A 64,173-nucleotide genomic window follows, 5' to 3' on the forward strand; every position below is an offset into this window, starting at 1 on the left:
AGTTTTGCTATTTGGGGAGCAAAATAACTGATGATGGTCGAAGTAGAGAGGATATAAAATGTAGACTGGCAATGGCAAGGAAAGCGTTTCTGAAGAAGAGGAATTTGTTAACATCGAGTATAGATTTAAGTGTCAGGAAGTCATTTCTGAAAGTATTTGTATGGAGTGTAGCCATGTATGGAAGTGAAACATGGACGGTAAGTAGTTTGGACAAGAAGAGAATAGAAGCTTTCGAAATGTGGTGCTACAGAAGAATGCTGAAGATTAGATGGGTAGATCACATAACTAATGAGGAAGTATTGAATAGGATTGGGGAGGAGAGAAGTTTGTGGCACAACTTGACCAGAAGATGGGATCGGTTGGTAGGACATGTTCTGAGGCATCAAGGGATCACCAATTTAGTATTGGAGGGCAGCGTGGAGGGTAAAAATCGTAGGGGGAGACCAAGAGATGAATATACTAAGCAGATTCAGAAGGATGTAGGCTGCAGTAGGTACTGGGAGATGAAGAAGCTTGCACAGGATAGAGTAGCATGGGGAGCTGCATCAAACCAGTCTCTGGACCGAAGACCACAACAGCAACATGAGCTGGAATAAGCGAACTTTTCTATCTTGTTAATCCTTTTTCTGTTTTAGCAATTTGACATCTGTGACCGGGATATTTACACAAAAAATCCGATATTATAGATTAGTGTCTCCCAAAATGCAAAAGCTATCTCAAAATTAATTCGTAATCTAGCATATAACGAAATCAAGCTACAATTATTTGTGACTGTCACACCTGTCACAATACATAAATATAGCAAATTTCCTCAGGAACACCCGCAGTAAGAGGAGGAGACACTGCCACAGTCATGGTGACAGGAAAAAAACTCTGGAGGTAAGACATTACTTATCTGCGAGAAGGGAGGGAAGTACAGGTAGAGAAAGATTACAGGCAAGATTCACAGGCTTTCACATCTTGTAAGTAGGCTGTTAAGGTTTTTTTATTGGTAACGCCACGTAGCGCTCTATATGAAAATCACTGACTGTGCTGTGTGCAGTCTAAGGCTGGTCGGTATTGTTGCAATAATCGCTATTGTAGTGTTGGGCAGTTGGCTGTTAACAGCACGTAGCGTTGTGCAGTTGGAGGTGAGCCGCCAGCAGTGGTGGATGTGGGGAGAGTGATGGCGGAATTTTGAGAGCGGACGATTTGGACGTGTGTCCATCAGAAAGAGTAAATTTGTAATATTGGATATCATGGACTGACATATATATATTATGACTTTTGAACACTATTAAGGTAAATACATTGTTTGCTCTCTATCAAAATCTTTCTTTTGCTAACCATGCCTATCAGTAGTTAGTGCCTTCAGTAGTTTGAATCTTTTATTTAGGTGGCAGTAGTGGCGCTCGCTGTATTGCAGTAGTTCGAGCAACGAAGATTTTTGTAAGGTAAGTTATTTGTGAAACGTATAGGTTAATTTAGCCAGGGCCATTCTCTTGTAGGGATTATTGAAAGTCAGATTGCGTTGCGCTAAAAAAATATTGTGTGTCAGTTTAAGCACAGTCATGTATAATTTTTCTAAGGGGACGTTTCAATCTTTTCGATGGACAACATTACGCACATTCAACACAGTTTTGATATTAGTAGTAGCAACTACCGCCTGCTTATAGATTCCTCTCTGGAAGACGAATGAATGGTCTTTCATTTTTATTTTGTCTCTCATCCACTGGAAAACCGGTATTTAGGTCAGCTGCTGCTATAGGACGAGAAGCCATGAATGTCCTTCTGCTAAGAAAGTATCCCAAATCTAGAATGAACTACAGTCGCTTGAACTGTATGGCAAAAAGAAGTGTTTTGTCAGAAGTGGAATCACTGTTAATATTACCAGTTTCTTCCTCAAGCATTATTTTGCGAAGCTCTTATTGCTTAGTATTTTGAAACCAGATAAGGCCAATGATCTAAGATTCTTACGGAATTCTCCATGTCCTACAGATAGTGACTGTTTGTTGCGGGTAGCTTTCCTTCTTCTTTTTAAACAAAATATACATTTTTCTTTCTTTATTGCTATTTGCTACTCAAATGAGAGACTGAACACCAGTCAAACAATGCCCATCATCGTTATAAATTTCAGAAAATGAAAAACAGAACGTGAAGAGTAAATAATCATTTAGTGAGAAAAGGTTATATTTGTACATACTCTCTTTTTGTTGGTGAGTTCAAGGGTTAAATCCATTACATTTTATTTATATAAATTGCGAGTACTTGCAATGACCAGGAGAATGTACGAAAAAACACGAAATTAAAAATAAAACAAAAACTGTTAATTTTTTAATCATAATCTTATTTATTCCCAACCTGAACAAATGTCCATATGTTTGTGATCACTGAGGTGACAAACACTATTAGCAGTCCTTTCTGCCCCCCGATATGCACACTGGCGCAGCAATAGTTTCTGTTGTGACCTAGGTATTTCTGTCTTACTTGTCATGGATCATCGCACGTAGGCGACAGCTAAGGTGTCGTCACCCACCACGAGGCGACAGTGGCTGAGTCACCACTCGACAAGCAGCTGAAATCTAGTGAGGACATTTCTGTGTGCTTTCCACGTGCTTCAAGACCTTGAAACTCACTTTTTCTTCGGTGTATAAGAACATTAGTAAGCAACATGTCTGAACTTTTTCTGAGCCCACTTTGACGAACATATTACTAAAAATGTAGAGATATATGTAGAGATATTCATAGGTGAAATCAAAACACAATATGCAAAGAAAAGTCCTTTTGACAATACTTTAGGGGGATATCTGCTACGCAAAAAAATAATAAAAACAGCTTGACTTTAATTAGCATAGTAGTAGTTAATGTGACTTCCTTCAAAAATCTTCCAATAAAAAGTCATAGCTTGACAGTCACCCAATCCATTGTTAAGCGAATCTCACCTGGAACATGTAGTTATAAAATGTCAAAGACCAAGAACGAATTTCGAACTTAAAGCGTAATTGGCACTGGCTTGAAAAATTCAATTAAAATTACTTCATTACATAAACCCAGGAAGAAGGGAAAATATAACAAAATACGCCACACACAAACACGAAAAAGACAATAGAAAAATTTCAAGGTGAATTTAAAATATCTCGGCGAGTTTAACTGTAAGGATGTTTTAAGCAATCAACAGTGCAATAAAAGAAATTTAGGCCGGACAAAACCAAAGAAAAGTTGCGTCTGGATCAAACATGTAAGGAAGCACTTGCAAAAACAACGAATACGTAGAGAACGGAAACGTAGAGGTAAAATTGAATGTTATAAACATAAAACAATAACAGCAAGAATATTGAGAAGAATTAAAAATCTTTCAGACAATCTCAAGTTAAAGAAAACAAGATAACTTCAAAATTAGTAACTCCTAAAAGCACTACATATCCTCAAGAGTAAAGCAGACGTCTGTCAGACATCAAGAATTTACTCCGGAGCTGATGGAGAAATTGGCTTCAATAGCACTGAGAAATGCTTTCAAAATATTTAAACCAGGCACTAAGCTGTCCATCATGGATCAGTACCCTAGAATCCCGAAAGATTCGTGAAAAACTAGATGATGTGCTACCATTTTCGGTGACATTAAGTACTCAAAACACAAAAGTAGTAAAGCAAGTGGAAAGGATTATGTAACTGCTGAACATCTCAGATTATCTAAAAACCAGATTTGAGAGATCTAAAATGAATGAGTAGATATGGTAAACAGAGAAAGTCCGAGAAGAAAGGAAAGTAACATTAATATCTTGCTCCATAAGATAGGTGAGAAACGAGATCTGTCCACAAAAATATTGCTGAACAGGCTACAGGTAACTCTTGAGAGCTGTTCATGCGGTATATGGAGTTCCATAATTCGTCACAAGTTTGTTAATCTTCAAGGGCATTATTTACTTCAAAAAGGTTTTAACTCAGCTGTCTGGAAAATCTTAAATCAAGTAAGCTGGGAATGGAGTTGGATTAAAATAGATGACTTAATACATGAATTACTCACTGATGTTGCCCAAAAATAAAACTCATCAATTTAGTGTCAAACGCTGCATAATATATAGAGAAGTAACGCAGAAGGCTTATTTACGCTCCTTCTTCTACATTTGTGTTCTGTATAATATTGAAATAACTTACTAGAACTAAAATTTCACGCAGTATGTTACGAATTAAAAGAAAAATTGTGTCAAATACAGTATTACAAAAACAGAAAGAAAGAGGAGATTTATATTGATCGCTCATCTGGCTGACTACAAATCAAACCAAGAAGATCTCAAACACCTTTGCCGAAGAAGCTGGATTCAAGAAGTCAAGAAGATTTTCAGTAGATCAGATTCCTTTTTTTACTAGCATCGCTTCTGAATTTATAGTTCTTCTTTTTTCTCCAGCAAAAGTTGGCTTTCACTGTTATTCGATGTGACGATATACGTAACTCAGCCCCAGCTTGGAAAGTGTTTCTTCTAGAGTTGATGGTTACAGGACTATGGTGTTAAATGAAGCATCTTTGAGAATATCTGGCAAAGCGTCTGCCACTATTAGCGTTGATAAACTATTGCCTATTGGGGACAATGTAAGTGTAAATTGAGTCTTGTTCACTACTTAGCGATTTTCTTAACGGTTGTTCTGAAGTTAGAAACTGTCTTTTTAGTGGAGATTTAACTATATACAGTAGTGCTACGCAACTAGGTAACAGCAAGAAAATCCTTATTCTTGAGGACTTGTTTATTCGCTATTGGAGTACCATAGGACCGGTCGAAATCATTCAGAGAAGGAATGAAATTGAAATTAATAACTTCTTAAAAATTTTGAAACTGTAGTTGAACTATTGAAATATATGACATTGCAGATGAGCAGGCATACCTGGTATTTCACTGTGGCTGAAAGAAGCGATTGACAGAAGAGTGCAATTAATCAATGACTTGCAGTGAGGAAAAAGTGGAAACCATTCCAGGACAAGAATATGATGGTCTCTGGGCAGTCCAGGAGCAGAAATAATTCCGAAAGCGACACTATTGTAAATCATGAAGGGTGTTAGGGAAAAGATTCTCAGTGGTAGATATTTAGAAATATTTACAAAACAGAGATTACCGTCATTTTTTCTTCAGTTTTCCGTCTTTTTCTTAGTTACTCTAAATTCTTAGACGTATGTACTGTCTATGCAACTAAAGGATGGCAGTTTGTTTATTGCCATAAGCGAAACGCGTATAGCAATAAACAAACTGCCTTCATTTAGTTGCATAGACGGTATATACCTTCACGAACAAAGATTACGTTTGATATTCTCCTGAGAGTGATAGTTGGAAGATTTACTACAACATACAAAAAGCTAAACACAAAATTAAGGTGATGAACGATACAGAGGTAAAAAATTCTATACTGAAGAGCCAAAGAAACTAGTACACCTGCCTAATAATGTGTAGGGCCCCCGCGACCACGCAGAGTGCCGCAACACGACGTGGGGGCACTGACTCAACTAATGTCTGGTGTAGTGCCCGGGCGGTGGGGGGGGGGGGGGGTGGGAGGGGGGAACTGACACCATGAATCCTGCAGAATTGTCCTTAAATCCGTGGCATCTCAGATATGCTCAATAATGTTCATGTTTGGAGAGTTTGGTGGCCAGAGGAAGCGTTCAAACTCAGAAGAGTGTTCCTGGAGCCACTCTGTAGCAATTCTGGACGTGTGGTGTGTCGCATTGTCCTGCTGAAACTGCCCAAGTCCGCCGGAATACATAATGAGCATGAATGGATGCAGGTGACCAGACTAGATGCCTCCGTACGTGTCACTTGTCAGAGTCGTATCTAGACGTATCAGAGGTCCCACATCACCATTACAGAGCCTCCACCAGTCCCGCTTGAACAGTCCCCTTCTGACACGCAGCGCCCATGGACTCACGAGATTGTCTCCATATCCGTACATGTCCATCAGCTCGATACAGTTTGAAACGAGACTCGTCCGACCAGATAACATGTTTTCAGTCATCAGGGGAGGCGTGAAGCTTTGTGTCGTGCAGTCATCAAGGATACACAACTGGCTTCAGCTCCGAAATCTCATATCGTTTATGTTTCATTGAATGTTTCGCACGCTGACACTTGTTGATGGCTCACCATTGAAATCTGCAGCAATTTGCGGAAGGGTTGCATTTCTATCACACTGAATGATGCTCTTCGGTCGTCGTTGGTACCGTTCTTGCAGTATCTTTTTCCGGTCACAGAGATGTCGGAGATTCGATGCTTTATCAGATTGCTGATAGCCACGGTACATTCGTCAAATGGTCGTACTTGAGAATACCCACTTCATCGCTACCTCGGATATGCCGTCCCTCATCGCTCGTGAGCCAACTCCAACTATAACACTACGTTAAAACTGACTTCAGACCACCTTGACGTCACTGCCTGACAGTTTTCAAAGCGCGGTTCCCATCTCTTCATTTGTAATAAACCTGTTCACCGTACAAAATGCCTCTGATGAACAGGCATAAACCATTTTGAAATGTTGAATTTCATAGCATCTATCTCAATAGTCAAACACGGGCGTCCAGAAAAATTTATCCAAGAAGAAGGAAGATTCTAAAATTTTCATTTTTTTGTGTAATTGATTCAGTGAGTTTGAAATGTATCCTGTCAAAAGAAGTAAATTTGGCAGAAAGTATGGAAAAACGTTTCATTATTAAGTATATTTCAGTAGTATATGGAAACATTTTTTTCATCTCTATGTTTACTTTCTAGTTTTTAATGTTTACTTGTGTAACTGAATCTGAACGGAATGTTCTTTGAAGATCATATTTTTTTCCGTTTGGAAGGCTGAAATGATACCGGGAGGCAGTGTACGACTAGATGATGTAACAAACCTCCCAAACCCACCCACAAATTTGTCAGTCTAGGACTGAACCAAAGTAGTCCTCTTCAGTTCGTCACACTATTGTGCAGCCATGCCATCTGGATTGAAGAAGTTGTAACTCTGTGATAGCATTTCCCGTGAAGATCATGATTACTAAAAAAAAACTAGTTTTATTGTGATGCTAAAATCGCAGAACTTCCCGTCGCTCCTGTCGACGTTAAAAATCCACTTTAGTAGAGTCGCAGCAGTCGGAGCTTGAATTCTGTAATAGATACAAAGCCAATTCCGGGATTCCACGAGGGCGCATCTGCCCCTATCTTGATCCCACTTGCGGACGCCTATGTAGTCAAACAATAATTATGAAAATTCCAGATAGGATGCACATGGTGTCTCTAAACTTCTAACGCTTGTAAGTACAAGCTTTGTGCTTCCTAATGCCGTACAAATCTTTTCCCTCAACTGTCACAAGGTTTTTTTTTTTTAAGGTCCTGTGGGACAAAACTACGGAGGTCACCTGTCCCTACGCTTACACACTGCAAATCTAAGTTAAACTAACTTACGTTAAGGACAACACACACACACCCATGCCCGAGGGAGGACTCGAAATTCCGACGGGGGATGCCGCGCGTACCGTGGCAAGGTTCCTTCGACTCGGCGGCGTCACAAGTTCCTATAAGCTGTAATAAGATAGCCAAAACATATTGTCTGGCCTCTTGCACGAACTTTCTTTATTTAATCCACACTTTAAATCGCCTGGTTAAGCTTTTGCACCCTCTTTGCAATCTATTCATCTCTCAGAAGACACAATTCAACTCTCCCATTTTTGCAGGTTCATACGTCTCGACGCTGGTACCCGCCTTCATTACAGTCATAATTAACATCCAAGTACAGACACAGAGCCTCTTTTGCTTTCCCTCTCTGATTAGCCTCTTTCTTTTACACGAGTCCACCTAACGGTAATCAGTATTCCTACCAATGGCCTAGATCGCTAACGCGTGGTGGGGCTTGGCCTAAAAGCGAATAAAATCTGGTAATGGAATAAATGATGATTTACTACATAGATGCTAGCACTGCATGTATCGTGCACTCGTTACATTTTTTAACGCTGAACAGTTAGACTAGAAAACACGACAACAACCATGATTCGCGAAGGTCAAGTAACGTGGCGAGTGTATAAATTAATTTTTTGTTATGTATATTGGCAGAGATAATCCTTTTCAGAATTATTTATTTACGTTTTCTTTCTGGTTTCTACACACGTTTAAACGTAGCTGCAGTCTCTTCGGTGAGTATTTCATTTTTAATGGTCTTTCATTAGAAGTACAATGTTTGTTAGGCAAAGTCTGACGATTGTTCATATACATTTTTAATTTACAGTGTGTCAGCTGCAAAAGTTCTTCTGTGACTGTTTAAGTAGAGAATGAATTGTTTTAAAGTCTCCAGTTTCTTCCTTTCGTATTTGACTTAGTTTTGTGCGCATATTAGTTCTGACAGCAGTACCACTGAGTCGGTGATCTCCCAAACTATAAATACTGTCCAGCATTGACGGGATTCGTACAAGAGTATGGTTATGATAGTGACATAAAGGTCGCATTCATCAAATTAGACAAAAAATACAACACTACAGCTTCATAATCAGCATCGGAAGGATGTCTTCAAACCCGACCATTATTCTGCCTTTGGAAGCGGCGAAAATGCCTCTCCATATTCGCGTCCTTTTCTGACGAATAACATTACATTTCGGAGAAATCAAACCTTGAAGTCTCCAATTGTTGCGGAATGAGCTGATGTACAGGAGCTTCTTCAGAACAGCTACTGTTTCTTCACTGAAATAAAACGTTATTAAACACACTATACTCACAACATATTCACGACAATCTTAAAAATTCAATGATCAAAATTCGACAGAAGTATTAATCAGTGAAGGTTCAAAAGTAACCGCTCAGCAATATGGTTCAAATGGCTCTGAGTACTATTTGACTTAACTTCTGAGGTCATCAGTCCCCTAGAACTTAGAACTACTTAACCCTAACTAACCTAAGGACATCACACACATCCATTCCCGACGCTGGATTCGAACCTGCGACGGTAGCGGTCGCGCGTTTCCAGACTGTAGCGCTTAGAACCGCTCGGCCACTCCGGCCGCCTCAGCAATATGCCTTCTTCTGTCATCCTCTTCAAGTGTAACTGTCATACTCCGTCAGGCACAACACATCATTTTTTACCTTATAGGCAGTGGCCACCACACTAGCTGTCCACTTCGTCAAGACACTTAGACTGAACAAGATCCTGATCATACCTAACCGTTTGCGAGTGCTATAGCGTCTCAAGTGCCCAGAAATACGGACCGTAACGTTCATCCTATGAACATAACGCACAAGGTGGTTGATTTACAGCGGCATGTAACTGCGGTAACTGGACACTACCGCACCAAATCCCCTAACAGAACGAGAACGTGGATATCCGCGTAAAAGACGTAGTGCACAGCGTGACACTTCACTCCGATTCCAGTGGATCCCTTAAGTTAAAGTGTGGATTTATAAAGAGATGAAATAAAATTAAGAGGAAGAGAAAAGCCGCTAGTACTACAGCATGCAATATGTTCTCCCCTAAATCGTTGTTTGGTGATTGCACGTGAAGTACACGGTGCCTAACGTCCACAATGAGGATGAACATTCAACGATGGAACTTTTCTTGTCATCTCCAAAAGATAATGACTTCCCAACTCATTAGTACATAAAGAGATGGTTTTAAACACTAAATACTTTCGTATGAGTAACATCGTAAGCGAGAAGTCGCTATGTGTAAACCACGGCACCATTGAATTAGTGGACTGTTCTGTCTGGCGCCACTGGGTCAGGTGTAGTGTCGACTATCTCTCTTGCGGCCCCATTGCCAATATCTATGAGGAAGAGTTGGTATCTGTGGGTTGTATCCTTAGAAGGTCTTTGCTTGCCGATATATATACGGGGTTCGCTGTCCCAAGAGAGAGGCACGAAGTTTGGGGACTGGCGGTAGCGTCGCGATAAAAGGTAGTCACGAGGTCAGACCGACCGAAGCCACGAGCTGCGCAAGGAGGGCCTGCGCAGAGCGAAGATACCGGAGTACTTCACTGGGATCAGCATCGGCTCCAAGCAGCAGGCCGACATTCCGTTGGTTGGTTGGCAACATTTGTGTCGGACGACCACTCGTGGCCTGGCTGTCCTCTTCTACCTGGCTTTCATCGGCACCACTCAGTAACCGCTGCGACGCGCCGTGGATCCATGGAACTGCTTTCTGATAAAGAGGAGTAACGTTCTGTAATCCTCGTGGTCATTTGTTTGATTGTCTACCTGCCCTCCTCATTATTTTAGGGTTTGTATCCGATCCTCAGAGTTTTACTCGGTAGGCTCTTTGGTCATAAATATAGGCAGCAGTATTGTACTAAGACATTAGTTGTCGTTCCACAATTTGTCCCGTATTATATTGCCTTTCCTTCCTGTTTTGTACCCGATCATTAATGTTCTATTTAGTCAGCTCTTGGGTCCTAAACACAGCCGGAACAATTGTACTAAGGCACAGGTTGCCGTTAAACAAAAGAGGGACCTTGCGGTTGGATTTGAAACGTCCCCTTAGAAAAATTGTACAAGACTGTGCTTAAACTGACACACAATATTTTTAGCGCAACGCAATCAGAGTTTCAAAAATCCCTACAAAAGAATGGCCCTGACTAACATTAACCTATACGTTTCACAAATCACTTACCTCACAAAAATCTTGGTTACTCAAACTACTGCAATACAGCGAGCGCCACTACTGCCAGCTAAATAAAAGATTCAAACTACTGAAGGCACTAACTACTGATAGGCATAGTTAGCAAATGAAAGGTTTTGATAAAGAACAAACAATGTATTTACCTTAATATTGTTCAAAAGTCATAATGTATATAGCAGTTCATGACATCCAGTCTCACAAATTTCAAAACTCCTCCATCTCTCTCCCCACATCCACTACTGCTGGGCTCACCTCCAACTGCGCAACGCTACGCGCTATTCACATCCAGCTGCCCAACACTACAATGACAGACAACAATGCAAACTAGCCACAGACTGCACACAGCACAGCCAGTGATTTTCATACAGAGCGCTACGTGGCGTTACCAATATAAAAACCTAAACAGCCTACTTACAGATTTAGCTGTTAGCCGGTTCAGTTCTTTGATTGTAACTGCATTTCTCAGTCAGTTATAATCCGAACAACTTGTTGTACTGTGCTGTTCGTTTCTGTGCTTGAAAGACCGGACCATTATTGGTGTATTTTAGCTGTATCTTGTGGTTCCGGCCGGCCACGGTGGCCGAGCGGATCTAGGCGCTACAGTCTGGACCCGCGCGACCGCTACCGTCGCAGGTTCGAATCCAGCGTCGGGCATGGGTGTGTGTGATGTCCTTAGGTTAGTTAGGTTTAAGTAGTTCTAAGTTCTAGGGGACTGATGACCTCAGCAGTTAAGTCTCATAGTGCTCAGAGCCATTTGAACCATTTTGTGGTTCCGTCGAGTGAGTTCTCTTGTAATAAGCGTTCACAAGTAATGTTTTAAGACGTTCCTTCAGAGCGGTCTTAATAGCTGACAATCAGTTTAACTTTGAAAATATTAACAGCCAACTGTCACCAGGACTTTAGTCAAAGTAATACTGTTAGAAGGGACGGTTTTGGATCCAGTAGCACCTCGTTTATCGACTGAAAATTAGAGGTTTGTTTTGAGTAATTAAATCACTCTTGTCATCAATGGTGCTTATATAGTTTTCATGTGTTGTAGAAGGGCATTTAATAAGACAGACTGTGTCCGCGCTGCAGTAAACACCGCTGTTTCAAGCGATAACGGGCGGGCTGCAGCTTCGGCCGTCTTTAATCATTGTCATATGTTTGTTGTTTTGCAGTACAGCGCTTCAGATCTTTTGCAAAGATTAAAAACTTCAACTTAAGGTTTAAGGTCAAAAGAATTTTGCAAATCTGTTCATTTTGTTAAAGAAAATTTTATGGTTAAATGTTTCGATTATCTGTAAAACACAGTTTATATATTGTTAAATAAACAGGTTGTGTGAAAAGGAAATTATATTTGTGGGTCCTCCCTTCCGCGTTTTCCTTAATTCCAGTAAGTACCACGTATCAATGCGTAATTGACTACAGAAGTTAAAATTCATATCCCTCCTAGCATCACCACTATCTTCGCATCATAAAACACAAGTTCACTGGTTGTAACCTGAACATATAAGTGAGTGTGTTTCCACAAAGGGCTTATGTAGAATATGACCTGTAATACTTATTTTTTTTAAATCCTCAGGCACAACTTTGTATTCTCTAGATACCAACACAAATTATTCTTTAAGCGGTCAGTAGTCGAATTCCTCGCCATGTGGCGTTCAGAGCAAAGTTCAAGCTGGTGTGAAACACATTCACAAATGGTATTAGGCGGTTGATAGACGATGCGCGACTTCAGCCTGCAAATTCTGTAAACGTTGCCACGTCCATTGTAAGCAATATGCAGGTAGCCCCATTTGTATCTAAACCGAAATGAAAGTCCACAGCGAGATAACAAACACAGCACTATAACGGCATAAAGTCGAGTGCTTCTTGTAAGTATGCGAACTGCCTTCCGGACGCGGTGATCATGTATTTAAAACGGCCGAGAACCAAATGCTATGCCCACCTGAGCCGGGCCTTCGGCGGTTCCTGCTGCCACGCGCCTCAGTGACTTATGTTTTGCCCTCTATCGACGAGACTGATCGATTCCACATCCATATGTACACCAGATTCCAAAGATGAGGAACTAATTATCTGCACAATGATTACGCTTTCCGAATAAGGCGGATAAACAATTCCAGGTTGTCCCCAACCGTTAATCTCATTCTATTTCAGCAGCAACTGACTGCGGTCATGCGTGTGTGAGGTTTACGTGAGTGTTTGTGTGAGTGTGTTGTCTATTTCCGACGGAAATCTCGTTGGCCGAAAGCTCACTTGGTCACAGTCTGTTTGTTGTTTCTATCTGCGACTTGGCATCTCCGCTATATGGTAAGTAGCAACTACCATTTTCATATTATTGTTAATACTTTATTCCTGTTTATTTTAACATCCTGTAAAACATCCAAGTGATTTGAACTAAATAATGGTTATTATTATTATTATTATTACGAAACTCATTGTTATTGTCATTATTATTATTATTATTATTATTATTATTATTATTATTATTATTGCTATCACTGTTATTATTTTCACTATTTGTGTCAGCAGCAGCAGTACAATTAAGAGCACTATTAACTTTACTAGTTCATAGTTAGAATTATTCACATAGTCACTATAGACTCTCAAATCATTTCAAAACTATTAGTAATAGTTAATAGTGGTAGACATAAAAAGAATTTATTGGAGTACCAAACAGATATTATCCGATTTAGCGAGATCTGGAGAAAGGAAATTTAAGGAGACTGCACCAGCTAAGAATACTGGGAAATGAGGAAGGTCTGTTTGGAAAGAAGAATGTACAGGGATAATGAGTGCGTTCAGAGAAAATGGTAACCATTGTTGTTGCTTAATAGATATGCCATGCAGTTCGATAATATAATGCTGGAGATTATTCTAAGGGCGGGTTCCTGCTACTCAGAAGGACTTTGAGAAAGTGGCTGGACGATGAAACAGAAAGGATTTTGGTCTGATGGGAACAGATGTTACTGACATATTGTTCAGACAAGAGCGTTAAGGTCGAGGAGAGATATAGGGAACAGTGTACGCCGATGAGACAGTAGAGAAGACAGAGGGTACGGAAGGATAGCTTCGTTTAAGGTGGTGAATTGCGAGCAAAGAGTCGAACATCACAGATATATCGAACACAGGCATTCAGGCATGCATAACCAGTTCCAGGCGCCATGGGATTTCCTAAGAAAGACCTTGCAGGATAATATCGTTGTAATCAATAATCGGAAGGATAAGTGTTTGTACAAGTTTCATTTTCAGCTCAAGAGGGAAGAATTTTCGTATTTTTGTAGAGCACGGAGAGATGCTGATGCCTTCTTGAACATTACAGTTACGTGCTCAGTCCAGTTTATATTTTCATGTTTTATTGCTCCTAGACTCTTTGCTGAAGGAAAGAAGTTGGTATTTCTCCTATTTAGGGTTAAAGATGGTAGAGATCTTCGACAATTCGGGATAATGAGCCTAGAATGAGCAAACTGTACCACTTGATTTTTGGATGGATTGAACGTTAACTATGTAACTTCAGCCATGTTGACAGTATACACCGGTCAGTATTCATATTCTCGATAGCTGTCTGTAGGTTTGTTGGTTTTGCAGTTACACACAGCTGGAGGTCATCAGCGTATATGATGTATTTGCCGTAGGACAAAATTGAAGACACCTCTGTTCGATGAACCCTCTGCCAGACACTTAAATGTGATTTGCAGAGTATCGATGTAGATGTTCTGTATATAAAGTATATTTATGAGAAAGGGGAATCGAAGGCCTTGTTAGCAACTTGGTATCTATTCTATTTAACCTGTATTATACATAGCCTTTTAAGAAGAGTTCGTATTTTATTTTTTAACAGATTCTCACTAACCAGCCAAGCCCGACATATTGCATTACATTTTCTACACCCTTCTTTTCCATTCTTAAGATAACAAGCCATCTTTTAAAAATTTTACTTTACCTTTCATATTACTGTCGTTTCAGTTCTTAATGTAGTTTTTTTAGTCATCAGACTTCTGACTGCGGACACGAATTCCTATCCTGTGCTAACCTCTTCATCTCAGAGTAGCACTTGCATCCTACGTCCTCAATTATTTGCTGGATGTATTCCAATTTCTGTTTTGCTCTACAGTTTTTGCCCTCTACAGCTTCCTCTAGTAACATGGAAGTCATTCCCTCATGTCTTAACAGATGTCCTATCATACTGTCCCTTCTCCTTATCAGTGTTTTCCACATCTTTCTTTCCTCTCCGATTCTGCGCCGAACCTCCTCATTTCTTACCTTACCAGTCTACCTAACTTTCAACATTCGTCTGTAGCACCACACCTCAAATGTTACGATTCTCTTCTGTTCCAGCTTTCTCTCAGTCCATGTTTCACTACCATACAATGCTGTATTCCAGACGAAATTTCTTCCTCAAATTAAGGCCGATATTTGATATTACTAGGCTCCTCTTGGCCATGAATGAGCTTTTTGCCATTGCTATCCTGCTTTTGATATCCTCCTTGCTCCGTCCGTCATTGGTTATTTTACTGCTTAGGTAGCAGAATTCCTTAACTTCACCTAAACTTCACCTGCTTCGTGACAATGAATCCTGATGTTAAGTTTCTCGCTGTCCTCAATTCTACTACTTCTCATTACCTCCTCAGTCAATACTCTGTACTCATTAGACTGTTCATTCCGTTCAGCAGATCATGTAATCCTTCATTTTCACTCAAGATAGCAACGTCATCAGCGAATCATATTATTGAATTTTAACTCCACTCCTGCACCTTTCTTTCATTTCCAACATTGCTTCCTCGATGTACAGATTGAACAGGAAGGGCGAAAGGCTACGTCCTTGCCTTACGCCCTTTTTAATACGAGCACGTCGTTCTTGGTCGTCCACTCTCATTATTACCTCTTGGCTGCTGTACATATTGCATACAACCCGTCTCTCCCTACAGCTTACCCCTACTTTTTTCAGTATTTCGAACTCCTTGCAACATTTTACATTGTCGAACGCGTTTTCCAGATCGACAAATCCTATGAACATGTCTTGATTTTTCTTTAGTCTTGCTTCCATTATTAACCGCAACGTCAGAACTGCCTCTCTCGTGCCTTTAACTTTCCTCAAGCCAAACTGATAGTCATCTAGCTTATCCTCAATTTCATTTTCCATTCTTCTATATATTATTCTTGTAAGCATCTTGGATGCATGAGCTGTTTTCTGATTGTGCGATATTTCTCGCACTTGTCAGCTCTTTCCGTCTTCGGAATTGTGTGGATGATGCTTTTCCGAAAGTCAGACGGTATGTCGCCAGAGTCATACATTATACACACCAATGTGAATATGCGTTTTGTTGCCACGTCTCACAATGATTTTAGAAATTCTCTTAGAATGTTATCTATCCCTTCTGTCTTATTTAATCTTAAGTCCTCCAAAGCTCTCTTAAATTCTAATACTGGATCCTCTATCTCTTCTAAATCGACTCCTGTTTCTCCTTCTATCACATCAGACAAATCTTCCCTATAATAGAGGTTTTCAATGTATTCTTTCCACCTATCCGCTCTCTCCTCTGCATTTAACAGTGGAATTCCAGTTGCACTCTTTATGTTATCACCGTCGCTTTTCGCCGGCCGTTGTGGCCGAGTGGTTCTAGGCGCTTCTGTCTGGAACCACGCTACCGATACGGTCGCAGGTTCGAATCCTGCCTCGGGCATGGATATGTGTGAAGTCCTTAGGTTAGTTAGGTTTAAGTAGTTCTAAGTTCTAGGGGGCTGATGACCTCAGATGTTAAGTCCCATAGTTCTCAGAGCCATTTGAACCATTTGAACCCTCGCTTTTAATGACACCGAAGATTGTTTTGACTTTCTTGTTTGCTGAGTCTGTCCTTCCGACAATCATTTCTTTTTCGATGTCTTCATATTTTTCCTGCAGCCATTTCATCTTGGCTTCCATGCACTTCCTATTTATTTCATTCGTTAGCTGAGTTTCCCGGAACATTTTTGTACTTCCTCCTTTTATCGATCAGTTGAAGTATTTCTTCTGTTACCTATGGTTTCTTCGCAGTTACCTTCTTTTTAGCTATGTTTTTCTTCCCAACTTCTATGATGGTCCTTTTTAGAGATGTCCATTCCTCTTCAACTGTACTGTCTAGTGAGCTATTCCTTATTGCTGTACCTACAGTCCGTATCACCCGGCCTTTTCCAAGAACACCTTGTTCTCTTGTGATTCCTGAACAGACTATTCGCTATTACAAGCTGAAACGTGTCACAGAACGCAATTAGTCTTTCTCCTCTCTCATTCATTGTCCCAAGCCCATATTCTCCTCTAACCCTTTATTCTACTCCTTCCCCTACAACTTCACTCCAGTCCCCCATGACTATTACATTTTCATGCTATATTACCCTTTCAAAATCGTCATACACTTTCTCTGTCTCTTCATCTTCAGCTTGCGTCGTCGGCATGTATACCTGAACTCTCATTGTCGGTGTTGGTTTGCTGTCGACTCTGTTAAGAATAACCCTGCCACTGAACTGTTCAAATTAACACGCCCTCTGCCCTACATTCCTATTCATAACGAATCTTACTCCCGTTATACCATTTTCTGCTGCTGTTGATATTACCCTATACTCATCTGACCAGCAATCCTTGTCTTCTTTCCACTTCACTTCACTGTCCACTACTATATCTAGATTGAGCCTTTGCATTTCCCTTTTAAGATTTTCTAGTTTCCCTACCACATTCAGGCTTCTGACCTTCCACGCCCCGACTTGTAGCACGTCATCTTTCGTTGATTATTCAATCTTTTTCTCATCCCGGAGATCCGAATGGGGGACTATTTCACGATCTTTTGCCAATGGAGAGATTATCATGTCAGGCGCCATGTCCCGTGGATTGACGTTACGTGTCTTTAATGCAGTGGTTTGCATTACCTTCTGCATCCTCATGCCGTTGATTACCGCTGATTCTTCCGCCTTTGGGGCAGTTTCCCATCTCTAGCACAAGAGAGTGCCCTGGACCTCTGTCTGCTCCTCCGCCCTCGTTGAAAACGCGGTTGGCAGAATGAAGGGTGACTTCTTATGCTGGAAGTCTCTGGCCGCCAATGCTGATTATCAATCAAAATTTAAGCAGCGGCGGCATTCGAACCCGGGACTGAAGACGTTTCGATTATGAATCAAAGACGCTATAAATTTAATAATTCTTCTCTTTAATTACTCGTTCCGAAAGTAAATGATCGTAATGACATGTGCTACAAATACAAAGAACATCACCAAGTTTAGAACCTCCCACGTATGTCATTGGAGTGCGTTTTGTCACAGTAAACTGCCCTTACCTCGTACAGTAGTAAGTAATTTATTTTTTACTCATCACGTCAAGACGAAGTAAATGTGTACTGATCAACGGATTGTAAACGGAGAGTATTTATGCAAGTGTACATGACAAAGTACTGTGGAACATACAAATAAGATAAATCACCCCATCCCACTGCATAACAAAAATTAAATTTACTAAATGAAATAGAAATATTACGATTTTTAAAGCTGTTAAACAGACGATAGGTCACGAATCGAAACAGATATGTCAGTTCTAGATTAGTTACTCTGTTGCTGTTAACTATATCACTTTCTTTCCAGAGAACCAATACTGTAAATCCATATATCAGTTTTTTTTATCTTCGTAGGTAAGTACACGTTCAGATTCACTTGCTACAGAGAGCATTACGTGACATGTACGAGAATTGCAGGTGAAATAAGTATTTTAATATGTTCCATTTATAATCACAATTTTATAACGAAAGTTAATTGCAAACTGCAGATGGTGGGATTCATTGTACAGACTTAAAAAGACGGAGGACTCTACTTTTTGGGCCTGCAGCGAAGTGAAACTTGCGTAGAGGTGAAGGAAGATAAGCGATCATCTTGTAGAAATGCCAGTCGTGACCGGCTCACCACAACAATATGGGTGCCACCCGGCATTGGCAAGGAGACTTTTGTCGTCCGCTATTTCACGCAGGCGAGGCACGTTATTTCTGGGAGCCCTGTGACGTCACAGGATGGTTCCTCGTGTGTGGCATATATAGCCGGGCGGCCGCTGGAGACGGGCGACAGTCGCGTCGGCTGACCCACGGCCCTGCGGGCGACGCGCCATGGCGAGCGCATGGTTCTCCCTCATGCTGCTGCTGGCGGCCAGCGGGCGAGATCCCGTAGTCGCACGCGAAGCGCAGGCCCACGTGCTTGCAGAAAAATTGCACGCACAGCCCGTCGGTGAGTATACTTTTTAATGCTTCACTTATAGTTAACAAATACAGCGGCATTCCGAAGTATCTCTGGAGTCGTTTCACAAAAACTACGCTATAGAAATTACATCTTAAATACTTATTTCACCCTCTGTATGTTTTCTTCCATATACACAGCGTTACCATCTGCAGTTGCTGCGTATGATATTGAGTTTAGGTTGTCAAATCCCTTGATACCGAAGCCTCCTTTTCCTTCACACTATATATTTCCTCTTTTTATTTGTTTCTAGCCGCTATTACTATCGTTACAATGCAGATATTTCTTGAGCGCTGAATTACATTTTACTTGAACTGATACTTTTGAAGGACGTGTACACCAGTAATTTACGTAGCTATGCCACTTTGCGTACGGTCGTGGACCCACGGTCACCCTCATCTTCTTACAGAGATTTTTGCTCAATTAGTTTTATGTTTGCAGCGCACTGAAAATAAGGTAAAACAGTGGAACTGTCTACGGCAAGCGCTGTGAATGCTGTTTCTTTTCGCTCATGATACGTGCTGTTGACAACAGTAGTACCCAGTTTACTCTCCGTCTTCAAGCTTGCGTTGAGTACTGCTCGGGTCTGTCTTGGCTGTCTGGCAGTGTTAGTGGCACGTTATACGGGAAGATTCACTAATGAAGAGTTGGTTGATATGCACCTCGTGTTTGGGTTCACTGAATTCAATGGAAGACCGGAAGGAAGGAGGAAAGGAAGACTAGAAGCTGGCCGTTGTGGCCAAGCGGTTCTAGGAGCTTCAGTCCGGAACCGCGGGACTGCTATGGTTGCAGGTTCGAGTCCTGCCTCGGGCACGGATGTGTGTGATGTCCTTAGGTTAGTTTAGTTTAATTAGTTAAAAGTTCTAGGGGACTAATGACCTCAGATGTTAAGTCCCATAGCGCTCAGAGCCATTTTGAAGATTAGAATTTAACATCTCGTAGACATCGAGGATGTTAGAAACGGCCCTGGAAGACAGGCACAACGGCACAATGTTGAGCTGCTCCAGCACAGACAGCAACCACATTGCTTACAATGTTTCGTCTGAGCATTTTACCGTTACTATGTGTTGAGTGGTATACTTTCTGGTTATTCTTTCTTACAGGTTCTTTCGCTGTTGTGGAGGTATTTTCACAGAAACAATGGTGATTGCGGTAACAAACCGGATGAATCATAACTGCATTATTACTTTGTAAAGAGGTGCCGGATATCGTGGGTCCCTTATAACAAAATACTCAGTCAACGAAACACTAACACACTGAGATGACAAAATTCTTGTTCTACCTCCTTTCGGGCCTCCTTTTACAGGGTGTAGAGTAGCAACTTGTCGTGGCATGGGCTCAATAAGTCGTTGAAAGTCCCATGCAGAAATACTGAACCACGCTGCCCCTACAGCCATTGCGTCTTAGCTTCCTTGCACTTCCTATTTATTTCATTCCTCAGCGACTTCTATTTCTGTATTCCTTAATTACTCCGAACATTTCAGTACTTCCATCTTTCATCGATCAAATTCTCTGTCACCCATGGTTTCTTCGCAGTTACCTTCTTTGTACAAATGTTTTTCTTTCCAACTTCTGAGACTGCCCATTTTAGAGATTGAGGCATAGCGACGTATAACGATCCTCCCTTGGACGCGGTTAAGTGGGAGATGTGTCTCAGAGCTGGATAGTGACAGATCGTGACGCGAGACTGGACGCGCACGTAGTTTATGTATCAGCCGATAGAGGACAATATTGGATAGGGGGACTGTGATTTTAGTTTCGATTGTGCCCACTAATGTGCACTAAAGTAACAGAATGTTTTTCATAAACTGTTCCTAGTATTTTCATAAAGTGTTATTATGTCTTTTTGTGTATGTAAAATGTTATAAATGTGTTTTAGCAGTATGAATGTTGCGTGAGTGTGGTTTAAGGTTAATATGAAGATAATTGTTCTAGGCGCGCAGTCCGGAACCGCGTGGCTGCTACGGTCGCAGGTTCGAATCCTGCCTCGGGCATGGATGTGTGTGATGTCCTTAGGTTAGTTAGGTTTAAGTAGTTCTAAGTTCTAGGGGACTGATGACCACAGATGTTAAGTCCCATAGTGCTCAGAGCCATTTGAACCATTTTTTTGAAGATAATTGTTTAACGAGTTATGTAGTAGGAGTTAGTGTGAGAACATTTCGAAGAAGTATGGATATTAACAAAGGGGATTTTTGTAGAATAGATTTGTAAACTAAGTTTATGGTAAAGGGAAAGTTAATTCAGGTATAAATAACGATAGTAAATAACTTCATGCATAAACAAAACTTCAGCTTATTAGATAATTACTTCGGTAAAAAGTGCAGTCGTTAGGTTTACTATTTTGCGATTGGTTATTGATGAAAAGCGCGGATTGACACGGGAGATTGTTGTTTTGCTATTGGCTGTTGAGTAAACTGACCAATGGTAAAGCAATATTCTTCGCGCGCCTTTCTCTGCTGGTAGAGAAGACTTAGAGTATTCTAGAGAAGGGTGGAAACCTAGCCATGAAACAGTTCGGATGTGTGTAGTAGTAGTTCCGATGGAAATGATAAGTTGCCGGATCTAGCAGTGTTTCAAACATCAAAAGTGTTGTAAAGTGACGGCATAATTATTCCGATGGGTGTGTAGAAATTTCGAAATTTTGTGAACTTTGTGACGAGAAAAGACATATATTCCCCGTGGCGTATTGAGCAGGTCGGTGGCTAAAAACTGTGACTGCGTTTGGTACCGACAGACTTAATATTTGGCGAGCATTCTCAATTTAAAAAAAAATCAGTATTTTTGTAGCTATTACGTTTTCGGGAAATGCAACCCCATAAACTTGATAACGTGAGTGAAAGGGATTGTGAGTGACTGTGTTAAAACTAGCACGGGCTTGGCAGTGATACTTGTTCACCTAAGTTTCAGAATATATTAATTGAGGACAAACTTTCCAACCTTTCATTTCTGTGAAAACTTTCTCCCGAAACGTAGATTAGTGACTTAAATTGCAGCCTAGTTCACGTCGAAGTATGTAGGTTTCACTCGACCTTCCTACTGATGATCTGTTGAGACAATGTTCACTGGTAGGTGCAGGTCCGTTGTAAAGGGACGGAAAGAACAGCGCCGCCGCAAGATGTCCAGTCCTCTTCAACTGTACTGTCTACTGAGCTCTTCCATATTCCAGTATCAATAGCCTTACAGAGCTTCAAGCGTATCTCATAATTCCTTAGTACTTCCACATCCCACTTCTTTTGGTATTGATTCTTCCTACTAACCTCCTACACTTCAGCCTACTCTTCATGACTACTACATTGTGATCTGAGTCGACATGTGCTCATGGGTACCCCTTACACTTCAGTGTCTGATTTCGGAATCTCAGTATAACGATGATGTAAACTAACTGAGGACTTGCCGTATCACCCGACCTTTTCCAAGTACATCTCCTCTTGTGATTCTTGAACAGAGTATTCGCTATTACTAGCTGAAATTTATTAAAGAACTCAATTAGTCGTTCTCATTCATTGTCCCAAGCCCATATTCTCCTATAACCTTTTCTTCTGCTCCTTCCCCTACATCTGCATTCCAGTCCCCCATGACTATTATATTTTCATCTCCCTTTACGTACTGTATTACTCTTTCAGTATCCTCATATACTTTCTCTACCACTTCATCTTCAGCTTTCGACTTCAGCATGTATTCCTGGACAATCGTTGTCGGTGTTGTTTTTCTGTCGATTCCGATAAGAACAAAAATGGCTCTGAGCACTATGGGAATCAACTTCTGAGGTCATCAGTCCCCTAGAACTTAGAACTACTTAAACCTAACTAACCTAAAGACATCACACACATCCATGCCTGAGGCAGGATTTGAACCTGCGATCGTAGCGATCTCTCGGTTCCAGACTGCAGCGCCTAGAACCCCGCGGCCACTCCGGCTGGCCTGATAAGAACAACCCTGTGACTTAACTGTTCGCAGTAACCCACTCGCTATCCTACCTCCCTATTCATAACGAACCCTTCTCACGTTATACCATTTTCTGCTGCTGTTGATATTACCCTATAGTCATCTGACCGGAAATCCTTGTCTTCTTTCCATTTCACTTCATTGACTCCTACTATGTCTAGACCGAGGCTTTTCATTTCCATTTTCAGATTTTATGGCTTCCCTACCATGTTCTAGCTTCTGGCGTTCCATGGACCGACTCGTAGAACTCCTTTCTTGGTTATCAGTCTTTTTCTCATGGTCGCCTCCCCCTTGGCAATCCCCTCCCGGAGATCCGAATGGGGAATTATTCCGAAATCTTTTGCTAATGGAGAGATCATCATGACACTTTTTCATTTACAGGCCCCAAGTTCTGCCTACGCACGTTATGTTTCTGTAATGCAGTGGTTTCCATTCCCTTCTGCATCCTTATGCCGTTGATCACTGATCATTTTTCCGCTTTTGGCACCAATTTCCCACCTAACGGCAAGAGAGTGCCCTGAACCTCTATCCGCACCTCCGCCTTCTTTGACAACGCCGTTGCCAGAATGAGGGTGACTCCTTATGCCAGAAGTCTTCGGCCGCCAATATTAATCAAAATTTAAGTGCTGGTGAGTTTCGAACCCTGTACCGAAAACCTTCTGATTACTAATCAAAGACGGTACCTTTTTTTAAAAAAAAAAAAGGGGGGGCCTTCCCGGCGCCCAAACAGACAGGCAAAGTGGGCAGGGGTCGTATCCTGAGGCCTGGCCACAATGTCCCGATCCCTCCCTCCAGGAAGCAAGGAAAGCGTGGGGAACCTGGAGTAGAGATATAATGAACATCGTTTATTTATTTATTTTTCATTTCGTTCTTTTCTTACTTTCTATTTATTAATTTATTTTGTCATTAATACCACCGAAAATACCAGGAAACTGACGTCATGAGTGGAGGCAAGCACAGCAAGATGTCAGACTAATGGAAAGTATCAACGTATAGTTTTTCCGAGAAGAACATTCCGGTTACCAATGAATATATCGGTTCTAAGTGTGGAAGATGTGGGGAACAACTCTTCATGACAGTATCACCCCAGCCCTGGGGTGAGTTAAAGCAGACGCTGCAGAGGCAAGTGGAGAGTAATTGTCTGTATTTTGGATTGCGGACAACTGCTATGGCGTTCATTAACGAACTGCCAAATGTCAAGGACACATTTCCCGCCATCAGCAAACAAGTAAGTGAGCTGCGTGCCCACAAATGCACCTCACAGAGTTCGTCTTCGCTTCCGGGAAGTATCCCGCGTCCGCAAGGAGGAACAGTTGAGTAGGTAGCTGATGAGGAGTCGTACTGGTATTTAGGGACAACATCTATCACACCAAGAACCAGACACCTCTCACCAATCTCCACATCTGGCAGTGCTTCCCCTAGACCATTGGTGTATATATGGCACGAATGTTTAAGACCAGAAAATGTCTTGGAAAACATACATTTTCCTTTGATTAGACTGCTAGGAGGATTTCGGAACGCCCTTTCTCATAGAGTATTTTTTGTGTTGTTTGACACACTGATACACCAATTCTTGCATATCAAACAGGCAATACGTAGTTCATTTCCAGATTCTGCCTAGAACTACAACTTCCCCATCCCTTCACCTAAATCATCAATTTTTTTTAGGTTATAGATGTAATAGAACTGTGTAGACGTATATAAATTTTAGAAGTATTCATCCTTTCTGGAACCTCCCCGAAGGATACCCTCCTCACTCCCCAACATCGTTTCTGCCAATTTTTTTCTATCTGTTTTTCCTTTCATTGGCGATAATTTAGCCATCTCCTTTCCCCACCTAAAATTAAATAAAAGTAAATAAATAATCGAAACCCATGACTATTCGCTTCTTGCACTGGAAACATATATGCACTTGTTTATTTTACAGCACCATTTTACAGCAAGAGATCTACGCAATTTGAATATTTTATGTATGTACAGTGTAGCAGTACGTTATCTTAGTGCATTATGTAAGAATTTTTATGTTGGTTTAAAATATTCTGTTAGTCCTATTAATAATTTACTACACTACTGACCATTAAAATTACTACACCAAGAAGAAATGCAGATGATAAACGGGTATTCATTGGGCAAATATATTATACTAGAACTGACATGTGATTACATTTTTCACGCAATTTGGGTGCATAGATCCTGAGAAATCAGTACCCAGAACAACCACCTCTGGCCATAATAACGGCCTTGATATGCCTGGGCGTTGAGTCAAACAGAGCTTGGATGGCGTGTACAGGTACAGCTGCCCATGCAGCTTCAACACGATACCACAGTTCATCAAGAGTAGTGACTGGCTTATTGTGACGACTCAGTTGCTCGGCCACCATTGACCAGACGTTTTCAATTGATGAGAGATCTGGAGAATGTGCTGGCCAGGGCAGCAGTCAAACATTTCCTGTATCCAGAAAGGCCCGTACAGGACCTGCAACATGTGGTCGTCCATTATCCTGCTGAAATGTAGGGTTTCGCAGGGATCGAATAAAGGGTAGAGCCACGGGTCGTAATACATCTGAATTGTAATGTCCACTGTTCAAAGTGCCGTCAATGCGAACAAGAGGTGGAGACGTGTAACCAATGGCACTCCATACCATCACGCCGGGTGATACGCCAGTATGGCGATGACGAATACACGCTTCCAATGTGCGTTCACCGCGATGTCGCCAAACACGGATGTGACCATCATGATGCTGTACACAGAACCTGGATTCATACGAAAATGACGTTTTGCCATTCGTGCACCCAGGTTCGCCGTTGAGTACACCATCGCAGCCGCTCCTGTCTGTGATGCAGCGTCAAGGGTAACCGCAGCCATGGTCTCCGAGCTGATAGTCCATGCTGCTGCAAACGTCGTCAGACTGTTCGTGCAGATGGCTGTTGTCTTGCAAACGTCCCCATCTGTTGACTCAGGTATCGAGACGTGGCTGCACGATCCGTTACAGCCATGCGGATAAGATGCCTGTTATCTCGACTGCTAGTGATACGAGGCCATTAGGATCAAGCACGACGTTCCGTATTACCCTCCTGAACCCACCGATTCCATATTCTGCTAACAGTCATTGGATCTCGACCAACGCGAGCAGCAATGTCGCGATACGATAAACCGCAATCTCGATAGGCTACAATCCGACCTTTATCAAAGTCGGAAACATGATGGTACGCATTTCTCCTCCTAACACGAGGCATCACAACAACGTTTCACCTGGCAACGCCGGTCAACTGCTGTTTGTGTATGAGAGATCGGTTGGAAACTTTCGTCATGTCAGCACGTTGTAGGTGTCGCCACCGGCGCCAACCTTGTGTGAATGCTCTGAAAAGCTAATCATTTGCATATCACACCATCTTCTTCCTGTCGGTTAAATTTCGAGTCTGTAGCACGTCATCTTCGTGATGTAGCAATTTTAATGGCCGGTAGTGTAATTTGACATTTCAGCTTATGGTCTGACTAGTATGCCCCAGGAGTAAGTCAAGCATACTTTTAGTTGTTATAACATAACAATTAGTGATATAGTTATTATGTGTACCATGACATGTGATGTACGAGCTGTGAATCCGCTAGTGCTGCAAGGTTTAAAATGTATGGGTTTTGAATGAGTTTTTATTGTCAAAACTATAGCAATGCATCGAGATCGCATTCCCGAGTTGTACATGAGAAGACAGGCATATTGTTACATTTCTATCAAAAAAGTGAATGTTACAGTTAAACGTGTAGCATGATACATGATATATGAGCTGCGATTCCTCTACTACTACAGAACTTAAAACTCTTATCAAGTTCGATAATTTTTGAGAACATTTATCTTGTAGAACAGCTGTTTTTATTGCTTAAAAGTGCATATGAACAGTCACAACCGAAGTTAGCTTCCGTGGAGTCGTAGCGCCTGCTCCGTTTACCGCCACCATCTAGCACCATGGTGATACGTCTGAAGATGGTCTAAAACAGACCGAAGGCGGTAACCTCATAAAAAAGTAGTTTCTTGCGATTGTGACTGTGAATGTGCATTAGTAGTTTTAAATGAGGCCATTTTCCTCAAAATTGTAGGTACTACCTCTATATGGCAGCTAGTTGTAGAGTAATTTATCAAGCCAATATAGGCAATCCGAAATAGTTCTCATCTCCAACACATAACATCTGTAGGTTCCAATGTCTGTACTGCAATATATTGTTGAATTAACTGCACTCACGTGGTGTAGTCCAGTTTCGTTTTCCAGTTTTATTAGAGTACCGTATAAAAGACATAGTGAAATTCCACCTAGTGTATATCGAATCATTACTGGTCCTAATGTAACACATGACGCATGAACCGTCAAAACATTTTTACTACCTGGAAGCATTTGTTACAACACTAATGATTTACTTTATATACTGACTGGCATGCCTCATTAAGAAACTCGGCATAATCTTTTGTAGTAAAAAACTTTCTGCAGTGAATTCTGATAGTATATGTTGCATGGCGTATGATGTATGAGTTTCGATCGTCTATATTTAATAAGATAGCACATGTGAGAGCAATGAACGTAAAACACCCGTGAATACTGCGCCAGTAATTTACTTAATGTTATGGACCGTCCACCGATAGGATTCTAAATATCTTTCGTCATACCAAAACACCTGTGCCTATACTACGACATGGCAGCTCTCTGTATGTGTGTGCTCATTGACATAATACTGTGCACTATTGTATTGTTTTCGTGTCGCCTACGCACAGAAATACGATGATACCTTGCATGGGGGCTTATTTATAATAAAGATATAAGAATGCAATGCAAATACTTTTTAATTTTCTGTCGCTGTATGTCCGATTACGCTGTTTCGTAAACGGCTGGCCCTGACTAGTATTAGTACGCAATCTGACTGCATAGAACAACAACAAAGAATGAAATGAAAATTTCAGTTAATACAATTAATTAATTAAGCCCCCAGCAACTATAAAATCTACGAAGCCAACAAAGCACAAGTGTAGCTGTTCTGTGTGTGGTAGTGTGACTCAACGCACATCTGGCACGGTTCTTCTTCAACAAGACAAGAAATTTTAAATACCATTTATACTGACGTGATAAAAGAAAATTACAAATACTATAATTGTGCAAGAAAACCAAAATTACACTCTAATACAAGAACACACGCCAGATGCTTTGTTGACTGAACCTGTAATGACACATTATTCAGGTCACTGAAAGAATAAAATAATTAAAGAAAATACCTCCATATATATTGACGAAATGCACTCTGACCATTACAATATCTCCATTAGAACAACATCTGCTAACTCTCCCATCAAATCACTGCATAAAACATGGAACAACACTCTCCACTACCGCATCTCACTCTGACTTCAGCTACAAGCAGTGTCCACCACAACTTCTCGGCGAGAACTGCTTGCCGCTACGTCTCAATAATCACTGCCAGTGGAGGCGGCGGAACAATACTCTCTGGCGCGATTTCTGGCGCTGTGGCTCAGTGTAGCCACCTTTCATATGCTCTTCCTCCACGGGCTAGAATTTGATGGTATTTTTGCCAGCGTTGGTGGTGAAAATACCACCAAATTCGTCAAAAAAAAAAATACAGACAAAAATAAAAGATAATATTAATACGTAAGTATCATATAACTAGATAAAATTTTGGCTTTGCACTGACCTTACAATAGCCTAATATATAAAATACAGTAAGGAATACAAATTCTTTCATACATATGACTTTACATAATAGTTTACACAAATATCATGTGGTTAAACAATTCAATCGATAGCGTCAGCAATGACGAATATGAGCAGGTAAGAGTCTTATAACTTTTCACAAACAGTAATACACAAAAAATCAGTTTATACAAATATTCACATAAAATGTTTTCATAACAAGTGGTTGACAGTTCCAGCAGTAGCACCCAGCAATGTTGAGTAGGTTCAGACACCATCAGGTGACATCATTTCAGTAGAAGCAGTCCATCAGTGGCACCCAGCATTGTGGAACAGGTGCAGACTCCAACAGGTGACATCATTTCAGTAGAAGCAGTCCATCAGTGGCACCCACCATTGTGGAACAGATGCAGACTCCAACAGGTGACATCATTTCAGTAGAAGCAGTCCATCAGTGGCACCCAGCAATGTTGAAGATGTACAGACAGCAAGAAGTAACATCATTTCAGTAGAAGCAGTTCCATTTGTGGTACCCAGCAATGTTGAAGAGGTACAGACAGCAAGAAGTAACATCATTTCAGTAGAAGCAGTTCCATTTGTGGTACCCAGCAATGTTGAAGAGGTACAGACAGCAAGAAGTAACATCATTTCAGTAGAAGCAGTTCCATTTGTGGTACCCAGCAATGTTGAAGAGGTACACACAGCAACAAGTCACATTTCTCAGTAGAAGCAGTTCATCAATGGCACCCAGCATTGTTGAGTAGGTGCCAGTCCATCAGTGGCACCCAGCATTGTGGAACAGGTGCAGACTCCAACAAGTGACATCATTTCAGTAGAAGCAGTCCATCAGTGGCACCCAGCAATGTTGAAGAGGTACAGACAGCAAGAAGTAACATCATTTCAGTAGAAGCAGTTCCATTTGTGGTACCCAGCAATGTTGAAGAGGTACAGACAGCAAGAAGTAACATCATTTCAGTAGAAGCAGTTCCATTTGTGGTACCCAGCAATGTTGAAGAGGTACACACAGCAACAAGTCACATTTCTCAGTAGAAGCTGTTCATCAATGGCACCCAGCATTGTTGAGTAGGTGCAGACACCGACAAATGACATCATTTCCATAGAAGTAGCTCCATCTGTGGCACCCAGCATTGTGGAGTAGGTGCAGACTCCAACAGGTGACATCATTTCAGTAGAAGCAGTCCATCAATGGCACCCAGCATTGTGGAACAGGTGCAGACTCCAACAGGTGATATCATTTCAGTAGAATCAGTCCATCAGTGGCACCCAGCAATGTTGAGTAGGTGCAGACAGCAAGAAGTAACATCATTTCAGTAGAAGCAGTTCCATCTGTGGTACCCAGCAATGTTGAAGAGGTACAGACAGCAAGAAGTAACATCATTTCAGTAGAAGCAGTTCCATCTGTGGTACCCAGCAATGTTGAAGAGGTACAGACAGCAAGAAGTAACATCATTTCAGTAGAAGCAGTTCCATTTGTGGTACCCAGCAATGTTGAAGAGGTACACACAGCAACAAGTCACATTTCTCAGTAGAAGCAGTTCATCAATGGCACCCAGCAATGTTGAGTAGGTGCAGACACCATCAGGTGACATCATTTCAGTAGAAGCAGTTCATCAGTGGCACCCAGCATTGTGGAGTAGGTTCAGACTCCAACAGGTGACATCATTTCAGTAGAAGCAGTCCATCAGTGGCACCCAGCAATGTGGAGCAGGTGCAGACTCCAACAGGTGACATCATTTCAGTAGAAGCACTCCATCAGTGGCACCCAGCAATGTGGAGTAGGTGCAGACTCCAACAGGTGACATCATTTCAGTAGAAGCAGTCCATCAATGGCACCCAGCAATGTTGAGTAGGTGCAGACAGCAGTCCATAATATTCACTATCACTGATCACACAGTTCATCAGCATAAATTAAACATGTCCTAGTGGCACCAATCATGTAGAAAAAGTACAGTAACAGTCCATAATATTTACTATCACTAATCAGACAGTTCAAGCATGAACAATAGTTTGAATGCACATACAAATGCTTTTACAATGCTCTTACACTAAACATACAAATCATAACAAACACACAAATGATATCAGATAATTGTCATATTACTATTACAAATACACAAACATCAGTAAACCTATAATATTTATGGGTGTCAGTGCAAGCCACTACAAACAAATAAAATAATATTTAGGAGATAGGTGGGTAGGATTAGGAAAGGAAAACACACAAAACACACTCACTCATCTTTCATCCACATTAAGTACTACTGTGTAATTGAATAGTGTTAACTGTGTACATGCACTTCTGTCAAAATTTCATGTTCATCATGTGTATCAAGTAATAGTGGCAGCAATGTATAACAGTCAATAATAGTTAAGTCAACGTCATAGTCATCATGTCAAGAGCAATGTTTGCCAAGCCAGATCAAAATGTACGGTTGCTGAACAACTGTCAATGTGCCAAGATATGCAACTTCCTCTCTCCAAAAAAAAAAGTACATACTGCTTAGTGATTTAACAAAGTGTGTGTAGACAATCTTCCTTCCATTTTAGTGTTCTAGTCTGCTATCTTCATCCTCCTTGTTCCATATAGACCAACAACAAAAAAAAATATGCACCTCACTTATTTTACCTCTTATACACCATAACTCCAATCAACTTCATATAATCTCAATACCTCCATAATACCTCTTCAATACGTCGATACATATAAACCTTATTGCCAGTATCATTTCACTTCCATAACAACTCTTTCCTCTAGTCAGTCTCCTCGATCGAGTATAGATAAAATCCTAATGCAAACCTCCTCATCCCATACAATCCGAAGACACACTGTCAACACACAACCTCTGTGTAATCCATCTGACCAAAATCTTCTACTCATTATGAATTATAAACAAAGAATGCATACATGACCTCTAACAGACTTAGTTCGAATAACTCTCAGTAATTAAGTACGATTACGGAGTGTGAATGATCCTAATATTTCACAGTGTGTACACCACTTCAAGAATTATGGCAAACAGAAGCAAACATGTGGAGTATTTCTTGTGTCAAGTGTCACTTCCTATTTCAATTGCTCACGAAAAATGCAGTGTAATAACTGTGTTGGTATGTCATGTCGTTAGCTTCCTTCCTATTGGCATACATTTATACAGCTTTCATAAAACCTCCAGCTCATGTGACTTCTATGATGTTTCTTGTACTAAAGTCGCTCGTCGAATTACTGCAGTTCATTTTCTTATGTTAAAATATAAAGCACTGAGCGTAAGCAAAACAAGCAACAGCGAGTAAATATACCAGTAGTGAACAGAATGTCAACAAGTGGATGCAGCACAATTTCTATAACGAGGCTTCGCCAAGCCAACAATCCGTAACTAGTACCATAGTGTAACCTAAACTCTATGTCTGTACACTGTACATCAGCATTGCTCTATACCAAATTAAAGTATAGTTATGACAGCAAGCAGAAATGTGTAAATGTGCAATCTATACGCATAGCAGTAAACATATATCTTACGTACTAAACAGGTCATTAGCATCGTATCTTAATAAGTAAACATGAAGGCGCAAGCAGATAAATCACAAAGTATAACTTACATACCTAACCACATCAGCACAATTAATCAGGTGACAATTATAATTTAAATAAATAGGCACAGCAGGCACATAATTAAAAATATGACATCAGTGAAAAAGCAGTGCAGCCAAGCGATGCATAATATACACAAGTAACAATCCAATTCATTAATAATCATTGTCAAAATCAGTTAACGTACGCAAGCACGTCGCTTCACAAGTAATTTCATTGAACATGTAATTAGCACAAAGTATGAATCACGTAATCGCGAGCAGCAAATTACGTCTAAAGTACGTACCTAAGTGGAAATATGTTACCTGAAAAATAAACTCAATTAATAATTACCTTTTTAGTTTATTACTTTCTTCTTCGAAATGACATTTTTCCTGAAATTTTCTCGATAGCAAGTCGTCTTAACGTCGGACACGCACAGAATTTACCTGAAGTTCTTAAATATTTTATAGAACCGTATCCTGAAAAATACTGAATGTTAATAACAGAATTCATCAAGTCACTATAGCTTTATACTGAATTTATTCGGAGAAAGACTGTGTATTTGTTTACGGCTGTCAGTGCATTCGCACTGAGCGCTCGATCAGCTGTAGGCGCGTGACGTAGGATGCAATTGTTTGCGGTCAACGACTGCCCTGTGCGGCGCGCAGACTTGACTGTTGCTTTGAGTATATGCCGCCGCCAAAACACAGCGCGGTATCCTTGTACTCTCCGTGTGTTTACATACAACTTTTGGTTTCTCAAAAGTATGTCATTCTACAAAAATTTTTCAAAAGTATATCATTCCACAAAAATTTTAACGTTAGATATATGATGTATTCCCTTAGAGCGTCGTGATTTAAGAGTTTCTACTTCGACAGTGTTATCATGAATAATTTTGCGAATTCTATATGGACCGTTATAAAGCAGAAAAAATTTCCGACACAAGCCTTTTCCTTTGTGAGACAAACGATGAGACTTATTTAACACCTTTTGACCAACTGACAAGACTTTTAAACGACCAGGACGCTTAGCTGATTTCTCTCTTCTAGCAGCCGCAGATGCAATATTTTGTAGAGCCATGTTCACAACTTCAGAATGCCGCAGTTTCCGTGTAGGCGGAAAAGGAACGATTTCAGAAATGCGATTTGTCGGTGCTTTGTTTTTTAATATCAGTATAGGTGGTAAAGAAGTTGAGTCGTTAGGAAGTTCATTCAGAATGTTTTGAAAAATATGAAGATACTGATCCCAAGTTCTGTGATTCTGATGACAATAAAGACGACACAATTTATTGATTTCCTTCATCCATCTCTCTGAAGCGTTAGATTGAGGGTGAAAAAGTGAAATGAAAATTGGTTTAATTTTACGACGCCGTAGAGTACGAAGCCAAATTTTAGAACGAAACTGTGATCCATTATCTGATATAACCTTATCAACATGACCCACTTCTTTAAGAAAATGGTTAATGAAAGCATTAGATACTGAACGAGCTGTTGCTTTGCGTAACGGTGTAAAACACACATATTTTGATGTCAACTCCACTGCTACGAAAATGTACGCAAAACCATTAGTAGATCGAACCACTGGACCGAACAAATCAACTGCAGCCATCTCCTTTAATTTCGCTGGAATGATAGGAAACAACGGTGCTCTGTGAGAAACTGTCGGCGGCTTAGCCTTTTGACATAATTTGCATTTGGCAAGAACAAATCGAATACGTTTTTCCATATTATTGAAGTAGCAATTTTCTCGTAATTTATGAAAGCATTTTCTGGGGCCAAAGTGTGCATAACTGAAATGCGTATACCAAATCAGCTTATTAACCCACTCATCAGGAATACAAACTAACCAAACAGAGTTGACGACCGATTTTCGTTTAAAAAGAATGTCATTGCGAACTAAACAATGCTGTCTAATCGCTACGCTTTCCTTTCTCCTCCACTTCTCCTTAATGTCCTTCCAGATTGGATCCTTATTTTGCTCCTTAGCGATGTCCTGGAGCGAAGACGAAGTAAAGTTCTCAAACGCAACACCTTGAATATACATCAAACAATAATTGTTTTCCCTGCAGTCCTCTTCAGCACTTTGTTTCAAACCCATAGGTGCACGTGATAAAGCATCAGCAACAATATTTGAAGAACCCTGTATGTAAACAATACTAAAGTCAAATTCCTGTAGGTACAACGCCCATCGTGACAATCTGCCATGAGTTAATTTTGTCGACATAAGAAATTCCAGAGCTCGATGATCGGTGTAAACCTTAGTATGTTTGACAAACAAAAATGTGCGAAATTTTGTAAAAGCCCAAACAACAGCCAAAGCTTCAAGTTCCGTAATCGAATAATTCTTTTCTGATTTAGAAAGAACACGACTTCCAAATGCAATAGTCCTTTGTACTACAACGCCGTTTTCTTCTATCTCTTGAAATAAATGTGCACCTAGGCCTTTGTACGATGAGTCCGTCGCCAAACAAAAATCTTTAGATAAATCCGGGTGAGAAAGAAGTGGAGCACCAACTAAAGCATCACGAAGTTGTTCAAATTCTGACTGAGCTTCCTCATCCCAACACCAATTAAATTTCTTTCCAGATAGTTCACATAAACGAGGTGTGGCCAAATCGTCCAATCTAACAAAGCGTCTAAGAAAATTACAGACACCAAGAAAACTACGAACATCACGTTTTGTGGTAGGAACAGCATAATTACGAATAGCGTCTAATTTTTCTGGATCAGGAAGAATACCTTCTGTAGAAATAATGTGACCGAGAAATTTCACCTGAGAACGACCAAATTCAGATTTTTCTAAGTTCACCGTAATGCCAACTCTTGCAAAAATACGTAATAATGAATCCAAAATTTTGTTGTGCTCACTCCAAGAACGTTTAGCAATAAGAATATCGTCAACATATGAAGTAATATTGTCACGAAGATAAACAGGTAAAATTTCATTTAGGCTACGAATGAATGCTGCTGAAGGTACAGTAAGTCCAAACGGTAATTTCCGAAATCACTTTTGGGTAAAACAGTCATATCCGGTTATTGTTTACTTACTCACTAGATAGATTGATAGTTGAAGAGTTGTTTCGACAGATGCAAAGAATAGTGAAAGAGTAGGCAGCGGTACAGAAAACTAAAAGAGAAATAGCACCACTACAGCTCGGGGCCCTATGCTCGCTACGGCACATATTCACTTAGAGTAGTGAATCCCCTGAGGACTTTAATAGCTGCACATAAATTTCAGTCTGTGTCTTAGTGGCAAATTTGGCGGAAGTGCGTACGTAAATTGATCTAACCATGAACATGGATGTATGTCATTGTTAGAATTACGAAAGATCTTAAATTTCCGAACAGTTAAAAAGTGTTTATAGTCAAAGTTTTCGCCTCGTGACGACAAAGACCTACCGCGTCTGTCCCAGTCCGAATGTCGATTATTGTCAAGTTCGCGCGCCTGGCGCTCTCTTGTTGCATCCCGTAAATGAAATAAATTACTTTCTTCAAACCCCTCTGCTATCTGTGATTCCAAATTTCTTTTGCTATGTTTTCCTACAATTTCGCCTTCGATTTGTTTGACTTGCTTTCGTAATGCCTCAACTTCCCTTTTAACGCGTTCATTAAATTCTCCCTGATTTTCAACATGCTTATTTATGTTCTGGTACTCTTCGGTTTCTGAAAATGGCAATGGAGTTGTATCATCTGAATCTGTGTCCCCATTTAAACTAAGATTTGACAATTTATCTGAAATCTCCTCCACTCTTTCCGATAAGTTTACGTCTTCCGTAAGTGTCACGACTCGGGTTTCGGTATTGTCACATTTAGTAGTTAACTGTTCACACTGTTGCGTTAAGTTATTTATTCTGTCATTTGGTACGGATTCCTCGGTTCTTTCAATTATTTCTTCCTTATCGTGTCCACGATGTAAATTTACTCTGAAAATTTCTGTACTATCACGCGATCTTTTTCTTCCTGTTCCCTGCCCTGTTCCTCTTGTCTAATTTCTGTTGAAATTAAACTATTATTGTGAGCCTTCAAAATCGGTTGTACATCTTCTCTAATTTCTTTATTTGATTCGTCTTTCATGTATCTGAAACATGTCCCTGTTCGTGAGCCTAACTGTATTTGCATTGTTCCCATATCAGTTTCTAATTCAGATCGTAACTGTGACCCCACTGCTTTCATCTCGGTTTTAATTGATCCTATTTGTGAGCATAACTGTGTTGTCATTGCTTTCATTTCTGTTTTAATTTCAGATCGTAACTGCTCCATTGTTCCCCTATATGTTTTTAATTCAGATCCCAAATTTAGTATAGCATCCATCAACTGCTCCATTTCTTCTGTCGTTAACCACGCAATCTGAGAATTTTTCGATTGTGAAAAATTTTGAACTGTTTCCGGACTATTTTCCCTGCTTATTAAATTGTTTTCAACACCATTATTCATCATACTGTTGTCCTGTGTTGGCGAGTTCGCCATGTCAACAATTTCGTTATTCTGACTATTCATCATTTTCGCCTGTTTCATTGACCGCATAATCATTTACAAAACATAAAAAATTCGTCACTGTACGAAAATTACACACAATGACTCTTTATCTCCAACAATACCATTTACACGAAATGTTTCCTTCAAACACGATTAACGAACAATTGAAATAATTGCACTAAATTGTCAAACGCGTATACAAGACAATAAAATTAAATTCTGAAATACCATTAGAAGAATAACAATTACCAAATCTACACATGCAAAATAGACTACAATTACTAACTACAAATTACTACAACAATACTACTGTCTACTATTTTTACAATCAGAAGAATTCCAAGGGACGATCCGAAGCAGCGGTCGCCACGTGCATGGGGGCTTAATTAAAATAAAGATATAAGAATGCAATGCAAATACTTTTTAATTTTCTGTCGCTGTATGTCCGATTACGCTGTTTCGTAAACGGCTGGCCCTGACTAGTATTAGTACGCAATCTGACTGCATAGAACAACAACAAAGAATGAAATGAAAATTTCAGTTAATACAATTAATTAATTAAGCCCCCAGCAACTATAAAATCTACGAAGCCAACAAAGCACAAGTGTAGCTGTTCTGTGTGTGGTAGTGTGACTCAACGCACATCTGGCACGGTTCTTCTTCAACAAGACAAGAAATTTTAAATACCATTTATACTGACGTGATAAAAGAAAATTACAAATACTATAATTGTGCAAGAAAACCAAAATTACACTCTAATACAAGAACACACGCCAGATGCTTTGTTGACTGAACCTGTAATGACACATTATTCAGGTCACTGAAAGAATAAAATAATTAAAGAAAATACCTCCATATATATTGACGAAATGCACTCTGACCATTACAATATCTCCATTAGAACAACATCTGCTATCTCTCCCATCAAATCACTGCATAAAACATGGAACAACACTCTCCACTACCGCATCTCACTCTGACTTCAGCTACAAGCAGTGTCCACCACAACTTCTCGGCGAGAACTGCTTGCCGCTACGTCTCAATAATCACTGCCAGTGGAGGCGGCGGAACAATACTCTCTGGCGCGATTTCTGGCGCTGTGGCTCAGTGTAGCCACCTTTCAACCTGTCTACATGTAACAGTTCAAATGGTTCAAATGGCTCTGAGCACTATGGGACTCAACTTCTGTGGTCATAAGTCCCCTAGAACTTAGAACTACTTAAACCTAACTAACCTAAGGACATCACACACATCCATGCCCGAGGCAGGATTCGAACCTGCGACCGTAGCAGTCGCGCGGTTCCTGACTGAGCGCCTAGAACCGCGAGACCACCGCGGCCGGCCATGTAACAGTTGTAAAATGTGGTTGAGAATGGTTCAAATGGCTCTGAGCACTATGGGACTTATCATCCTAGGTCATCAGTCCCCTAGAGCTTAGAACTACTTAAACCTAACCAACCTCAGGACATCACACACATCCATGCCCGAGGCAGGATTCGAAGCTGCGACCGTAGCAGTACCACGGTTCCGGACTGAAGCGCCTAGAACCGCACGGCCACCGCGGCCGGCTGTAAAATGTGGACTGAAGCGTGAAGCTTAAAATATGTAAGCAACTTTGACTATGAAGTATGTGTATATACAAGAGCTATTAATGGATAAACCGATGTCATCATTTTATGAACGTACTACAGATGCTTGAAAATGACCCACGATAAAATTGCTATTTGCACAAGTAACAAACAGATTACAGCCTACTTGTACCATGTCTTCGTTCTCAAAGCTGATAATGGTGTCTGACACAAGTACAAGATATCGTGTCGTTCGCAGAGATTACTCAACACCTCCGTTCACGCCCCTTACGTCCCCTAGCAGGCCTGGTATCAACACTAAACACTAATAATGGTAATGCAGTCTGGTGGCCGTTATACGCGTCACAGAGATTCGCAGCTCTAATCATTTACGTACCAACCGATGGTGTGTGTATGGAGTCACATTGACATCCGACCATGTCTTCTAAGGGCTTAATATTTTTTGTCGAGCAATGTATTTCGAAGTACATTAAAGTGACAAAGGCCATGGGATACCTCCTAATATCGTGTCGCATCTCCTTTCGCCCGATGTAGAGCTGCAACTCGACGTATCTCGCACTCAACAAGTCCACTGTAGTAATACTGAGCCATGCTGCCTCTATAGCAGTCCATAATTGCGAAAGTGTTGCCGGTGAAGGACTTTGTGCACGAACTGCCTCTCGACTATATCCCATAAATCTTCGATGAGATTAATGTTGGACGATGTGGGTTGCCAAACCATTGGCTCGCACTGTCTAGAATGTTCTTCAAATCAATCGTGGGGAAAAGGTGCCCCAACGATATGGCACATTGTCATCCATAAAAAATTCCATCGTTGTTGGAATAACTGCAAATTCTCTCCAAGAAGCCGAACATAACCACTTCCATTCAATAGTCTGACCAGTTTGGCCAGAGGGCTCAGTCCATTCCATGTAGACACACCCCACGCCATTATGAAGCCAACACCAACATGCACGGTGCCTTGTTGACAGCTTGGGTTCATGGCTTCGCGAGGACTCCCTTTGACCAGGCCATGGTTTACCAGTCCTGCAGGATTCAATCGATATGGACACGAGCTCGTGACAGGCGATGAAGACGATGTCGTGCTGTTAGCACAGGCAGTAGTGTCGGTCGCCTCCCATGCCCCGTTAACGTCAAATTTCACTGCACTGTCCTAACGGATAAAAAAAAATTCTTTAAATTGAAATGAATGCTTGTTAGAAATTAGACAAAGATTATTATTAGGACATTTTAAAAAGATTTACATGTGAGTTTACATAATGTTACTAGATATGCGCAAGGCTGCTTTTTTTACCTTATGCAATAATTCTCAGGCTCCGGCATCGCTGCACCGCGACCGGCCCAGCCAACATGATACACCACACAGGACTGAGTAGCGCAGACAGGCGACTGCTCGCTAGCAACAACATACTGCTACTCCTACACTCGTACTGCAGTCAACATTGCTCTTTGGTCTCAGATTCTCTTATAGCTTACATATCTCAGGCACCGCATACCTCTTACAATGTACGCGATACTACCGCCATCTGATATTTGCATATTGCCATCCCATGACTTTTGTCACATCAGTGCATGCTACCGACCCCTTTGCACCTGTACAAGAGCAGTAGGCAATGGGTTTTCTTCCTGCCTTTCATTGTACATTAGTCACTACAAACACTAATACTAGTACACATTGCTGAAACACCATCATGTGTAAGCACTTAATATATAACATGTTTACTCACAACAGGTCTGAGGAAGGTATCAATAAACCACCTCTGCTACGACCATCCGCCACGTAACAGTAAATAAGAAGGAATGTCGTGTTACGACAATAGCAGCTCGCCGCTACAGAGTACTGTCTAATACATGACTGTGTATTTTCGTTGCTGTCCAGCAGTGCGACTTCCGCGCGGTCTCCTGGACGGTCTGGTGGGTGCCGTGTTGAGTCCTGTGCTGGACGCCGGTGGCAACGAGTGCTCGAGCGCCCGCGGTGACAGCCTCAACATCGGCGCAACTCTGCCCCTCGGGATATCAGCCGGCATTTCCGGCTCTTCGGCTAACGCCCACACCAGACAAGGATGCGGCGCCAGCGCCGGGTCCAGTTCTGGAGGCCTGAACAGTGGTAGCGCCTCTACTGCCTCTGCAGGTGGAAATGGATACAGCGCTGGTGGAAGCTATGTAGCAGCTCAGGCAGGTCAAAGGTCAGGGGCTCACGGTGGAAATGAAGGTTATGGGCAAGGACATCGTCAGCACATCGGAGGGGAAGCCAAATCCAGTGGTTCTGCTGGAACTGGAGTGGGCTGGGAAAGTCAGAGTGGGTCACATGCCGTTAGCGGGTCCACTGGACAAAGCAGACCTAGTGTTGCCTCAAACGGACCGGGAAATGGAAACGATTTCCGCAATAGTGGAGGGTATGTGGGAGGTTCTCCAGTCCGAGGTGAGGCAGCATCAGTGAGCGAGAGCTCGTCGCAATCTGCTAGTGCTTCCTTCGGACACGGAATTTCTGCAACTGGTGAATACGGGCAAGGTAATCTGGGAGATGAGTTCAGTGGCTATGACGGTGGACATGTTCATACGTCTAATCAGTATGGAATAGGTAGTTCCAGTGCTGGGGGTCACGACCAAGGAACTCAGAAGGATGGACTGAACCAAGGTGAAGGTTCAGGGCTGATCGGAGGCGTCGTCAGCAGCTCATACTCGACCAGCAAAGCATCCAGCAGTGCTGGGAGTTCTGCTGGGGCGCGTCCTGGAGCCTCCCACTCCAGCTCTCGCAGTGACGCGAACTCGTCTTCACGCAGCCACTCATTTCTAATTAGTGCATAAGAAATATGCTCCTTAACAGTTACTATTGCTTTGGATCTATCGATTTCAAATAAATTGGACCAATGGGTAAACCCTTGTTCACCATTTTCGTTCCTTTTCCAGTGAACGAGGAAATTAATAGTTTTCCAATGAGTAAGAAAGTGTTTCACAAAATAAAAGCCTTCATAGTTTTTAGACTAAAAACTACTCGATGTATTACTTATAAGTTTCCATGATATCCAAACATAGCTTTAAATACAGCCAACAGGTTTTGCTAACGTGAGAGAAAAGTGCAGGAAGAATCCTAAGTTGTCATATTAAACTTAGTGTTAATCCCAAGAATATCTAAATTAATAATACTTCAGAGAAAATAAATGAATGTGAGAATCTCTCATACCGACACACAAAACTGTTTATATGACAGCAGATCAGCAATGGTTATGGGAAAGTAAGCTGCAGGCTCCAGTGCTGGTTGCCGCGAACGAGAAGGGCGAGGAGACGGTCTGAACCAAGGTGTTCCGGCGTGATACGAGGCGTCGTCAATAGCTCATCCTCGACAAACAGAGCTTCACAGGGTACCACGTAAGTCGGCCGTAAGCTGGTGAAACATGTACCTATATACACTCCTGGAAATGGAAAAAAGAACACATTGACACCGGTGTGTCAGACCCACCACACTTGCTCCGGACACTGCGAGAGGGCTGTACAAGCAATGATCACACGCACGGCACAGCGGACACACCAGGAACCGCGGTGTTGGCCGTCGAATGGCGCTAGCTGCGCAGCATTTGTGCACCGCAGCCGTCAGTGTCAGCCAGTTTGCCGTGGCATACGGAGCTCCATCGCAGTCTTTAACACTGGTAGCATGCCGCGACAGCGTGGACGTGAACCGTATGTGCAGTTGACGGACTTTGAGCGAGGGCGTATAGTGGGCATGCGGGAGGCCGGGTGGACGTACCGCCGAATTGCTCAACACGTGGGGCGTGAGGTCTCCACAGTACATCGATGTTGTCGCCAGTGGTCGGCGGAAGGTGCACGTGCCCGTCGACCTGGGACCGGACCGCAGCGACGCACGGATGCACGCCAAGACCGTAGGATCCTACGCAGTGCCGTAGGGGACCGCACCGCCACTTCCCAGCGAATTAGGGACACTGTTGCTCCTGGGGTATCGGCGTGTACCATTCGCAACCGTCTCCATGAAGCTGGGCTATGGTCCCGCACACCGTTAGGCCGTCTTCCGCTCACGCCCCAACATCGTGCAGCCCGCCTCCAGTGGTGTCGCGACAGGCGTGAATGGAGGGACGAATGGAGACGTGTCGTCTTCAGCGATGAGAGTCGCTTCTGCCTTGGTGCCAATGATGGTCGTATGCGTGTTTGGCGCCGTGCAGGTGAGCGCCACAATCAGGACTGCATACGACCGAGGCACACAGGGCCAACACCCGGCATCATGGTGTGGGGAGCTATCTCCTACACTGGCCGTACACCACTGGTGATCGTCGAGGGGACACTGAATAGTGCACGGTACATCCAAACCGTCATCGAACCCATCGTTCTACCATTCCTAGACCGGCAAGGGAACTTGCTGTTCCAACAGGACAATGCACGTCCGCATGTATCCCGTGCCACCCAACGTGCTCTAGAAGGTGTAAGTCAACTACCCTGGCCAGCAAGATCTCCGGATCTGTCCCCCATTGAGCATGTTTGGGACTGGATGAAGCGTCGTCTCACGCGGTCTGCACGTCCAGCACGAACGCTGGTCCAACTGAGGCGCCAGGTGGAAATGGGATGGCAAGCCGTTCCACAGGACTACATCCAGCATCTCTACGATCGTCTCCATGGGAGAATAGCAGCCTGCATTGCTGCGAAAGGTGGATATACACTGTACTAGTGCCGACATTGTGCATGCTCTGTTGCCTGTGTCTATGTGCCTGTGGTTCTGTCAGTGTGATCATGTGATGTATCTGACCCCAGGAATGTGTCAATAAAGTTTCCCCTTCCTGGGACAATGAATTCACGGTGTTCTTATTTCAATTTCCAGGAGTGTACATAGGTGGAACTTGGACAATACATACACTTTATATTTGTCTTTAGATATGTCTTTATATTTGCTGTTTTGTAGTACAGGACTTAACAAGTAAATACGCAATGAAACAAAGAGAAATTACACTTATATTCAAAGACAATGATGACACTGAAATGTTCGCGATTTATGATGATTCTCTGAGCGTTACAAAAGGCGGGACATGGTTCTTAGTGGTGTGTGTCATCACCACGGACAGCAGGGCGTGGTCCGAAACGTGCTCGCTGGCTGGCCACAAGGTTTGGAAGGAGTTTCTGTGGTAACGCGATTGGAAACTGATGGATGGTCGTTGGTGCACGCGGACGTGCTGCATCATGTCTCCATAATGCATCCCACACGTGCTCGATGGGATTTAAGTCCGGAGAATGGGCAGACCAGTCCATTCGCCGGATATCCTCTCGTTCCAAGAGCTCCTCCACCTGCGGTGTTCGATGTCGTCGCGCATTGTCCTCGATAAAGATGATGGCAGGGCCCAATGCGCCCCTGAAAAGACGCACGAGGGGAAAGGTGTACAGTTTTTCGATAACGCGCTGACCGATGAAAGTAGAGTGTTCAAAGATTTGGAGGTCAGTACTTCCACACCTCACTATGCCTCCCCACGTCATAAGACAACATGTTCGACAGAGCTGGACGTACCCTCATATGGCGAGAGTTGCGAACAGTTTCGAGCATGGTCGTTGGATGGAACTGATGTAAGATTTTCCCTTGGCGACGTTGAGGACAAAGGATGTTAAAGTAAAATCAGACGTAAACTTGATTCTTTCTATTTTATCATTCATGGAGACAACAAATCGATATGATAAGCGCGTGTTAACAAACCTTGAAGGGTGTTTAAACGTTAATTATGAGCCCCTTACGTCTGTCAAAACGTGTAACAACCGCTAAGTGCGTGAGGACCTCTCACACTTTTGTCTGGAAATGTGTCTTTTCTTATGTGCACAGACGAGATGCCTACTCCAGTCGAGGTATGTTTTATTTTCAGAAATTTTTGTATGCTTCTTTCAAGGTCATAGTTAATCAATAATAAACGTTTTTAAAGCAAACCACTTGTAAATTTGGCAGAGGTGTTCCATAAAGATTTGGAATCAGTCGGATGTCGTCTCCATCATACCACGATATTTCTGCTGACAATCATTCATTCATCTTCAGGTGAGTTCTAATAGGAGATTATTGGTCTTCGTCGATGAGTTACTACCAAAAATTGGTGCGTTTCGAGAGACAAACAGGTATGTTTTCACTGCTTGAGCGCCCTCTGACGAATTTAGCGCTCTCTGTCAAATTTTTCATTTGAGGCGTGCAGTCGCATGCATAACAGTGATACTGCATGCACGCTCTCTGTCGAACTGCGGGACCGCAGAATTAAAGTTCAGTTGATGAAATGTGCCGTGGACGATGCTTTTTAAATAGGCCAGGGAAAACACGAATGACACGAAAAATTCGTTCCTTTCAGCCCCAGAAGTTCAATGGTGAAACAATAAATCTAAGGAGAAATGAACGTCAACAATGGGCGCTTGAATCCCACTCGCAAATGGGAGGACATGGCTATTGTGTTATAACACTAAGGAACTTCAGATTTCATGCCAACACTGAGTAATATTAGGTAAAGCAGTATTAGAAAAATTGTTTATTGATCTACTAGCTGCAGTGCTCGGCGATGCCTGAAATGTTCAATATCTGCCACACATAGTGATTGGCCGTAGTTCTCGTTGATACTCTTAGTTAAAGCAAGCCGCTTGAGAAACAGCAATCGTTTTAAATCGAAAGACATATCTGAATCACACATTCGTAGACATCAAGATCTAGGCTACCAGTTCTGACTTTTGCAAGTATGCATCAATTTCAATCCAAATGTTTATCAATGACAATTACGCCATAGATTATGCTTTGATTTCTTTTCAAATTACAATTTAAAATAATATATGTGTAATGCGTAACATACTATACGACGTTTTGGTTACAATGTTTTTCCTACATCCACCGAAATGTTCATTGTGGGATCGTGTAAAACTTGAAGTAAATCGGCCAAGCAATTTTAGAGATCTTTGCTAACAACCTTTCCTCTTTATACATGGTGAACATTAGCAGAACCGGCAAATTGCAGGGACGGGTTCTACAGGATACTGATACGATCTCTAGTACAAGCTCCGAATCTGGTGTACGCACCGTCAGTCGCCTCCCTCCGCGTTCGTCTTTCTTAAAGGACCCATGATCACTCAGACACCCAAAAAGGTCTTTAAATGTTGTCTGGTGTGACTGGGTGCATGTGGGGGTACTTGGTTTGGTACAGCCGTGCTTCCTGTCGACCGTTTCCAACTGTTTCGCCGGGAAACACCGTCTCGGCTTCTTTCCGACATTAATTACGGACAATTCTGCTGTTTACAGTACCCTACGTCAACTACACAGCCTGCAACGCACAAGGAACACACGGTACGTAGTCAGACGAACTGTCATTTGGCAGCACCATCTGGCGTGGCAACGATACAGTTCAGGACACATGTTCAGAGGACCTTTTCTCCTTCATTTCCAGCTAGGAATCCGTCCCTGCTGTTTGTCGGTTTTATTATTGTTCACCCTGTACGTTACATACATATATGTATGAAGTCAGACTGGGAAAGCTTATGCAGACAGTGAGCTTCTTTTTGCCTTGGAGGAAAAGCATGCAAAATTTCGTCGAGATTGGAATAAAACTATAGATTTGTATGAATTGCAGACAAACAAAAGGACACTCTTCTTTATATATGTATACGTAGATAGATGACATTCTAATTATTAAAACAGTTTGTCCACGAGATGAATATTTTGAAAGCAAACTGTTGTAGTGTTCTCTCGACCATTTAAATATGTTGCACCTCACATCTTGTAGTTTGGAATATACACTCCTGGAAATTGAAATAAGAACACCGTGAATTCATTGTCCCAGGAAGGGGAAACTTTATTGACACATTCCTGGGGTCAGATACATCACATGATCACACTGGCAGAACCACAGGCACATAGACACAGGCAACAGAGCATGCACAATGTCGGCACTAGTACAGTGTATATCCACCTTTCGCAGCAATGCAGGCTGCTATTCTCCCATGGAGGCGATCGTAGAGATGCTGGATGTAGTCCTGTGGAACGGCTTGCCATGCCATTTCCACCTGGCGCCTCAGTTGGACCAGCGTTCGTGCAGGACGTGCAGACCGCGTGAGACGACGCTTCATCCAGTCCCAAACATGCTCAATGGGGGACAGATCCGGAGATCTTGCTGGCCAGGGTAGTTGACTTACACCTTCTAGAGCACGTTGGGTGGCACGGGATACATGCGGACGTGCATTGTCCTGTTGGAGCAGCAAGTTCCCTTGCCGGTCTAGGAATGGTAGAACGATGGGTTCGATGACAGTTTGGATGTACCGTGCACTATTCAGTGTCCCCTCGATGATCACCAGTGGTGTACGGCCAGTGTAGGAGATCGCTCCCCACACCATGATGCCGGGTGTTGGCCCTGTGTGCCTCGGTCGTATGCAGTGCTGATTGTGGCGCTCACCTGCACGGCGCCAAACACGCATACGACCATCATTGGCACCAAGGCAGAAGCGACTCTCATCGCTGAAGACGACACGTCTCCATTCGTCCCTCCATTCACGCCTGTCGCGACACCACTGGAGGCGGACTGCACGATGTTGGGGCGTGAGCGGAAGACGGCCTAACGGTGTGCGGTACCGTAGCCCAGCTTCATGGAGACGGTTGCGAATGGTCCTCGCCGATACCCCAGGAGCAACAGTGTCCCTAATTTGCTGGGAAGTGGCGGTGCGGTCCCCTACGGCACTGCGTAGGATCCTACGGTCTTGGCGTGCATCCGTGCGTCGCTGCGGTCCGGTCCCAGGTCGACGGGCACGTGCACCTTCCGCCGACCACTGGCGACAACATCGATGTACTGTGGAGACCTCACGCCCCACGTGTTGAGCAATTCGGCGGTACGTCCGCCCGGCCTCCCGCATGCCCACTATACGCCCTCGCTCAAAGTCCGTCAACTGCACATACGGTTCACGTCCACGCTGTCGCGGCATGCTACCAGTGTTAAAGACTGCGATGGAGCTTCGTATGCCACGGCAAACTGGCTGACACTGACGGCGGCGGTGCACAAATGCTGCGCAGCTAGCGCCATTCGACGGCCAACACCGCGGTTCCTGGTGTGTCCGCTGTGCCGTGCGTGTGATCATTGCTTGTACAGCCCTCTCGCAGTGTCCGGAGCAAGTATGGTGGGTCTGACACACCGGTGTCAATGTGTTCTTTTTTCCATTTTCAGGAGTGTATATGACGAAACAAAAGTTGTATCAACTAATCATTATTTTGTTTTAGGATTACCACCAACAATGACTTGTAGCATACGCCCATGACAACGCTCATGGGGACATTGTTGACTTGCCGCTTATTTGTCTACGTAGCTCCTTATCAAGCGTATTTTCCATACTCTGGACTCGTTGCTTCGGCCACTGAAAATCCATGATGGTCAAATCTATTATCAAGTTAGTCCTTTGCTGTATCCGTAAATTATTGGAACATATTGTTGTATCGATAGCAATGGTTTTCAGAACTTTCCAACTAAAAAATATCGTTTTAGTACTAACTGCCATATGCAGATGTTGAAACTTACAGTATGGTTTTACACGCGGCCATATAGAAGTCTCCCGAGCAAACTGGAATCTCCAAAATCGTTTAACTGGCTTTGTAGCCTCCACATCACTGGCACGTAAGGAATGTGTAAAACTGTGGGCCTCGCCTGTAACACCACTCTTTCGAGTGCACCACGAGACCTTCTCTGTTGAGCCCAGTACAACCAACTTTTTTTTCTGTATAAATTTTTAGGGTACCAAGCTGCACAGAGAGCTTTTCTGTGTTATGCAAATCGTCCACGTGTCTTATTATTACAAGTTCATAGCACTGATATAAATGATTAATTAGTCTCTGTGTAAGACACCCAGAGCTTCGTTTGGAGTTCTTATCTATAAATTTCTTCCCACTACGCCTTTGCGTAGCTTCGACAGCCTGGATAACATTCGCTACTGGAAGTCTCAAACGCTTCATCTCTTGTATTTTAAAATCTTCCTATGTAATATCATTAGCTGCACTTGCATGGCATCTACATTCTTTGTGTTTAAGAAAGTTTGCGTTAAGAAGCAATGCCACATGTTTCTCTTGCACAGATAGATCTGCCATGGCGTGCTTGGTAACTGCTGTAATTTTAAATTAACTTCTATGAAACTCAGTTTTATTATTAAATACCATTACTCTTGCCATTTTGAACACCACAAAAAGAGAAATAAATCTGCAAAAGCAAGGTCACACTCGGCAGTGTACACAACTCACGTAAACAAAGAATAATAATAGCGCGTCTATAAGCTGTCTTTACTGCTCTCCGCCTTTTTGAATACGTTTGTGATAACGTTCTGACAATGTGACTTCTATAACTGAAGGCAAAAAAACAATTTTTCCATGTGCCTTGTATCCTTCCTAAATTGAAAGGGGGTGTGGCCCATTCAGTCTTTTATTCAAAGCACGTTCAGAACCAAACGAATGGTGGTATAGATGGTAAACCAGACATTTTTGAAATCAGAAAAAAAGAAAAGAATTTCCAGAGGTTCCTTAATAACTAATTTCTTCATGCCAATACTGTCGTTTCAGAATAACCCATGGAGTGTCCCGATTGTGCAGCTACGGTTGAGTTGCTGATTTGGGGCAGAAGTAGATCGAGGAACGAATTTTCTGAAGATATGAGAGAACGTTACGGATGAGAAGATCAAGTGATGCATAGCGGAAGAAGGCTTTACTGAGGAGCCTCAGCCTGTTAACCCTGATGATAACATAATTTTGTACACCTTTGTCCACACTTCAAAACGGAACGGGACTGACAGAAGTCGGAACCTGAACCACAAGAAGAAAGGAATTTAAATTATCGGTACAGTAAGTGTTACTGCTACGCAGCCCCTAACAATGAGAAGTTCCACTAACAGCGGATAACGTTTCCGTGCCCTCGACGGTCGCGGTTGTCGCCGCGAGGTCGTTCACCTTCAGCGTCCGTGTTATTAGCAGCGTGAAGGCCCCGGAATTGCCTGTCATGCTGCAGTGATTGTGCGTTGCCTCCGAGACTGTGATTTGGCGTTTCCTATATACGTCCGCTGCATGCATTCTGACGTTGGTGAGTTTCGCAACGGTTTGTTACGGCCGCCATTATACTCGTAACTCGATGTTGTTCTTTTGTACCCCGTTCTCCGTTTTTCCATCATTTTCTTGTCGGCGAAGCAATTAAAGGAGCGAAGAAAGTTCCACTAAAGATGGAATAGGAGCAGTGCTGAGGATCATAATTATATAAACGTCTTTGGAAGGAATCAGTAATCTTTCTCTCTCCTCCCTTCCCCCAGATTCTTTAATGACCCGAACTCCCACGATCAGTATCCAACTATTCACCAGTCACAGTGAACACTGCACATCGCTTTACACATTTTATTTCTTGAAGCTCAAGTTCGTCTACAACTCCTCTTGGTACTGGGTGATTGTAATTAAAGTGCGGCTACTCATTGTGGTCCTGTGTGGGCTGTATTTATCGTATAACAGCGAAACTTGGTAGATACACTAACGCGTAATGCGGAACCGATTTACGCTGGAAAAAGTTAGTTCCTACTGTGGTCACCAGGTGCAATTCTGGCGCTGTGAGTGCAAGAAAGACGTGCAGTAATGTTTTCGTATGTAACGAGTTAGGAGTAGGATGTGGGCAGAAAAGTGAAGGAGTAGGATGTGGGCAGAAAAGTCAAACAAGTGAGAAAGGCAGTGCCTTGATTTTCTTATTCTCCACCGCTAACACTTGTGTAATACGAGCACCGAAGACGATGGTGAGATGCTGCAGTCTTAAAACGACGTGATAAGTTTTTCATAGCAGTTCCGGTGGAATTGGAGCATCGTGTTCCTGTACACTTGCTTTCAGATCAGGTAGAGACCGAAAGTGTTTGAATCTTCTTATTGTGAGAGTACTGAAGGACGATCTGTTTTGATTGCTAATCACCATTCAAAAGACAAAAATCTTGCTTTTTAACGGGATGTGTTCCTGACAGCTGCGTTCATTTAGATATCCCAAGAGCCAAATGTCACATTGATTCAGGACAGGTGATCTTTCAGGTCATGCATCTGGAAAAGCTCTGGATATGACACGTTTGTGGAAGATTGCATTAAACACATCTTTCACTGGGAGAGCCACACGAGGTGTCGCACCACCTTGCATGGAGACAGTGGTTTCCACACGGTTGTGCTCTTCCAAAGTAGTAATCACGTACCGTACAAGGAGGTCTCGACAATGTGCGAACGTCATGGTACACCAGAAAGGTCCTCTGGGTGTATTCTTTCCAAAGAAGGACGGGCTAAGCGTAAAGCTGGTTGGGAATTGACATACGGACAGTGCACTGCCTCATCGGGCACAACACTAGGTTTAACGGTATCCCAAATTCGGATGTTCTGTGTACTCACGTTTCAAAACCGCGTCGGACCATCCCCAGATTTGGGTTTTCCGTGATTTCCCTCAATCTAAAATCGGTTCTAATGGCTCTGAGCACTATGGGACTCAACATCTGAGGTCATCAGTCCATCAGTCGCCTAGACTTAAACTACTTAAACCTAACTAGCCTAAGGACATCACACACATCCATGCCCGACGCAGGATTCGAACGTGCGACCGTAGTAGCAGCGCGGTTTCGGAGTGAAGCGCCTAGAACCGCTCGGCAATAGAGTCCGTCCCCTAAATCTCTCCAGGCAAATTCAGGGATGGTTCCTTCGAAAGGGCGCGGCCGATTTCTTTCTCCATCTTTGACACAATCCGAACTTATGTTACGTCACTGATGAACTCGATGCCGACTGGAAGTTAAACCCAGTCTTCCTTCCTTTTTCCTTCGTGTGTACTCACTGCACCCCTTAATGTAAAATGTGCTTCGTCACTCCGTAGACCATTGCCAGGAGACTTGTCATCAACTTCTGTCCATGCCAGAAACCGAAGAGCAAATTCAGAACGATGCTGCGGATCATGAGGTTTCAGTTGCTGCACCGTCCAGATCTTGTACTGCAGCACTGTTATTGCTGATGTTCACATAAAACTGTTTCACTAACAGGGCACGGCCTCTCTTCTTGATAGCCGCACTGTTCTCTCACGTTATGGCTTGTCAAATGCCAGCATGGATATCACAGTCTCAAACTGTGTACAGTGCTAGATTTGCACCTGATGGCCACAGTTGGAACTAATTTTCTTTGTGCTATAAATCGGTTCCACGTTAACCCATTAGGATAGCTACCAAGTTTCCCTGCCACACGATACTTACAGCCCAGATTGGAGTAGCTGCACTTTAATTGTAACCACCCGGTAGAATGTATAGAGATACGAAAGATATTAACATACAAATTCAGTCCTAGTCGTAGTGACCACAGCATTGAGTGACAGATTATGTAAATTTAACCATTTAATTACTATCGGGTCTCAGAGGCCCGTCCATGATGTTTAATATCTTCTCTCTTAGTAACTGTGATGTTTAGTTTCTGATCTATTAGTAACCGTGAGCAATATAATACGTATATGGACATAGCCTGTTGCACAAGGTGCTTTATGTTTCTAAGTATTTTAGCGATAATAAACCTTATATACTGTGCCTTTTTAATCCACTTGACACCTTGTGCGTGAGGTCGGCGCTAAAGCAACATGTTTTACAACAAAATATTGTAAGACTTCAAGACGACAGCAGAGTGTGTTGAAAGTGGTTGTCTTAAAAAAAAAAGCTATCTAGGCTGTTGAACGGTTTTTAACAAATAAAGAGAAAATCAAGGCGGTGGACATTGTTAGTTTTCTTCAACGCCATCGATGTAAGTGTTATGAATGCAAACATAATTTGGAAGATACTGGCTACTAATAAAAAACATTGAGTTGTCGGACTTTCATCATCAGTTTGGAAAAACAGCTAGCAGGAGTAACGAAATCAAAGAATTCATTAGTAGTACCAGATCCAGAGAGGGCAGTGAAGCCACCAGCTAAGAAATGGAGAAGATGTGTAGACAAGAAAGATAGATGAAGTCAAATCATGTGTTATAAGTGCACCAAACCAGTATGCCCGTAACATTCTGCTATTGTCTGTAGACACTGTCCAAATTTACAATAAGAATAAAAACCACCAGTAAAAGTATAGAAATTATATTTTTTTAAACGTAAACTTTAGAGACATAAAATTATTCCAAAAATATACCTCAAAAGTCGTTCACATCACAAGTAGTCAAAACAGTATCAATTTATGTCAATTTAAACAACACGGGCCTGAGAGGCCTCAGTGGTAGGCAACACTATACAGATTTTCTGGTAAGCAGAGGAGTAAAGCTATTGGATGGTGGATTATATTCTCTCTTACCACGACTGCTATTCCTCCTTTACCTCTTCCATCGCTCAGCCGCGACTGCTACGGCTGCAGGTTCGAATCCTGCCTTGGGCATGGATGTGTGTGATGTCCTTAGGTTAGTTAGGTTTAAGTAGTTCTAAGTTCTAGGGGACTGATGACATAAGATGTTGAGTCCCATAGTGCTCAGAGCCATTTGAACCAGCATCGCTCGGCCATCTCCGTATGTATTGTAGCCTTGACTGAAAATTGTTTGTTTTGGCTGGAGCCATGCTTCCATGTTTTCGCTATGCAGCTCTGCCGTAACTATCGCAAAAAACTTTCTTTATTTCACAGAGAAACTATTCCAGTGTAAAATTTTATATTGCATACCTTGATAGTGACAGATTATCAGTTGATGTATTTAATAAAGACAGCTGTATATTTCCCTCTGTTCCTATTTACCCTCTTCAGTAAAGTATAATGTCGCATAGTATTTAGGCCATAATATCATCGAAACCTCCATCAGTTTAGTCTGTGGTTCTAGTGCAGATAGGCGTGTGGTGTTTGGTTCCAGTGCAGATAGGTGTGTGGTGTTAAAGAACTCTTTCCAAAACTTCTTGGGTCAATTAATAGTCGGTTGTGGAATCATCAGTTTGTTGACGCATGTCGTAAGTATTATACTGAATATCTCTGGGTGTATCTGCAGTTCTTTTTGTTCCCGGTGCAGCTCTTGATACAGGATTGGTGGGAGGAGAGGAATAAAGTTCCTTTCTCGTTTCTGTTAGTCTACGTTGTTGGAATTTGAGGGTCGCCTAAACAATGTTTGCAGATGTAGGGAAAGATGGCACAGCCTGACGATGTTACGTTACATAGATGATTCTCGATCTCTTCAAAGCTCCATTTGTTTTGTCCCACTATTGCAATAACTTGTTTCATAAACAGAAACTCTCTACATTCTTTTGGTCCCTGAATCCGTGCTACTCACCGAAATGTCCCTGGCCAAACATTAGAACATCCCTCGTTGCTGACCGAACATTTCCTTCTAATTCATCTTCAAGTGCAGGATTAATATTTTATTGTTCAAGCAATGCGTAAGATTATTAGTATAAGTGGGTAATAGTTTCTCTGCCCATGGCAGCAGTACGATGTGTGAAGGTGGAGTATAAATCTGTGACGACTGCGGCCGTTCTCGCTGATCCTTGTATAATAATTTAGCACTGTAGACTGATTAATGGTTCAAATGGTTCTGAGCACTATGGGACTTAACGTCTAAGGTCATCATTCCCCTAGAACTTAGAACTACTTAAACCTAACTAACCTAAGGACATCACACACATCCATGCCCGAGGCAGGATTCGAACCTGCGACCGTAGCAGCAGCGCGGTTCCAGACTGTAGCGCCTAGAACCGCTCGGCCACCTCGGCCGGCGTAGACTGATTAAATTTTGTTTTCCTACTCTAACAAGACGAACTTCAATAATCGTGGTTTCACAATTCGCGGTGAATACTTTCACGTGAATGAATTCGCAGTTAACACCCGAGAGAAATCTTCCCAAAAACTGAGAAGTTTTCGACTCAATAATAAATAAATAGACAAAAAAGATAAGACAACTTGAAATGAGATTAACGACATGATTAGCACTGAACTTTCTGCAACACAAGAACCAGACTGATACAGAATACTGACTTGGAATTCAGTAAGAAGTTTCGAAGACAAGGGGTTTGCCGAAGGACAACACTGTTTTGAAGAACAGTGGGTAAAACGTAGTTATAATAACTTACAATCGGAAAGCAAAATTTCTGTGGTTTACTAAATATCTTTAGACAAAAGCAAAACACAGCTTGCAAAAAAGGACGGAAAAAATAATAAAGTTAGGAAGTCTAAGGAAACTCTTCCCATATGAAGGGGCAGGTTAGAGGGACTTGTACTAAGGGATTAAGCGAAAGTTGACTTTTCGATGCACATTGGAGGAGGCTGTGTGGGGCATTATTGTGATGGCAGACAAAGAAAAATAAGAATACGTAAACGGATAGTCAACGCTTTTGAGAGTCGCAGGTACAAAGAAACGAAAATATTAGCGTGACAAAAGAAGAGATGGAGATTAGCATTAAAACAGTCGAAAAATCATGACAAAAATCGGCTTTCCATTAGTAGAAACAAATTTTTATGTGTTGCAGCGCAAATTATGATGTTTTCATCTTGCTACAGTGTATAGTATAAATCTGAACGGTGATTAGCGAGGAAAATTACAAAAACTTCAAAACAATACTCCTTGTTTCTGCTGTATTTAACGATGGTTTCTTAAAATTTAATGACGACTGAAACAATGAAATAAGAGAAGAACACAGTTTAAATCCCTTTTAATTTCTATTCCTGCGCTTGTGAGATATTCAGTAACACTATTGTGTTACTTGGATAGAAATTTGAGCTCTCTGTGCTCTGGTAAAATGTAGTGCAATATGAAATCTTCTATGAATATCAGTGATGGCACAGCTGAAAGCCATTCGTGTAAAGGAAATATTATTTCTCCCTCGTAGATATTACCGATCCTGACATTCCTATAGAAAGTAAAAGACAATATGACTGTATCTCTCATGGCGCCTCATAACTTTTTATCAAGCTTAAATTATCGATAACTGCAAGCCCTCATGGGAAAAAGAAGGTAACATGGCATATTTGGCAAATTTATTTGATTAAGTGTCATCACTCCAAAAACTTACTTATTTTGAATATTTTGTCCAGTTGTATTGATTATGGTCGTGTGTAGGTGCATTTTTCTATGTAATTCTTAAACAAGCTGTTTAATGTTAAACAGAATCCAGTCTGTTCGGTTAAATTCAGTCCGTGTTGTGTGACAACGCTAGTACAAAAGAAACGAAAAACCTCTCCGAATCTAAACGTCTCTTACAATATTTCTCTGTCAGTTTTTCATATCGAATCGCAGCCATAACAAAATGCCATCTCAAAATACTGATAGTGAATAACTAACATTTAGCGGAATGCAAGTAGGAACATAACGGGTAAACGACAGAACACAGAAAGGACTACAACATACAATGGTCTCGGTCCGACACACAGTTTTAATCTGCCAGGAAGTTTCATATCAGCGCACACTCCGCTGCTGAGTGAAAATCTCATTCCAGCTTCTAGATGGTTGTTGGTGCATATGGGCGTAATGCAGTACGTCTCCCAACGTACGTGACATGCGCTCAACGGGATTTAAGTCGAGGGAATGGGCGGCGGTTCTAGGCGTTCAGTCCGGCTCCAAGAGTTCGATTTCGTCCTGCTTCGTCATCCATAAAAATGAAGTCTGGGACGCACCGCTGAAAGACTAACTTGGGGAATGAGCACAGTGTCACAATAACATTGGCCGGTGACCCTACCGTGTTCAAGGATTTGAAGGTCAGTGCGCCCATGCAGCCTTACGCCTCTCCACACCATAATATCTCAACTACCAATACTATCATGTTCGACCAAATTCCACGCATAGCGAGAGGTGGTAATACGTAAGGCACTCAGGAATATTGTCAAAAAAGATCGTTTTGAAGGTGTAGGTGTCATGGCATGGGAGGGTATAATGTTACGTTGGCGTACTGATATTCAGCTCTTTGACCAGGGTACGGTGACCGGTCAGAATTATTGTGAGACTGTACTCCTTCCTCATGCTCGTATTTACAGGGGTACATTAGGCTCTGACTTCATTTCTATCGGTAACAATGAGCACCAAATAGGACTGCGCAGACAAAGTTACTGCCTGGAATGTGAGGGTAATCGGCGTATGGATTGGCCTTCTCGTCCCCCGACTTACATCCCATCCCACATATGTGAGATGCGTTGGGGAAACGAGCTCCACCATTCCACAAGCACCAACGACCACCGCTAATAGTCAACCGCTGGAGGAGGTATGGAACACCTGACCACAAGAACTCCTTACCAACATTGTTGTCAGCACGGGACCGCGCTGCAGAACGTACAATGCCGTCCGTGATGGTTACACACCTTATTAAACCTTTGTCTTTAGTAATGTTCAGGAGACCAGGAAATCGCGATGACTTCAAAGTAAATACTGTCTTTGAATAATAGCGTCATTTCTATTCCTCTCATTTCGTATTTGTTGCAGTTACTCTCGTTCTTAAGTTATACACATCAGTGTATAATACGCAAAAGATGTGATAATGCCCGAAAACCCTAAGTGAATATTTTGAATAACGAAACAACCAGAGGAGTAGTGAAGAATATTAAGGTTAAATCAAATACATGAGAAGCGTTCCTAAATAAATATCCGCTTGGAATTAAAACCACCTACGTATAGCGCTGACGAATAACAAATGAATAAGTAAAAGGAAGTCAGAGATCCAAGCAAAAATCAACAGAAAATTATAACACGTAAATAATGGTAATATAAATAATCGATTTATGAAACTTTCTGCCAGATTAAAACTTCGTGCCGAACTGGGAGTCGAATCCGGAACCTTTCCTACAATTAATTGATGCTGGCTTGTGGAGAAAATGATCGTCTCGTTTCCGAGTATAATTACCGCGTACATTCATAACTGGCGGCAAGTTAGACTAAAGGGAGATCAATGAACGAACTCTTACACTGTGTCACATTATACGCGAAAACGAAAAGGACGTTGCCTTATTTGGAAAGAAGACATGGTACTGCAATTTCATATAAAAAATTTGCTTGTATTACAGCACCTGCAGCAAATTGCCCATATTCTTTAACAGTAAGAGCTAATGAAATACCTTCTCGTGCTGAAGGAGACTGGCAGGTAGTATGGAATGCATCATATATTTGTTTGACTCCATGTTTTGAATAGTAAAAGCTCTAATGTAAGAATATGACCACTTCACAAAACCCTAATTCTGTGATGTTATGATTTCGTCTTAATTGTCTGAAGCTTCAGTCATTTAGTTATATCATAATCGTTAGTGTGCTGCTTCATTTACGGCTGAAGGTGATCCATTTTTTTGGTAAGTGGCTCTAACGTACGTAGGTATAAATAAACTGCATCACCCAAGCAGGCCGAACGAATCCAGAACTCGGCAGTCACACTGAACTGTGTATCAGCAATAAGTGATTAAGAGCTCGGAGGGATGTGATCCAGAAGCGCACTCATTTTTGTGGCTGAAAAAGTAAGCGTTAGTGCCAACTCAGCAGATTAAGAGACTCCAAAAGAGTTGCAAATATAAAAGCAAGATCCAGTGTACATCTTCCAAGCAAGTTCTAACAGGCATATCATCGGCGTTCGTGAAAAGAGTTTTTCGTGTTGTCAGCCACCAACGTAACTGAAGTAATACCACTGCGAGAAAGATTCATGGGTTAAAACAGTGACGGAAGAGCAAGGTATGCAGAAATAATCGTGCACTGAACTGTACTCACAGCAGAGGAACTGAGCCATCTAATTCGCGTAGTCATAAGAGACATAAAATTTCACTGAGTTGTTTCGACGCTGAAGGACTGTAAACAGTGTGTACCTGTCTGTGTACTCGGTTCGACACCGTTCTCTGCGTGCGGGACTGGCGGTACAATTTTCGGGATGGTTTCCATTGTTCAGGAACAAAGATCATGTACCTTTACGTATGGCAGAGCCGTGCAGTATCTGCCTGCTTAAGTTTTTTGACTTTACTATGTAATTGAGGTGATTAAGTAAAATATTAACATACTATTCTGTTACCTCAAGACATATTCTATGAATATCACAGTGTAATGAATTTTATTTGTTAATTATTTTTATTTGTTATTTACAGTAATTAATTACAGCCGGTCGCTTTGGCCGAGCGGTTCTAGGCGCTTCAGACCGGAACCGCGCTGATACTACGGTCGCAGGTTCGAATCCTGCCTCGGGCATGGATCTGTGTGATGTCCTTAGGTTAGTTAGGTGTAAGTAGTACTCGGTCTAGGGGACTGATGACCTCAGAGGTAAGGTCCCATAGTGCTGATAGCCATTTGAACCATTTTGAATTAATTACATTGAAAACAAAACAAGCTACAATTATAGGCCTTGCAGAAAGTGTCTGATATTATCGGTCATTGCTTTGTCTGTGATAATGTCAGTTGTTAATAATACACTGTGCTGATACTTATTTAATAATAATAGAACAAATAAGCGTGTGAACTTAATTGTAAAATATAAAATATTCACCTGATCCACAAATCCAGCATGTGCCCAGCCTCTACACTTAGTACACAGCAACCAGTCTTTCTCAAATGACTCTAAACACGTAATGTTCTTGTCAGCTTCTTATTTTGATGCGTTACTGCCAGTATATTCCAGTTTACTTCACCGATTTGTAATTAACTCTTCATGGCAAAGCTTTGCGTGTTTATTATATTTTGGACCCCCGACGTAAGTTCAGTTTTGTCCAACTCTTCTTCCACCTTATACTTTTCCTGCTGTTATTGTCTCCTCTTCGGTGAAAATCTTTTTCTTTTCTGACTGTTGAAAACGCTTCAGCTGCTTTCCTCGCTATCATTTTATTACGCGTATCCTTGCTCACAGTCGTTGTCATACACTCTTCATTCCATTTTCCTCTTACTTTTTTCTCATTTTCCGCCAATTCAGTCTGAGAAGAAATAAGAAGAAGAAAATATAATTTAAAAATAGGAATTACTTCTGACAGATATTGAAAGACAATCGGGTCGCCGGTACTGCGTGACAGACACGCAGTAGTCATACGGTACGTTCTTTTGAAGAAATTATCATGAAACGTTTGTTAGATTTCATTGCTTAGATAACATAAATAACCGAAATATAGCGAGGAAACTTATCACTTACCTTTAAAATGTGTATCACAAACCACAACATATCTTCCGTGGAGTAAGAGGCACAGTAACAGCAGTAAGTACTCAGAACAGACAAAGCACTGAACAGAGTAAGCAGACATCAACCTCTACCATGGATACACAAGCTTGCTTCGGTTTACCGTAGCTTCAGCCATTTGGAGGCAGAAAGGTAAACCACAGTACTGCCTAGAGCCCGGTGCTGTAAACCAGCCGATATGCATGACTCTCCCCTAATCCTAAAAGTTTATATATGTATCCACTCAAAAAATACTTTGTTCTCTGTAAGTTTGAAATAAGACTGAAATTACGTAACTGATAATAGTCTGAAACACAACTGTTAGAATGGTTATGCGCTTTTCCATGTACTGAACTTTTCTGACTGCGAGAATGCAAATTTAATTTTAGGCTGCGGAATGTAGACTGTCAATAACTTTAAACCAAATCAAAACTGCGTGACTTTATGTAACCCAAAAACTGAATCTGATGCAACACTATTGATTTGAAATTGGACCTGTCAATATAACAAAAATTGATCAATTTTGAAAACAATGATCCCTGTCCTTAATGAATGCTATCCCTGAAATGATAAAATTTCTTACGTTAATCTGCGTAATGGTAACGCTCTTCGCGCTGCTCTCTGTTAGTACTTTGAATCCTATAGTTAGCAAACAGCTGTTGCGCAGGGCTGTTGCTTAGAATACATTTCAATTAAATCGAATATGACGGAGACAATAACTTCTTGAGAAAAATAGTTAATTAAAAATGACATGGATCTTAGAACTGATACTGACTTGGGCTAACTAACAAAAAGACGCTAACTTTGAAACTTGTGTATGACTCTTTGAAAATTAATAATCTTCACAGTTAACCCACTCAATAAACTGATTATACATTAACAATTATCTTTACAAAATTATTAGATGCGAGTACTATACATTTTCTCAGTCATCACTTATGGATACACGCATTGCATTAGTAACAAAAAAAACTTTCTTTATCTTAACTGTTTCCAACTTCTGTTAAGATTCCTTTTCCAGTTAGCAAACATCATAGTATCTTTCAAATAAAAAAATCATTACTGCCCGTAGTGAGTAAGTATATACCCAACACACATCAGATACATGTCTTTACACTTGAGAGTCCTCCACACACCTCTCAAACTAAAGTTACTGTAACACATCGTCCATAACATCTTTTATGAGCGATCGCGTTTGAGCAGCGACGCTACTAAACAATCAATACTACTTTTGACCATCTCTGGTTCAATATAATACTTTTTTTACAAAACTTGAATTAATTTACGCTGTGTATATACCTTTCATAAGCCTACTGCCTCCTTCACAAGCGTTTGGCAAGGTTGTTATGGCAATTCGACACAATAACACAACAAATTCTTAGCACTACGTAAGTATAGGCTGATAAGAGTTCGGAAATGTGGGGGAAAAGGTATAATTAATAAAGAAATTCAAATCTTTGTGAGCGTCTGGCTCTTTGAATAACATAAAACTATCATGGTTAATCTGCGAAGCATTTTTTTAAACCATGTAACATCTGTGATTAGGAGTCATGAGTGTACAAACAGTCAGGTACGATAGTTCTCATGTGCACTATGAAACTTTAAAATGTAGCCTAATATCTAAGTTACACACAATACTATGAGCAACTCGTTCTTTACAAAGTACATGAAATTTAAACAACCTGAGTTACACAATACAGAGTTATAGAAAATCATTTCTAAGTATTTACTAACTTATTAAGAAATGTAGTGCTTATGTGCACTAGTATTGGAGATTAGGTGTCCATTTATAACGCTCATTTACATAGTTATGAGTAATCATAGGCACTGTTACACAAAGAATAGTGTAGCTATATCATGAGTACAAAATATAAAGTAAAGAGTGAGAAAGACAAGGGTAAAGTCATGGCTGAGATAAAGTTACAGTCTGGATGGTCTGCAAATCGAGGATCCATAGACATTGGTTCCTATTTATTAATTGTTGTTGTTGTTATGGTCTTCAGTCCTGAGACTGGTTTGATGCAGCTCTCCATGCTATTCTATCCTGTGCAAGCTTCTTCATCTCCCAGTACCTACTGCAACCTACATCCTTCTGAATCTGCTTAGTGTATTCATCTCTTGGTCTCCCCCTACGATTTTTACCCTCCACGCTGCCCTCCAATACTAAATTGGTGATCCCTTGATGCCTCAGAAAATGTCCTACCAACCGATCCCTTCTTCTGGTCAAGTTGTGCCACAAACTTCTCTTCTCCCCAATCCTATTCAATTATTAATTATTTTATTAATTAATTTATTAATTAGAGGACAATATTTTTAAGTCGTGCTATTTTGAATATTTGTTTGAACATCACTAGACTCGTCAGAGCAGTGAGATTTGGCAATGAGCAGACCCATTGGTGGCAGTAGTTGATGTGGTACTCAATGTCCACTCAGCCAATTATGTAATAAGTGCTGCCTACTACAGTAGTGAGCACAATGAATTGTGTCACTACAGCTCTCTCATTTGTAGTGTATTGATGTCGACATCAGTAAGCTTGCATATAATTATACTGTTGCAGACACGTAAACTGTCGCAGCAAAATTAAATTGACATTCTCGCAGTCCAAAAAGTTCAGTACCAGTAAAAGTGCATAAGCGATTAGATAAAATACACGCTCACATGCCATTCCCATCCTAACAGTTGTGATTAAGACTAATGTCAGCTAAGTAATTTCAATCTTATTTAAAACGTACATGTTTCAAGGTGGCTTGTCAAAATATTCAAAACCCGAAATCCGCCAGGCAATGAATAATTACCAGCTTTGGTGCAAACAATTAAAGATAGATTTTTTCAGTTAAATGTTCATGTATTGCCAAATATCTGATTTATAGTATGAAGTTCATAAGAGCCAGATACGTCTTGACTGATGCTGCAATTTCACCAGTGTGCTCTATATTACGTTCACTTCACGGGGCTTAAAATTAAGTATGTTTTGTACACACATTAACACTGGGTACAGCCACCAAATGAAATAATATAATAATTAGTACGGTCTCATTAAATTACCATTAGCCATTCATCCCGTAAATGTGGAATACTGTCGACATACTCAAATAACTGCATCGCGAACGCTTTTTCTCGTGGTAATTGCATAACTTAGATAAAAGTCAGAGGAAACTGCAATAACTCGGGCAATTTCAAAACAATGGACAATGAATTGCCTGCATGTGGTCCGTATACATTGCTAAGCCGAAAACTGCTCCCATCTGCTTAATAGATCGTTTGTCTATCTTTGGAGAGCAATACAGCACCGATTCTCCGTGGTATTCGACAAGTGATTGGTAGGTTTCCGGAGATATGTGGCACCGGATGTGAGAACTCAAGTCACGTAATTCCCGAAAATTACAGGCCAGTGATTAGTGAGCGCGGAGCAGGAGCCAGAGACACCCATAGGGTTCAGATGATGGCCACGACGTGAGTTCACTATTGTGCTATTCAAATCACTATAGTTAAATTATGCCCTTGCGACGCGGAGAGTTATCCTGTTGGAAGATACAAGCACAAATGGATGCCGGTGGTTCGCAGCAATATTCACGTTGTCCACAGCTATTAAGTTGTTTTCGCTTGCAAATATACACTCCTGGAAATTGAAATAAGAACACCGTGAATTCATTGTCCCAGGAAGGGGAAACTTTATTGACACATTCCTGGGGTCAGATACATCACATGATCACACTGACAGAACCACAGGCACATAGACACAGGCAACAGAGCATGCACAATGTCGGCACTAGTACAGTGTATATCCACCTTTCGCAGCAATGCAGGCTGCTATTCTCCCATGGAGACGATCGTAGAGATGCTGGATGTAGTCCTGTGGAACGGCTTGCCATGCCATTTCCACCTGGCGCCTCAGTTGGACCAGCGTTCGTGCTGGACGTGCAGACCGCGTGAGACGACGCTTCATCCAGTCCCAAACACGCTCAATGGGGGACAGATCCGGAGATCTTGCTGGCCAGGGTAGTTGACTTACACCTTCTAGAGCACGTTGGGTGGCACGGGATACATGCGGACGTGCATTGTCCTGTTGGAACAGCAAGTTCCCTTGCCGGTCTAGGAATGGTAGAACGATGGGTTCGATGACGGTTTGGATGTACCGTGCACTATTCAGTGTCCCCTCGACGATCACCAATGGTGTACGGCCAGTGTAGGAGATCGCTCCCCACACCATGATGCCGGGTGTTGGCCCTGTGTGCCTTGGTCGTATGCAGTCCTAATTGTGGCGGTCACCTGCACGGCGCCAAACACGCATACGACCATCATTGGCACCAAGGCAGAAGCGACTCTCATCGCTGAAGACGACACGTCTCCATTCGTCCCTCCATTCACGCCTGTCGCGACACCACTGGAGGCGGGCTGCACGATGTTGGGGCGTGAGCGGAAGACGGCCTAACGGTGTGCGGGACCGTAGCCCAGCTTCATGGAGACGGTTGCGAATGGTCCTCGCCGATACCCCAGAAGCAACAGTGTCCCTAATTTGCTGGGAAGTGGCGGTGCGGTACCCTACGGCACTGCGTAGGATCCTACGGTCTTGGCGTGCATCCGTGCGTCGCTGCGGTCCGGTCCCAGGTCGACGGGCACGTGCACCTTCCGCCGACCACTGGCGACAACATCGATGTACTGTGGAGACCTCACGCCCCACGTGTTGAGCAATTCGGCGGTACGTCCACCCGGCCTCCCGCATGCCCACTATACGCCCTCGCTCAAAGTCCGTCAACTGCACATACGGTTCACGTCCACGCTGTCGCGGCATGCTACCAGTGTTAAAGATTGCGATGGAGCTCCGTATGCCATGGCAAACTGGCTGGCACTGACGGCGGCGGTGCACAAATGCTGCGCAGCTAGCGCCATTCGACGGCCAACACCGCGGTTCCTGGTGTGTCCGCTGTGCCGTGCGTGTGATCATTGCTTGTACAGCCCTCTCGCAGTGTCCGGAGCAAGTATGGTGGGTCTGACTCACCGGTGTCAATGTGTTCTTTTTTCC

The 64,173-nt window shown here is 42.0% G+C and overlaps 1 protein-coding gene across 2 annotated transcripts; it reads left to right on the forward strand.

Annotated features, from left to right (window-relative positions):
• The first annotated feature begins 18,654 nt into the window (after window positions 1–18,654).
• Window positions 18,655–41,090, forward strand: LOC126161639 (uncharacterized). 2 transcript variants are annotated; one of them, XM_049917609.1, is made up of 2 exons: window positions 18,655–18,801; window positions 39,976–41,090. In XM_049917609.1, exons 1-2 carry the CDS (start codon window positions 18,684–18,686, stop codon window positions 40,902–40,904), a joined length of 1,047 nt encoding a protein of 348 aa, XP_049773566.1. In that variant the 5' UTR covers window positions 18,655–18,683; the 3' UTR covers window positions 40,905–41,090. The 2 variants fall into 2 exon arrangements, with proteins under 2 accessions (XP_049773566.1, XP_049773575.1); XM_049917618.1 differs by having other exon boundaries at window positions 39,979–41,090.
• The last annotated feature ends 23,083 nt before the right edge of the window (window positions 41,091–64,173 follow it).

Source organism: Schistocerca cancellata, chromosome 1 (assembly GCF_023864275.1).
Source record: "Schistocerca cancellata isolate TAMUIC-IGC-003103 chromosome 1, iqSchCanc2.1, whole genome shotgun sequence".
Classification (NCBI taxonomy): Eukaryota; Metazoa; Arthropoda; class Insecta; order Orthoptera; family Acrididae; genus Schistocerca; species Schistocerca cancellata.

Bases quoted from the DNA above. Each gene is read 5' to 3' on its own strand.
- LOC126161639 (XM_049917609.1), top strand. From the start codon at position 18,684: ATGGCGAGCGCATGGTTCTCCCTCATGCTGCTGCTGGCGGCCAGCGGG. The intron at 18,802-39,975 runs GTGAGTATACTT...GTTGCTGTCCAG, and splicing joins ATTGCACGCACAGCCCGTCG to CAGTGCGACTTCCGCGCGGT.